Below are 70,781 nucleotides of genomic sequence, written 5' to 3'. Positions count from 1 at the left end.
CAGACAGCCCTCCTCTCCCTGCAGTCCTTCTGCATGCTCCCTCCTGCGGACAGCCCTCCTCTCCCTTCAGTCCTTCTGCATGTTCCCTCCTGCAGACAGACTTCCTCTCCCTTCAATCCTTCTGCATGCTCCCTCCTGCAGACAGTCCTCCTCTCCCTTCAGTCCTTCTGTATGCTCCCTCCTGCAGTCAGCCCTCCTCTCCCCGCAGTCCTTCTGCGTGCTCCCTCCTGCGGACAGCCCTCCTCTCCCTGCAGTCCTTCTGCGTGCTCCCTCCTGCAGACAGCCCTCCTCGCCCTTCAGTCCTTCTGCATGCTCCCACCTGCAGACAGCCCTCCTCTCCCTGCAGTCCTTCTGCGTGCTCCCTCCTGCAGTCAGCCCTCCTCTCCCCGCAGTCCTTCTGCGTGCTCCCTCCTGCGGACAGCCCTCCTCTCCCTGCAGTCCTTCTGCGTGCTCCCTCCTGCAGACAGCCCTTCTCGCCCTTCAGTCCTTCTGCGTGCTCCATCCTGCGGACAGCCCTCCTCTCCCTGCAGTCTTTCTGCGTGCTCCATCCTGCGGAAATATTTTGTCACCCGACAGAACCAACTGTATTCTAGTACCAACTGTATTCTAGTCCTCCTCTCCCAGCAGTCCTTCTGCATGCTCCCTCCTGCGGAGAGCCCTCCTCTCCCCGCAGTCCTTCTGCATGCTCCCTCCTGCACACAGCCCTCCTCTCTCTTCAGTCCTTCTGCATGCTCCCACCTGCAGACAGCCCTCCTCTCCCTTCAGTCCTTCTGCATGCTCCCACCTGCAGACAGCCCTCTTCTCCCTGCAGTCCTTCTGCATGCTCCCTCCTGCAGACAGCCCTCCTCTCCCTGCAGTCCTTCTGCATGCTCCCTCCTGCGGATAGCCCTCCTCTCCCTGCAGTCCTTCTGCATGCTCCCTCCTGCAGACAGCCCTCCTTTCCCTGCAGTCCTTCTGCATGCTCCCTCCTGCAGACAGCCCTCCTCTCCCTGCAGTCCTTCTGCGTGCTCCCTCCTGCAGTCAGCCCTCCTCTCCCCGCAGTCCTTCTGCATGCTCCCTCCTGCACACAGCCCTCCTCTCTCTTCAGTCCTTCTGCATGCTCCCACCTGCAGACAGCCCTCCTCTCCCTTCAGTCCTTCTGCATGCTCCCACCTGCAGACAGCCCTCTTCTCCCTGCAGTCCTTCTGCATGCTCCCTCCTGCAGACAGCCCTCCTCTCCCTGCAGTCCTTCTGCATGCTCCCTCCTGCGGATAGCCCTCCTCTCCCTGCAGTCCTTCTGCATGCTCCCTCCTGCAGACAGCCCTCCTTTCCCTGCAGTCCTTCTGCATGCTCCCTCCTGCGGACAGCCCTCCTCTCCCTGCAGTCCTTCTGCATGCTCCCTCCTGCAGACAGCCCTCCTCTCCCTGCAGTCCTTCTGCATGCTCCCTCCTGCGGACAGCCCTCCTCTCCCTAGAGTCCTTCTGCATGCTCCCTCCTGCAGACAGCCCTCCTCTCCCTGCAGTCCTTCTGCATGCCCCCACCTGCAGACAGTCCTCCTCTCCCTGCAGTCCTTCTGCATGCTCCCTCCTGCAGACAGCCCTCCTCGCCCTTCAGTCCTTCTGCATGCTCAATCCTGCAGACAGCCCTCCTCGCCCTTCAGTCCTTCTGCGTGCTTCCTCCTGCAGACAGTCCTCCTCTCCCTGCAGTCCTTCTGCGTGCTTCCTCCTGCAGAAAGTCCTCCTCTCCATGCAGTCCTTCTGCATGCTCCCACCTGCAGACAGCCCTCCTCTCCCTGCAGTCCTTCTGCATGCTCCCTCCTGCTGACAGTCCTCCTCTCCCTGCAGTCCTTCTGCATGCTCCCTCCTGCAGACAGCCCTCCTCTCCCTGCAGTCCTTCTGTGTGCTTCCTCCTGCAGACAGCCCTCCATTCCCTGCAGTCCTTCTGCATGCTCCGACAGCCCGCCTCTCCCCGCAGTCCTTCTGCATGCTACATCCTGCAGTCAGTCCTCCTCTCCCTTCAGTCCTTCTGTATGCTCCCTCCTTCAGACAGCCCTCATCTCCCTGCAGTCCTTCTGCATGCTCCCTCCTGCAGACAGCCCTCCTCTCCCTGCAGTCCTTCTGCATGCTACATCCTGCAGTCAGTCCTCCCCTCCCTTCAGTCCTTCTGTGTGCTCCCTCCTTCAGACAGCCCTAGTCTCCCTGCAGTCCTTCTGCATGCTCCCTCCTGCAGACAGCCCTCCTCTCCCTACAGTCCTTCTGCATGCTTCCTCCTGCACACAGCCCTCCTCTCTCTTCAGTCCTTCTGCATGCTCCCACCTGCAGACAGCCCTCCTCTCCCTTCAGTCCTTCTGCATGCTCCCACCTGCAGACAGCCCTCTTCTCCCTGCAGTCCTTCTGCATGCTCCCTCCTGCAGACAGCCCTCCTCTCCCTGCAGTCCTTCTGCATGCTCCCTCCTGCGGACAGCCCTCCTCTCCCTGCAGTCCTTCTGCATGCTCCCTCCTGCAGACAGCCCTCCTTTCCCTGCAGTCCTTCTGCATGCTCCCTCCTGCAGACAGCCCTCCTCTCCCTGCAGTCCTTCTGCGTGCTCCCTCCTGCAGTCAGCCCTCCTCTCCCCGCAGTCCTTCTGCATGCTCCCTCCTGCACACAGCCCTCCTCTCTCTTCAGTCCTTCTGCATGCTCCCACCTGCAGACAGCCCTCCTCTCCCTTCAGTCCTTCTGCATGCTCCCACCTGCAGACAGCCCTCTTCTCCCTGCAGTCCTTCTGCATGCTCCCTCCTGCAGACAGCCCTCCTCTCCCTGCAGTCCTTCTGCATGCTCCCTCCTGCGGACAGCCCTCCTCTCCCTGCAGTCCTTCTGCATGCTCCCTCCTGCAGACAGCCCTCCTTTCCCTGCAGTCCTTCTGCATGCTCCCTCCTGCGGACAGCCCTCCTCTCCCTGCAGTCCTTCTGCATGCTCCCTCCTGCAGACAGCCCTCCTCTCCCTGCAGTCCTTCTGCATGCTCCCTCCTGCGGACAGCCCTCCTCTCCCTAGAGTCCTTCTGCATGCTCCCTCCTGCAGACAGCCCTCCTCTCCCTGCAGTCCTTCTGCATGCCCCCACCAGCAGACAGTCCTCCTCTCCCTGCAGTCCTTCTGCATGCTCCCTCCTGCAGACAGCCCTCCTCGCCCTTCAGTCCTTCTGCATGCTCAATCCTGCAGACAGCCCTCCTCGCCCTTCAGTCCTTCTGCGTGCTTCCTCCTGCAGACAGTCCTCCTCTCCCTGCAGTCCTTCTGCGTGCTTCCTCCTGCAGAAAGTCCTCCTCTCCATGCAGTCCTTCTGCATGCTCCCACCTGCAGACAGCCCTCCTCTCCCTGCAGTCCTTCTGCATGCTCCCTCCTGCTGACAGTCCTCCTCTCCCTGCAGTCCTTCTGCATGCTCCCTCCTGCAGACAGCCCTCCTCTCCCTGCAGTCCTTCTGTGTGCTTCCTCCTGCAGACAGCCCTCCATTCCCTGCAGTCCTTCTGCATGCTCCGACAGCCCGCCTCTCCCCGCAGTCCTTCTGCATGCTACATCCTGCAGTCAGTCCTCCTCTCCCTTCAGTCCTTCTGTATGCTCCCTCCTTCAGACAGCCCTCCTCTCCCTGCAGTCCTTCTGCATGCTCCCTCCTGCAGACAGCCCTCCTCTCCCTGCAGTCCTTCTGCATGCTACATCCTGCAGTCAGTCCTCCTCTCCCTTCAGTCCTTCTGTATGCTCCCTCCTTCAGACAGCCCTCCTCTCCCCGCAGTCCTTCTGCATGCTCCCTCCTGCACACAGCCCTCCTCTCTCTTCAGTCCTTCTGCATGCTCCCACCTGCAGACAGCCCTCCTCTCCCTTCAGTCCTTCTGCATGCTCCCACCTGCAGACAGCCCTCCTCTCCCTGCAGTCCTTCTGCATGCTCCCTCCTGCAGACAGCCCTCCTCTCCCTGCAGTCCTTCTGCATGCTCCCTCCTGCGGACAGCCCTCCTCTCCCTGCAGTCCTTCTGCATGCTCCCTCCTGCAGACAGCCCTCCTTTCCCTGCAGTCCTTCTGCATGCTCCCTCCTGCGGACAGCCCTCCTCTTCCTGCAGTCCTTCTGCATGCTCCCTCCTGCAGACAGCCCTCCTCTCCCTGCAGTCCTTCTGCATGCTCCCTCCTGCAGTCAGCCCTCCTCTCCCCGCAGTCCTTCTGCATGCTCCCTCCTGCAGACAGCCCCCCTCTCTCTGCAGTCCTTCTGCATGCCCCCACCTGCAGACAGTCCTCTCCCTGCAGTCCTTCTGCATGCTCCCTCCTGCAGACAGCCCTCCTCGCCCTTCAGTCCTTCTGCATGCTCCCTCCTGCAGACAGCCCTCCTCGCCCTTCAGTCCTTCTCCGTGCTTCCTCCTGCAGACAGCCCTCTTCTCCCTGCAGTCCTTCTGCATGCTCCCTCCTGCGGACAGCCCTCCTCTCCCTTCAGTCCTTCTGCAGGTTCCCTCCTGCAGACAGACTTCCTCTCCCTTCAATCCTTCTGCATGCTCCCTCCTGCGGACAGCCCTCCTCTACCTTAAGTCCTTCTGCATGTTCCCTCCTGCAGACAGACTTCCTCTCCCTTCAATCCTTCTGCATGCTCCCTCCTGCAGACAGCCCTCCTCTCCCTGCAGTCCTTCTGCGTGCTCCCTCCTGCGGACAGTCCTCCTCTCCCTTCAATCCTTCTGCATGCTCCCTCCTGCAGACAGCCCTCCTCTCCCTGCAGTCCTTCTGCAAGCTCCCTCCTTCAGACAGCCCTCCACTCCCCGCAGTCCTTTGCATGCTCCCTCCTGCGGACAGCCCTCCTCTCCCTGCAGTCCTTCTGCATGCTCCCTCCTTCAGACAGCCCTCCTCTCCCCACAGTCCTTCTGCGTGCTCCATCCTGCGGACAGCCCTCCTCTCCCTGCAGTCCTTCTGCATGCTCCCTCCTGCAGTCAGCCCTCCTCTCCCCGCAGTCCTTCTGCATGCTCCCTCCTGCACACAGCCCTCCTCTCTCTTCAGTCCTTCTGCATGCTCCCACCTGCAGACAGCCCTCCTCTCCCTTCAGTCCTTCTGCATGCTCCCACCTGCAGACAGCCCTCCTCTCCCTGCAGTCCTTCTGCATGCTCCCTCCTGCAGACAGCCCTCCTCTCCCTGCAGTCCTTCTGCATGCTCCCTCCTGCGGACAGCCCTCCTCCCCCTGCAGTCCTTCTGCATGCTCCCTCCTGCAGACAGCCCTCCTTTCCCTGCAGTCCTTCTGCATGCTCCCTCCTGCGGACAGCCCTCCTCTCCCTGCAGTCCTTCTACATGCTCCCTCCTGCAGACAGCCCTCCTCTCCCTGCAGTCCTTCTGCATGCTCCCTCCTGCAGTCAGCCCTCCTCTCCCCGCAGTCCTTCTGCATGCTCCCTCCTGCAGACAGCCCCCCTCTCCCTGCAGTCCTTCTGCATGCCCCCACCAGCAGACAGTCCTCTCCCTGCAGTCCTTCTGCATGCTCCCTCCTGCAGACAGCCCTCCTCGCCCTTCAGTCCTTCTGCATGCTCCCTCCTGCAGACAGCCCTCCTCGCCCTTCAGTCCTTCTCCGTGCTTCCTCCTGCAGACAGTCCTCCTCTCCCTGCAGTCCTTCTGCGTGCTTCCTCCTGCAGACAGTCCTCCTCTCCATGCAGTCCTTCTGCATGCTCCCTCCTGCTGACAGTCCTCCTCTCCCTGCAGTCCTTCTGCATGCTCCGACAGCCCGCCTCTCCCTGCAGTCCTTCTGCGTGCTCCCTCCTGCAGACAGCCCTCCTCTCCCTGCAGTCCTTCTGCGTGCTTCCTCCTGGAGACAGCCCTCCATTCCCTGCAGTCCTTCTGCATGCTCTGACAGCCCGCCTCTCCCTGCAGTCCTTCTGCATGCTACATCCTGCAGTCAGTCCTCCTCTCCCTTCAGTCCTTCTGTATGCTCCCTCCTTCAGACAGCCCTCCTCTCCCCGCAGTCCTTCTGCATGCTCCCTCCTGCACACAGCCCTCCTCTCTCTTCAGTCCTTCTGCATGCTCCCACCTGCAGACAGCCCTCCTCTCCCTTCAGTCCTTCTGCATGCTCCCACCTGCAGACAGCCCTCCTCTCCCTGCAGTCCTTCTGCATGCTCCCTCCTGCAGACAGCCCTCCTCTCCCTGCAGTCCTTCTGCATGCTCCCTCCTGCGGACAGCCCTCCTCTCCCTGCAGTCCTTCTGCATGCTCCCTCCTGCAGACAGCCCTCCTTTCCCTGCAGTCCTTCTGCATGCTCCCTCCTGCGGACAGCCCTCCTCTTCCTGCAGTCCTTCTGCATGCTCCCTCCTGCAGACAGCCCTCCTCTCCCTGCAGTCCTTCTGCATGCTCCCTCCTGCAGTCAGCCCTCCTCTCCCCGCAGTCCTTCTGCATGCTCCCTCCTGCAGACAGCCCCCCTCTCTCTGCAGTCCTTCTGCATGCCCCCACCTGCAGACAGTCCTCTCCCTGCAGTCCTTCTGCATGCTCCCTCCTGCAGACAGCCCTCCTCGCCCTTCAGTCCTTCTGCATGCTCCCTCCTGCAGACAGCCCTCCTCGCCCTTCAGTCCTTCTCCGTGCTTCCTCCTGCAGACAGCCCTCTTCTCCCTGCAGTCCTTCTGCATGCTCCCTCCTGCGGACAGCCCTCCTCTCCCTTCAGTCCTTCTGCAGGTTCCCTCCTGCAGACAGACTTCCTCTCCCTTCAATCCTTCTGCATGCTCCCTCCTGCGGACAGCCCTCCTCTACCTTAAGTCCTTCTGCATGTTCCCTCCTGCAGACAGACTTCCTCTCCCTTCAATCCTTCTGCATGCTCCCTCCTGCAGACAGCCCTCCTCTCCCTGCAGTCCTTCTGCGTGCTCCCTCCTGCGGACAGTCCTCCTCTCCCTTCAATCCTTCTGCATGCTCCCTCCTGCAGACAGCCCTCCTCTCCCTGCAGTCCTTCTGCAAGCTCCCTCCTTCAGACAGCCCTCCACTCCCCGCAGTCCTTTGCATGCTCCCTCCTGCGGACAGCCCTCCTCTCCCTGCAGTCCTTCTGCGTGCTCCCTCCTGCAGTCAGCCCTCCTCTCCCTGCAGTCCTTCTGCATGCTCCCTCCTGCAGACAGCTCTCCTCTCCCTGCAGTCCTTCTGCATGCTCCCTCCTTCAGACAGCCCTCCTCTCCCCACAGTCCTTCTGCGTGCTCCATCCTGCGGACAGCCCTCCTCTCCCTGCAGTCCTTCTGCATGCTCCCTCCTGCAGTCAGCCCTCCTCTCCCCGCAGTCCTTCTGCATGCTCCCTCCTGCACACAGCCCTCCTCTCTCTTCAGTCCTTCTGCATGCTCCCACCTGCAGACAGCCCTCCTCTCCCTTCAGTCCTTCTGCATGCTCCCACCTGCAGACAGCCCTCCTCTCCCTGCAGTCCTTCTGCATGCTCCCTCCTGCAGACAGCCCTCCTCTCCCTGCAGTCCTTCTGCATGCTCCCTCCTGCGGACAGCCCTCCTCCCCCTGCAGTCCTTCTGCATGCTCCCTCCTGCAGACAGCCCTCCTTTCCCTGCAGTCCTTCTGCATGCTCCCTCCTGCGGACAGCCCTCCTCTCCCTGCAGTCCTTCTACATGCTCCCTCCTGCAGACAGCCCTCCTCTCCCTGCAGTCCTTCTGCATGCTCCCTCCTGCAGTCAGCCCTCCTCTCCCCGCAGTCCTTCTGCATGCTCCCTCCTGCAGACAGCCCCCCTCTCCCTGCAGTCCTTCTGCATGCCCCCACCAGCAGACAGTCCTCTCCCTGCAGTCCTTCTGCATGCTCCCTCCTGCAGACAGCCCTCCTCGCCCTTCAGTCCTTCTGCATGCTCCCTCCTGCAGACAGCCCTCCTCGCCCTTCAGTCCTTCTCCGTGCTTCCTCCTGCAGACAGTCCTCCTCTCCCTGCAGTCCTTCTGCGTGCTTCCTCCTGCAGACAGTCCTCCTCTCCATGCAGTCCTTCTGCATGCTCCCTCCTGCTGACAGTCCTCCTCTCCCTGCAGTCCTTCTGCATGCTCCGACAGCCCGCCTCTCCCTGCAGTCCTTCTGCGTGCTCCCTCCTGCAGACAGCCCTCCTCTCCCTGCAGTCCTTCTGCGTGCTTCCTCCTGGAGACAGCCCTCCATTCCCTGCAGTCCTTCTGCATGCTCTGACAGCCCGCCTCTCCCTGCAGTCCTTCTGCATGCTATATCCTGCAGTCAGTCCTCCTCTCCCTTCAGTCCTTCTGTATGCTCCCTCCTTCAGACAGCCCTCCTCTCCCTGCAGTCCTTCTGCATGCTCCCTCCTGCAGACAGCCCTCCTCTCCCTGCAGTCCTTCTGCATGCTACATCCTGCAGTCAGTCCTCCTCTCCCTTCAGTCCTTCTGTATGCTCCCTCCTTCAGACAGCCCTCCTCTCCCTGCAGTCCTTCTGCATGCTCCCTCCTGCAGACAGCCCTCCTCTCCCTACAGTCCTTCTGCATGCTCCCTCCTGCAGACAGCCCTCCTCTCCCTGCAGTCCTTCTGCATGCTCCCTCCTTCAGACAGCCCTCCTCTCCCTACAGTCCTTCTGCATGTTCCCTCCTGCAGACAGACTTGCTCTCCCTTCAATCCTTCTGCATGCTCCCTCCTGCAGACATCCCTCCTCTCCCTTCAGTCCTTCTGCATGTTCCCTCCTGCAGACAGACTTCCTCTCCCTTCAATCCTTCTGCATGCTCCCTCCTGCAGACAGCCCTCCTCTCCCTTCAGTCCTTCTGCATGTTCCCTCCTGCAGACAGCCCTCCTCCCCCTGCAGTCCTTCTGCATGCTACATCCTGCAGTCAGTCCTCCTCTCCCTGCAGTCCTTCTGCAAGCTCCCTCCTTCAGACAGCCCTCCTCTCCCCGCAGTCCTTCTGCATGCTCCCTCCTGCGGACAGCCCTCATCTCCCTGCAGTCCTTCAGCGTGCTCCCTCCTGCAGTCAGCCCTCCTCTCCCTGCAGTCCTTCTGCATGCTCCCTCCTGCAGACAGCCCTCCTCTCCCTGCAGTCCTTCTGCATGCTCCCTCCTTCATACAGCCCTCCTCTCCCCACAGTCCTTCTGCGTGCTCCATCCTGCGGACAGCCCTCCTCTCCCTGCAGTCCTTCTGCGTGCTCCCTCCTGCAGTCAGCCCTCCTCTCCCTGCAGTCCTTCTGCATGCTCCCTCCTGCAGTCAGTCCTCCTCTCCCTTCAGTCCTTCTGCATGCTCCCTCCTGCACACAGCCCTCCTCTCTCTTTAGTCCTTCTGCATGCTCCCTCCTGCAGACATCCCTCCTCTCCCTTCAGTCCTTCTGCATGTTCCCTCCTGCAGACAGCCCTCCTCTCCCTTCAGTCCTTCTGCATGTTCCCTCCTGCAGACAGCCCTCCTCCCCCTGCAGTCCTTCTGCCTGCTACATCCTGCAGTCAGTCCTCCTCTCCCTGCAGTCCTTCTGCAAGCTCCCTCCTTCAGACAGCCCTCCTCTCCCCGCAGTCCTTCTGCATGCTCCCTCCTGCGGACAGCCCTACTCTCCCTGCAGTCCTTCTGCGTGCTCCCTCCTGCAGACAGCCCTCCTCTCCCTACAGTCCTTCTGCATGCTCCCTCCTGCAGACAGCCCTCCTCTCCCTGCAGTCCTTCTGCATGCTCCCTCCTTCAGACAGCCCTCCTCTCCCTACAGTCCTTCTGCATGTTCCCTCCTGCAGACAGACTTGCTCTCCCTTCAATCCTTCTGCATGCTCCCTCCTGCAGACATCCCTCCTCTCCCTTCAGTCCTTCTGCATGTTCCCTCCTGCAGACAGACTTCCTCTCCCTTCAATCCTTCTGCATGCTCCCTCCTGCAGACAGCCCTCCTCTCCCTTCAGTCCTTCTGCATGTTCCCTCCTGCAGACAGCCCTCCTCCCCCTGCAGTCCTTCTGCATGCTACATCCTGCAGTCAGTCCTCCTCTCCCTGCAGTCCTTCTGCAAGCTCCCTCCTTCAGACAGCCCTCCTCTCCCCGCAGTCCTTCTGCATGCTCCCTCCTGCGGACAGCCCTCATCTCCCTGCAGTCCTTCAGCGTGCTCCCTCCTGCAGTCAGCCCTCCTCTCCCTGCAGTCCTTCTGCATGCTCCCTCCTGCAGACAGCCCTCCTCTCCCTGCAGTCCTTCTGCATGCTCCCTCCTTCATACAGCCCTCCTCTCCCCACAGTCCTTCTGCGTGCTCCATCCTGCGGACAGCCCTCCTCTCCCTGCAGTCCTTCTGCGTGCTCCCTCCTGCAGTCAGCCCTCCTCTCCCCGCAGTCCTTCTGCATGCTCCCTCCTGCAGTCAGTCCTCCTCTCCCTTCAGTCCTTCTGCATGCTCCCTCCTGCACACAGCCCTCCTCTCTCTTTAGTCCTTCTGCATGCTCCCTCCTGCAGACATCCCTCCTCTCCCTTCAGTCCTTCTGCATGTTCCCTCCTGCAGACAGACTTCCTCTCCCTTCAATCCTTCTGCATGCTCCCTCCTGCAGACAGCCCTCCTCTCCCTTCAGTCCTTCTGCATGTTCCCTCCTGCAGACAGCCCTCCTCCCCCTGCAGTCCTTCTGCCTGCTACATCCTGCAGTCAGTCCTCCTCTCCCTGCAGTCCTTCTGCAAGCTCCCTCCTTCAGACAGCCCTCCTCTCCCCGCAGTCCTTCTGCATGCTCCCTCCTGCGGACAGCCCTACTCTCCCTGCAGTCCTTCTGCGTGCTCCCTCCTGCAGACAGCCCTCCTCTCCCTGCAGTCCTTCTGCATGCTCCCTCCTTCAGACAGCCCTCCTCTCCCCACAGTCCTTCTGCGTGCTCCATCCTGCGGACAGCCCTCCTCTCCCTGCAGTCCTTCTGCGTGCTCCCTCCTGCAGTCAGCCCTCCTCTCCCCGCAGTCCTTCTGCATGCTCCCTCCTGCAGTCAGTCCTCCTCTCCCTTCAGTCCTTCTGCATGCTCCCTCCTGCACACAACCCTCCTCTCTCTTCAGTCCTTCTGCATGCTCCCACCTGCAGACAGCCCTCCTCTCCCTGCAGTCCTTCTACATGCTCCCTCCTGCGGACAGCCCTCCTCTCCCTAAAGTCCTTCTGCATGCTCCCTCCTGCAGACAGCCCTCCTCTCCCTGCAGTCCTTCTGCATGCTCCCTCCTGCAGACAGCCCTCCTCTCCCTGCAGTCCTTCTGCATGCCCCCACCTGCAGACAGTCCTCCTCTCCCAGCAGTCCTTCTGCATGCTCCCTCCTGCAGACAGCCCTCCTCGCCCTTCAGTCCTTCTGCATGCTCAATCCTGCAGACAGCCCTCCTTGCCCTTCAGTCCTTCTGCGTGCTTCCTCCTGCAGACAGTCCTTCTCTCCCTGCAGTCCTTCTGCGTGCTTCCTCCTGCAGACAGTCCTCCTCTCCATGCAGTCCTTCTGCATGCTCCCTCCTGCAGACAGCCCTCCTCTCCCTGCAGTCCTTCGTCAAGCTCCCTCCTGCTGACAGTCCTCCTCTCCCTGCAGTCCTTCTGCATGCTCCGACAGCCCGCCTCTCCCTGCAGTCCTTCTGCGTGCTCCCTCCTGCAGACAGCCCTCCTCTCCCTGCAGTCCTTCTGCGTGCTCCCTCCTGCAGACAGCCCTCCATTCCCTGCAGTCCTTCTGCATGCTCCGACAGCCCGCCTCTCCCTGCAGTCCTTCAGCATGCTACATCCTGCAGTCAGTCCTCCTCTCCCTTCAGTCCTTCTGTATGCTCCCTCCTTCAGACAGCCCTCCTCTCCCTGCAGTTCTTCTGCATGCTCCCTCCTGCAGACAGCCCTCCTCTCCCTGCAGTCCTTCTGCATGCTACATCCTGCAGTCAGTCCTCCTCTCCCTTCAGTCCTTCTGTATGCTCCCTCCTTCAGACAGCACTCCTCTCCCTGCAGTCCTTCTGCATGCTCCCTCCTGCAGACAGCCCTCCTCTCCCTACAGTCCTTCTGCATGCTCCCTCCTGCAGACAGCCCTCCTCTCCCTGCAGTCCTTCTGCATGCTCCCTCCTGCGGACAGCCCTCCTCTCCCTTCAGTCCTTCTGCATGTTCCCTCCTGCAGACAGACTTCCTCTCCCATCAATCCTTCTGCATGCTCCCTCCTGCAGACAGCCCTCCTCTCACTTCAGTCCTTCTGCATGTTCCCTCCTGCAGACAGACTTCCTCTCCCTTCAATCCTTCTGCATGCTCCCTCCTGCAGACAGCCCTCCTCTCCCTGCAGTCCTTCTGCATGCTCCCTCCTGTGGACAGCCCTCCTCTCCCTTCAGTCCTTCTGCATGTTCCCTCCTGCAGACAGACTTCCTCTCCCTTCAATCCTACTGCATGCTCCCTCCTACGGACAGCCCTCCTCTCCCTTCAGTCCTTCTGCATGTTCCCTCCTGCAGACAGACTTCCTCTCCCTTCAATCCTTCTGCATGCTCCCTCCTGCAGACAGACCTCCTCTCCCTGCAGTCCTTCTGCGTGCTCCCTCCTGCGGACAGCCCTTCTCTCCCTGCAGTCCTTCTGTATGCTCCCTCCTGCAGACAGCCCTCCTGTCCCTGCAGTCCTTCTGCAAGCTCCCTCCTGCAGACAGCCCTCCTCTCCCTACAGTCCTTCTGCATGCTCCCTCCTGCAGACAGCCCTCCTCTCCCTGCAGTCCTTCTGCGTGCTTCCTCTTGCCGTCGGTCCTCCTCTCCCTGCAGTCCTTCCACATGCTCCCTCTTGCCATCGGCCGTCCTCTCCCTGCAGTCCTTCTGCATGCTCCCTCCTGCAGACAGCCCTCCTCTCCCTGCAGTCCTTCTGCGTGCTCCCTCCTGCAGACAGCCCTCCATTCCCTGCAGTCCTTCTGCATGCTCCGACAGCCCGCCTCTCCCTGCAGTCCTTCAGCATGCTACATCCTGCAGTCAGTCCTCCTCTCCCTTCAGTCCTTCTGTATGCTCCCTCCTTCAGACAGCCCTCCTCTCCCTGCAGTTCTTCTGCATGCTCCCTCCTGCAGACAGCCCTCCTCTCCCTGCAGTCCTTCTGCATGCTACATCCTGCAGTCAGTCCTCCTCTCCCTTCAGTCCTTCTGTATGCTCCCTCCTTCAGACAGCACTCCTCTCCCTGCAGTCCTTCTGCATGCTCCCTCCTGCAGACAGCCCTCCTCTCCCTACAGTCCTTCTGCATGCTCCCTCCTGCAGACAGCCCTCCTCTCCCTGCAGTCCTTCTGCATGCTCCCTCCTGCGGACAGCCCTCCTCTCCCTTCAGTCCTTCTGCATGTTCCCTCCTGCAGACAGACTTCCTCTCCCATCAATCCTTCTGCATGCTCCCTCCTGCAGACAGCCCTCCTCTCACTTCAGTCCTTCTGCATGTTCCCTCCTGCAGACAGACTTCCTCTCCCTTCAATCCTTCTGCATGCTCCCTCCTGCAGACAGCCCTCCTCTCCCTGCAGTCCTTCTGCATGCTCCCTCCTGCGGACAGCCCTCCTCTCCCTTCAGTCCTTCTGCATGTTCCCTCCTGCAGACAGACTTCCTCTCCCTTCAATCCTACTGCATGCTTCCTCCTACGGACAGCCCTCCTCTCCCTTCAGTCCTTCTGCATGTTCCCTCCTGCAGACAGACTTCCTCTCCCTTCAATCCTTCTGCATGCTCCCTCCTGCAGACAGACCTCCTCTCCCTGCAGTCCTTCTGCGTGCTCCCTCCTGCGGACAGCCCTTCTCTCCCTGCAGTCCTTCTGTATGCTCCCTCCTGCAGACAGCCCTCCTGTCCCTGCAGTCCTTCTGCAAGCTCCCTCCTGCAGACAGCCCTCCTCTCCCTACAGTCCTTCTGCATGCTCCCTCCTGCAGACAGCCCTCCTCTCCCTGCAGTCCTTCTGCGTGCTCCCTCTTGCCGTCGGTCCTCCTCTCCCTGCAGTCCTTCCACATGCTCCCTCTTGCCATCGGCCGTCCTCTCCCTGCAGTCCTTCTGCATGCTCCCTCCTGCAGACAGCCCTCCTCTCCCTGCAGTCCTTCTGCAGGATTCCTCCTGCAGACAGCCCTCCTCTCCCTGCAGTCCTTCTGCATGCTACATTCTGTAGTCAGTCCTCCTCTCCCTTCAGTCCTTCTGTATGCTCCCTCCTTCAGACAGCCCTCCTCTCCCTGCAGTCCTTCTACATGCTCCCTCCTGCAGACAGCCCTCCTCTCCCTTCAGTCCTTCTGCATGTTCCCTCCTGCAGACAGACTTCCTCTCCCTTCAATCCTTCTGCATGCTCCCTCCTGCAGACAGCCCTACTCTCCCTGCAGTCCTTCTGCATGCTCCCTCCTGTGGACAGCCCTCCTCTCCCTTCAGTCCTTCTGCATGTTCCCTCCTGCAGACAGACTTCCTCTCCCTTCAATCCTTCTGCATGCTCCCTTCTACGGACAGCCCTCCTCTCCCTTCAGTCCTTCTGCATGTTCCCTCCTGCAGACAGACTTCCTCTCCCTTCAATCCTTCTGCATGCTCCCTCCTGCAGACAGCCCTCCTCTCCCTGCAGTCCTTCTGCGTGCTCCCTCCTGCGGACAGCCCTTCTCTCCCTGCAGTCCTTCTGTATGCTCCCTCCTGCAGACAGCCCTCCTGTCCCTGCAGTCCTTCTGCAAGCTCCCTCCTGCAGACAGCCCTCCTCTCCCTACAGTCCTTCTGCATGCTCCCTCCTGCAGACAGCCCTCCTCTCCCTGCAGTCCTTCTGCGTGCTCCCTCTTGCCGTCGGTCCTCCTCTCCCTGCAGTCCTTCCGCATGCTCCCTCTTGCCATCGGCCGTCCTCTCCCTGCAGTCCTTCTGCATGCTCCCTCCTGCAGACAGCCCTCCTCTCCCTGCAGTCCTTCTGCAGGATTCCTCCTGCAGACAGCCCTCTTCTCCCTGCAGTCCTTCTGCATGCTACATTCTGTAGTCAGTCCTCCTCTCCCTTCAGTCCTTCTGTATGCTCCCTCCTTCAGACAGCCCTCCTCTCCCTGCAGTCCTTCTACATGCTCCCTCCTGCAGACAGCCCTCCTCTCCCTGCAGTCCTTCTGCATGCTACATCCTGCAGTCAGTCCTCCTCTCCCTTCAGTCCTTCTGTGTGCTCCCTCCTTCAGACAGCCCTCCTCTCCCTGCAGTCCTTCTGCATGCTCCCTCCAGCAGACAGCCCTCCTCTCCCTACAGTCCTTCTGCATGCTTCCTCCTGCAGACAGCCCTCCTCTCCCTGCAGTCCTTCTGCATGCTCCCTCCTGCAGACAGCCCTCCTCTCCCTGCAGTCCTTCTGCATGCCCCCACCTGCAGACAGTCCTCCTCTCCCAGCAGTCCTTCTGCATGCTCCCTCCTGCAGACAGCCCTCCTCGCCCTTCAGTCCTTCTGCATGCTCAATCCTGCAGACAGCCCTCCTTGCCCTTCAGTCCTTCTGCGTGCTTCCTCCTGCAGACAGTCCTTCTCTCCCTGCAGTCCTTCTGCGTGCTTCCTCCTGCAGACAGTCCTCCTCTCCATGCAGTCCTTCTGCATGCTCCCTCCTGCAGACAGCCCTCCTCTCCCTGCAGTCCTTCGTCAAGCTCACTCCTGCTGACAGTCCTCCTCTCCCTGCAGTCCTTCTGCATGCTCCGACAGCCCGCCTCTCCCTGCAGTCCTTCTGCGTGCTCCCTCCTGCAGACAGCCCTCCTCTCCCTGCAGTCCTTCTGCGTGCTCCCTCCTGCAGACAGCCCTCCATTCCCTGCAGTCCTTCTGCATGCTCCGACAGCCCGCCTCTCCCTGCAGTCCTTCAGCATGCTACATCCTGCAGTCAGTCCTCCTCTCCCTTCAGTCCTTCTGTATGCTCCCTCCTTCAGACAGCCCTCCTCTCCCTGCAGTTCTTCTGCATGCTCCCTCCTGCAGACAGCCCTCCTCTCCCTGCAGTCCTTCTGCATGCTACATCCTGCAGTCAGTCCTCCTCTCCCTTCAGTCCTTCTGTATGCTCCCTCCTTCAGACAGCACTCCTCTCCCTGCAGTCCTTCTGCATGCTCCCTCCTGCAGACAGCCCTCCTCTCCCTACAGTCCTTCTGCATGCTCCCTCCTGCAGACAGCCCTCCTCTCCCTGCAGCCCTTCTGCATGCTCCCTCCTGCGGACAGCCCTCCTCTCCCTTCAGTCCTTCTGCATGTTCCCTCCTGCAGACAGACTTCCTATCCCTTCAATCCTTCTGCATGCTCCCTCCTGCAGACAGTCCTCCTCTCCCTTCAGTCCTTCTGTATGCTCCCTCCTGCAGTCAGCCCTCCTCTCCCAGCAGTCCTTCTGCGTGCTCCCTCATGCGGACAGCCCTCCTCTCCCTGCAGTCCTTCTGCGTGCTCCCTCCTGCAGACAGCCCTCCTCGCCCTTCAGTCCTTCTGCATGCTCCCACCTGCAGACAGCCCTCCTCTCCCTGCAGTCCTTCTGCGTGCTCCCTCCTGCAGTCAGCCCTCCTCTCCCCGCAGTCCTTCTGCGTGCTCCCTCCTGCGGACAGCCCTCCTCTCCCTGCAGTCCTTCTGCGTGCTCCCTCCTGCAGACAGCCCTCCTCGCCCTTCAGTCCTTCTGCGTGCTCCCTCCTGCGGACAGCCCTCCTCTCCCTGCAGTCTTTCTGCGTGCTCCATCCTGCGGAAATATTTTGTCACCCGACAGAACCAACTCTATTCTAGTACCAACTGTATTCTAGTCCTCCTCTCCCAGCAGTCCTTCTGCATGCTCCCTCCTGCGGAGAGCCCTCCTCTCCCCGCAGTCCTTCTGCATGCTCCCTCCTGCACACAGCCCTCCTCTCTCTTCAGTCCTTCTGCATGCTCCCACCTGCAGACAGCCCTCCTCTCCCTTCAGTCCTTCTGCATGCTCCCACCTGCAGACAGCCCTCTTCTCCCTGCAGTCCTTCTGCATGCTCCCTCCTGCAGACAGCCCTCCTCTCCCTGCAGTCCTTCTGCATGCTCCCTCCTGCGGACAGCCCTCCTCTCCCTGCAGTCCTTCTGCATGCTCCCTCCTGCAGACAGCCCTCCTTTCCCTGCAGTCCTTCTGCATGCTCCCTCCTGCAGACAGCCCTCCTCTCCCTGCAGTCCTTCTGCGTGCTCCCTCCTGCAGTCAGCCCTCCTCTCTCTTCAGTCCTTCTGCATGCTCCCACCTGCAGACAGCCCTCCTCTCCCTTCAGTCCTTCTGCATGCTCCCACCTGCAGACAGCCCTCTTCTCCCTGCAGTCCTTCTGCATGCTCCCTCCTGCAGACAGCCCTCCTCTCCCTGCAGTCCTTCTGCATGCTCCCTCCTGCGGACAGCCCTCCTCTCCCTGCAGTCCTTCTGCATGCTCCCTCCTGCAGACAGCCCTCCTTTCCCTGCAGTCCTTCTGCATGCTCCCTCCTGCGGACAGCCCTCCTCTCCCTGCAGTCCTTCTGCATGCTCCCTCCTGCAGACAGCCCTCCTCTCCCTGCAGTCCTTCTGCGTGCTCCCTCCTGCAGACAGCCCTCCATTCCCTGCAGTCCTTCTGCATGCTCCGACAGCCCGCCGCTCCCTGCAGTCCTTCAGCATGCTACATCCTGCAGGCAGTCCTCCTCTCCCTTCAGTCCTTCTGTATGCTCCCTCCTTCAGACAGCCCTCCTCTCCCTGCAGTTCTTCTGCATGCTCCCTCCTGCAGACAGCCCTCCTCTCCCTGCAGTCCTTCTGCATGCTACATCCTGCAGTCAGTCCTCCTCTCCCTTCAGTCCTTCTGTATGCTCCCTCCTTCAGACAGCACTCCTCTCCCTGCAGTCCTTCTGCATGCTCCCTCCTGCAGACAGCCCTCCTCTCCCTACAGTCCTTCTGCATGCTCCCTCCTGCAGACAGCCCTCCTCTCCCTGCAGTCCTTCTGTATGCTCCCTCCTGAGGACAGCCCTCCTCTCCCTTCAGTCCTTCTGCATGTTCCCTCCTGCAGACAGACTTCCTCTCCCTTCAATCCTTCTGCATGCTCCCTCCTGCAGACAGCCCTCCTCTCCCTTCAGTCCTTCTGCATGTTCCCTCCTGCAGACAGACTTCCTCTCCCTTCAATCCTTCTGCATGCTCCCTCCTGCAGAAAGCCCTCCTCTCCCTGCAGTCCTTCTGCATGCTCCCTCCTGCGGACAGCCCTCCTCTCCCTTCAGTCCTTCTGCATGTTCCCTCCTGCAGACAGACTTCCTCTCCCTTCAATCCTTCTGCATGCTCCCTCCTACGGACAGCCCTCCTCTCCCTTCAGTCCTTCTGCATGTTCCCTCCTGCAGACAGACTTCCTCTCCCTTCAATCCTTCTGCATGCTCCCTCCTGCAGACAGCCCTCCTCTCCCTGCAGTCCTTCTGCGTGCTCCCTCCTGCGGACAGCCCTTCTCTCCCTGCAGTCCTTCTGTATGCTCCCTCCTGCAGACAGCCCTCCTGTCCCTGCAGTCCTTCTGCAAGCTCCCTCCTGCAGACAGCCCTCCTCTCCCTACAGTCCTTCTGCATGCTCCCTCCTGCAGACAGCCCTCCTCTCCCTGCAGTCCTTCTGCCTGCTCCCTCTTGCCGTCGGTCCTCCTCTCCCTGCAGTCCTTCCGCATGCTCCCTCTTGCCATCGGCCGTCCTCTCCCTGCAGTCCTTCTGCATGCTCCCTCCTGCAGACAGCCCTCCTCTCCCTGCAGTCCTTCTGCATGCTACATCCTGCAGTCAGTCCTCCTCTCCCTTCAGTCCTTCTGTGTGCTCCCTCCTTCAGACAGCCCTCCTCTCCCTGCAGTCCTTCTGCATGCTCCCTCCTGCAGACAGCCCTCCTCTCCCTACAGTCCTTCTGCATGCTTCCTCCTGCAGACAGCCCTCCTCTCCCTGCAGTCCTTCTGCATGCTCCCTCCTGCAGACAGCCCTCCTCTCCCTGCAGTCCTTCTGTATGCCCCCACCTGCAGACAGTCCTCCTCTCCCAGCAGTCCTTCTGCATGCTCCCTCCTGCAGACAGCCCTCCTCGCCCTTCAGTCCTTCTGCATGCTCAATCCTGCAGACAGCCCTCCTTGCCCTTCAGTCCTTCTGCGTGCTTCCTCCTGCAGACAGTCCTTCTCTCCCTGCAGTCCTTCTGCATGCTTCCTCCTGCAGACAGTCCTCCTCTCCATGCAGTCCTTCTGCATGCTCCCTCCTGCAGACAGCCCTCCTCTCCCTGCAGTCCTTCGTCAAGCTCCCTCCTGCTGACAGTCCTCCTCTCCCTGCAGTCCTTCTGCATGCTCCGACAGCCCGCCTCTCCCTGCAGTCCTTCTGCGTGCTCCCTCCTGCAGACAGCCCTCCTCTCCCTGCAGTCCTTCTGCGTGCTCCCTCCTGCAGACAGCCCTCCATTCCCTGAAGTCCTTCTGCATGCTCCGACAGCCCGCCTCTCCCTGCAGTCCTTCAGCATGCTACATCCTGCAGTCAGTCCTCCTCTCCCTTCAGTCCTTCTGTATGCTCCCTCTTTCAGACAGCCCTCCTCTCCCTGCAGTTCTTCTGCATGCTCCCTCCTGCAGACAGCCCTCCTCTCCCTGCAGTCCTTCTGCATGCTACATCCTGCAGTCAGTCCTCCTCTCCCTTCAGTCCTTCTGTATGCTCCCTCCTTCAGACAGCACTCCTCTCCCTGCAGTCCTTCTGCATGCTCCCTCCTGCAGACAGCCCTCCTCTCCCTACAGTCCTTCTGCATGCTCCCTCCTGCAGACAGCCCTCCTCTCCCTGCAGCCCTTCTGCATGCTCCCTCCTGCGGACAGCCCTCCTCTCCCTTCAGTCCTTCTGCATGTTCCCTCCTGCAGACAGACTTCCTCTCCCTTCAATCCTTCTGCATGCTCCCTCCTGCAGACAGTCCTCCTCTCCCTTCAGTCCTTCTGTATGCTCCCTCCTGCAGTCAGCCCTCCTCTCCCCGCAGTCCTTCTGCGTGCTCCCTCCTGCGGACAGCCCTCCTCTCCCTGCAGTCCTTCTGGGTGCTCCCTGCTGCAGACAGCCCTCCTCGCCCTTCAGTCCTTCTGCATGCTCCCACCTGCAGACAGCCCTCCTCTCCCTGCAGTCCTTCTGCGTGCTCCCTCCTGCAGTCAGCCCTCCTCTCCCCGCAGTCCTTCTGCGTGCTCCCTCCTGCGGACAGCCCTCCTCTCCCTGCAGTCCTTCTGCGTGCTCCCTCCTGCAGACAGCCCTCCCCGCCCTTCAGTCCTTCTGCGTGCTCCCTCCTGCGGACAGCCCTCCTCTCCCTGCAGTCTTTCTGCGTGCTCCATCCTGCGGAAATATTTTGTCACCCGACAGAACCAACTGTATTCTAGTACCAACTGTATTCTAGTCCTCCTCTCCCAGCAGTCCTTCTGCATGCTCCCTCCTGCGGAGAGCCCTCCTCTCCCCGCAGTCCTTCTGCATGCTCCCTCCTGCACACAGCCCTCCTCTCTCTTCAGTCCTTCTGCATGCTCCCACCTGCAGACAGCCCTCCTCTCCCTTCAGTCCTTCTGCATGCTCCCACCTGCAGACAGCCCTCTTCTCCCTGCAGTCCTTCTGCATGCTCCCTCCTGCAGACAGCCCTCCTCTCCCTGCAGTCCTTCTGCATGCTCCCTCCTGCAGACAGCCCTCCTCTCCCTGCAGTCCTTCTGCGTGCTCCCTCCTGCAGTCAGCCCTCCTCTCTCTTCAGTCCTTCTGCATGCTCCCACCTGCAGACAGCCCTCCTCTCCCTTCAGTCCTTCTGCATGCTCCCACCTGCAGACAGCCCTCTTCTACCTGCAGTCCTTCTGCATGCTCCCTCCTGCAGACAGCCCTCCTCTCCCTGCAGTCCTTCTGCATGCTCCCTCCTGCGGACAGCCCTCCTCTCCCTGCAGTCCTTCTGCATGCTCCCTCCTGCAGACAGCCCTCCTTTCCCTGCAGTCCTTCTGCATGCTCCCTCCTGCGGACAGCCCTCCTCTCCCTGCAGTCCTTCTGCATGCTCCCTCCTGCAGACAGCCCTCCTCTCCCTGCAGTCCTTCTGCATGCTCCCTCCTGCGGACAGTCCTCCTCTCCCTAGAGTCCTTCTGCATGCTCCCTCCTGCAGACAGCCCTCCTCTCCCTGCAGTCCTTCTGCATGCCCCCACCTGCAGACAGTCCTCCTCTCCCTGCAGTCCTTCTGCATGCTCCCTCCTGCAGACAGCCCTCCTCGCCCTTCAGTCCTTCTGCATGCTCAATCCTGCAGACAGCCCTCCTCGCCCTTCAGTCCTTCTGCGTGCTTCCTCCTGCAGACAGTCCTCCTCTCCCTGCAGTCCTTCTGCGTGCTTCCTCCTGCAGAAAGTCCTCCTCTCCATGCAGTCCTTCTGCATGCTCCCACCTGCAGACAGCCCTCCTCTCCCTGCAGTCCTTCTGCATGCTCCCTCCTGCTGACAATCCTCCTCTCCCTGCAGTCCTTCTGCATGCTCCCTCCTGCAGACAGCCCTCCTCTCCCTGCAGTCCTTCTGTGTGCTTCCTCCTGCAGACAGCCCTCCATTCCCTGCAGTCCTTCTGCATGCTCCGACAGCCCGCCTCTCCCCGCAGTCCTTCTGCATGCTACATCCTGCAGTCAGTCCTCCTCTCCCTTCAGTCCTTCTGTATGCTCCCTCCTTCAGACAGCCCTCCTCTCCCTGCAGTCCTTCTGCATGCTCCCTCCTGCAGACAGCCCTCCTCTCCCTGCAGTCCTTCTGCATGCTACATCCTGCAGTCAGTCCTCCTCTCCCTTCAGTCCTTCTGTATGCTCCCTCCTTCAGACAGCCCTCCTCTCCCTGCAGTCCTTCTGCATGCTCCCTCCTGCAGACAGCCCTCCTCTCCCTGCAGTCCTTCTGCATGCTCCCTCCTGCAGACAGCCCTCCTCTCCCTACAGTCCTTCTGCAAGCTCCCTCCTGCAGACAGCCCTCCTCTCCCTACAGTCCTTCTGCATGTTCCCTCCTGCAGACAGCCCTCCTCTCCCTGCAGTCCTTCTGCATGCACCCTCCTGTGGACAGCCCTCCTCTCCCTTCAGTCCTTATGCATGTTCCCTCCTGCAGACAGACTTCCTCTCCCTTCAATCCTTCTGCATGTTCCCTCCTGCAGACAGCCCTCCTCTCCCTTCAGTCCTTCTGCATGTTCCCTCCTGCAGACAGACTTCCTCTCCCTTCAATCCTTCTGCATGCTCCCTCCTTCAGACAGCCCTCCTCTCCCCACAGTCCTTCTGCGTGCTCCATCCTGCGGACAGCCCTCCTCTCCCTGCAGTCCTTCTGCGTGCTCCATCCTGCAGTCAGCCCTCCTCTCCCCGCAGTCCTTCTGCATGCTCCCTCCAGCACACAGCCCTCCTCTCTCTTCAGTCCTTCTGCATGCTCCCACCTGCAGACAGCCCTCCTCTCCCTTCAGTCCTTCTGCATGCTCCCACCTGCAGACAGCCCTCCTCTCCCTGCAGTCCTTCTGCATGCTCCCTCCTGCAGACAGCCCTCCTCTCCCTGCAGTCCTTCTGCATGCTCCCTCCTGAGGACAGCCCTCCTCTCCCTGCAGTCCTTCTGCATGCTCCCTCCTGCAGACAGCCCTCCTTTCCCTGCAGTCCTTCTGGATGCTCCCTCCTGCGGACAGCCCTCCTCTTCCTGCAGTCCTTCTGCATGCTCCCTCCTGCAGACAGCCCTCCTCTCCCTGCAGTCCTTCTGCATGCTCCCTCCTGCAGTCAGCCCTCCTCTCCCCGCAGTCCTTCTGCATGCTCCCTCCTTCAGACAGCCCCCCTCTCTCTGCAGTCCTTCTGCATGCCCCCACCTGCAGACAGTCCTCTCCCTGCAGTCCTTCTGCATGCTCCCTCCTGCAGACAGCCCTCCTCGCCCTTCAGTCCTTCTGCATGCTCCCTCCTGCAGACAGCCCTCCTCGCCCTTCAGTCCTTCTCCGTGCTTCCTCCTGCAGACAGCCCTCTTCTCCCTGCAGTCCTTCTGCATGCTCCCTCCTGCGGACAGCCCTCCTCTCCCTTCAGTCCTTCTGCAGGTTCCCTCCTGCAGACAGACTTCCTCTCCCTTCAATCCTTCTGCATGCTCCCTCCTGCGGACAGCCCTCCTCTCCCTTAAGTCCTTCTGCATGTTCCCTCCTGCAGACAGACTTCCTCTCCCTTCAATCCTTCTGCATGCTCCCTCCTGCAGACAGCCCTCCTCTCCCTGCAGTCCTTCTGCGTGCTCCCTCCTGCGGACAGTCCTCCTCTCCCTTCAATCCTTCTGCATGCTCCCTCCTGCAGACAGCCCTCCTCTCCCTGCAGTCCTTCTGCAAGCTCCCTCCTTCAGACAGCCCTCCACTCCCCGCAGTCCTTCTGCATGCTCCCTCCTGCGGACAGCCCTCCTCTCCCTGCAGTCCTTCTGCGTGCTCCCTCCTAGAGTCAGCCCTCCTCTCCCTGCAGTCCTTCTGCATGCTCCCTCCTGCAGACAGCCCTCCTCTCCCTGCAGTCCTTCTGCATGCTCCCTCCTTCAGACAGCCCTCCTCTCCCCACAGTCCTTCTGCGTGCTCCATCCTGCGGACAGCCCTCCTCTCCCTGCAGTCCTTCTGCGTGCTCCCTCCTGCAGTCAGCCCTCCTCTCCCCGCAGTCCTTCTGCATGCTCCCTCCTGCACACAGCCCTCCTCTCTCTTCAGTCCTTCTGCATGCTCCCACCTGCAGACAGCCCTCCTCTCCCTTCAGTCCTTCTGCATGCTCCCACCTGCAGACAGCCCTCCTCTCCCTGCAGTCCTTCTGCATGCTCCCTCCTGCAGACAGCCCTCCTCTCCCTGCAGTCCTTCTGCATGCTCCCTCCTGCGGACAGCCCTCCTCCCCCTGCAGTCCTTCTGCATGCTCCCTCCTGCAGACAGCCCTCCTTTCCCTGCAGTCCTTCTGCATGCTCCCTCCTGCGGACAGCCCTCCTCTCCCTGCAGTCCTTCTGCATGCTCCCTCCTGCAGACAGCCCTCCTCTCCCTGCAGTCCTTCTGCATGCTCCCTCCTGCAGTCAGCCCTCCTCTCCCCGCAGTCCTTCTGCATGCTCCCTCCTGCAGACAGCCCCCCTCTCCCTGCAGTCCTTCTGCATGCCCCCACCTGCAGACAGTCCTCTCCCTGCAGTCCTTCTGCATGCTCCCTCCTGCAGACAGCCCTCCTCGCCCTTCAGTCCTTCTGCATGCTCCCTCCTGCAGACAGCCCTCCTCGCCCTTCAGTCCTTCTCCGTGCTTCCTCCTGCAGACAGTCCTCCTCTCCCTGCAGTCCTTCTGCGTGCTTCCTCCTGCAGACAGTCCTCCTCTCCATGCAGTCCTTCTGCATGCTCCCTCCTGCTGACAGTCCTCCTCTCCCTGCAGTCCTTCTGCATGCTCCGACAGCCCGCCTCTCCCTGCAGTCCTTCTGCGTGCTCCCTCCTGCAGACAGCCCTCCTCTCCCTGCAGTCCTTCTGCGTGCTTCCTCCTGGAGACAGCCCTCCATTCCCTGCAGTCCTTCTGCATGCTCTGACAGCCCGCCTCTCCCTGCAGTCCTTCTGCATGCTACATCCTGCAGTCAGTCCTCCTCTCCCTTCAGTCCTTCTGTATGCTCCCTCCTTCAGACAGCCCTCCTCTCCCTGCAGTCCTTCTGCATGCTCCCTCCTGCAGACAGCCCTCCTCTCCCTGCAGTCCTTCTGCATGCTACATCCTGCAGTCAGTCCTCCTCTCCCTTCAGTTCTTCTGTATGCTCCCTCCTTCAGACAGCCCTCCTCTCCCTGCAGTCCTTCTGCATGCTCCCTCCTGCAGACAGCCCGCCTCTCCCTACAGTCCTTCTGCATGCTCCCTCCTGCAGACAGCCCTCCTCTCCCTGCAGTCCTTCTGCATGCTCCCTCCTGCGGACAGCCCTCCTCTCCCTACAGTCCTTCTGCATGTTCCCTCCTGCAGACAGACTTCCTCTCCCTTCAATCCTTCTGCATGCTCCCTCCTGCAGACATCCCTCCTCTCCCTTCAGTCCTTCTGCATGTTCCCTCCTGCAGACAGACTTCCTCTCCCTTCAATCCTTCTGCATGCTCCCTCCTGCAGACAGCCCTCCTCTCCCTTCAGTCCTTCTGCATGTTCCCTCCTGCAGACAGCCCTCCTCCCCCTGCAGTCCTTCTGCATGCTACATCCTGCAGTCAGTCCTCCTCTCCCTGCAGTCCTTCTGCAAGCTCCCTCCTTCAGACAGCCCTCCTCTCCCCGCAGTCCTTCTGCATGCTCCCTCCTGCGGACAGCCCTCATCGCCCTGCAGTCCTTCTGCGTGCTCCCTCCTGCAGTCAGCCCTCCTCTCCCTGCAGTCCTTCTGCATGCTTCCTCCTGCAGACAGCCCTCCTCTCCCTGCAGTCCTTCTGCATGCTCCCTCCTTCATACAGCCCTCCTCTCCCCACAGTCCTTCTGCGTGCTCCATCCTGCGGACAGCCCTCCTCTCCCTGCAGTCCTTCTGCGTGCTCCCTCCTGCAGTTAGCCCTCCTCTCCCCGCAGTCCTTCTGCATGCTCCCTCCTGCAGTCAGTCCTCCTCTCCCTTCAGTCCTTCTGCATGCTCCCTCCTGCACACAGCCCTCCTCTCTCTTTAGTCCTTCTGCATGCTCCCTCCTGCAGACATCCCTCCTCTCCCTTCAGTCCTTCTGCATGTTCCCTCCTGCAAACAGACTTCCTCTCCCTTCAATCCTTCTGCATGCTCCCTCCTGCAGACAGCCCTCCTCTCCCTTCAGTCCTTCTGCATGTTCCCTCCTGCATACAGCCCTCCTCCCCCTGCAGTCCTTCTGCCTGCTACATCCTGCAGTCAGTCCTCCTCTCCCTGCAGTCCGTCTGCAAGCTCCCTCCTTCAGACAGCCCTCCTCTCCCCGCAGTCCTTCTGCATGCTCCCTCCTGCGGACAGCCCTACTCTCCCTGCAGTCCTTCTGCGTGCTCCCTCCTGCAGACAGCCCTCCTCTCCCTGCAGTCCTTCTGCATGCTCCCTCCTTCAGACAGCCCTCCTCTCCCCACAGTCCTTCTGCGTGCTCCATCCTGCGGACAGCCCTCCTCTCCCTGCAGTCCTTCTGCGTGCTCCCTCCTGCAGTCAGCCCTCCTCTCCCCGCAGTCCTTCTGCATGCTCCCTCCTGCAGTCAGTCCTCCTCTCCCTTCAGACCTTCTGCATGCTCCCTCCTGCACACAGCCCTCCTCCCTCTTCAGTCCTTCTGCATGCTCCCACCTGCAGACAGCCCTCCTCTCCCTGCAGTCCTTCTACATGCTCCCTCCTGCGGACAGCCCTCCTCTCCCTAAAGTCCTTCTGCATGCTCCCTCCTGCAGACAGCCCTCCTCTCCCTGCAGTCCTTCTGCATGCTCCCTCCTGCAGACAGCCCTCCTCTCCCTGCAGTCCTTCTGCATGCCCCCACCTGCAGACAGTCCTCCTCTCCCAGCAGTCCTTCTGCATGCTCCCTCCTGCAGACAGCCCTCCTCGCCCTTCAGTCCTTCTGCATGCTCAATCCTGCAGACAGCCCTCCTTGCCCTTCAGTCCTTCTGCGTGCTTCCTCCTGCAGACAGTCCTTCTCTCCCTGCAGTCCTTCTGCGTGCTTCCTCCTGCAGACAGTCCTCCTCTCCATGCAGTCCTTCTGCATGCTCCCTCCTGCAGACAGCCCTCCTCTCCCTGCAGTCCTTCGTCAAGCTCCCTCCTGCTGACAGTCCTCCTCTCCCTGCAGTCCTTCTGCGTGCTCCCTCCTGCAGACAGCCCTCCTCTCCCTGCAGTCCTTCTGCGTGCTCCCTCCTGCAGACAGCCCTCCATTCCCTGCAGTCCTTCTGCATGCTCCGACAGCCCGCCTCTCCCTGCAGTCCTTCAGCATGCTACATCCTGCAGTCAGTCCTCCTCTCCCTTCAGTCCTTCTGTATGCTCCCTCCTTCAGACAGCCCTCCTCTCCCTGCAGTTCTTCTGCATGCTCCCTCCTGCAGACAGCCCTCCTCTCCCTGCAGTCCTTCTGCATGCTACATCCTGCAGTCAGTCCTCCTCTCCCTTCAGTCCTTCTGTATGCTCCCTCCTTCAGACAGCACTCCTCTCCCTGCAGTCCTTCTGCATGCTCCCTCCTGCAGACAGCCCTCCTCTCCCTACAGTCCTTCTGCATGCTCCCTCCTGCAGACAGCCCTCCTCTCCCTGCAGTCCTTCTGTATGCTCCCTCCTGCGGACAGCCCTCCTCTCCCTTCAGTCCTTCTGCATGTTCCCTCCTGCAGACAGACTTCCTCTCCCTTCAATCCTTCTGCATGCTCCCTCCTGCAGACAGCCCTCCTCTCCCTTCAGTCCTTCTGCATGTTCCCTCCTGCAGACAGACTTCCTCTCCCTTCAATCCTTCTGCATGCTCCCTCCTGCAGAAAGCCCTCCTCTCCCTGCAGTCCTTCTGCATGCTCCCTCCTGCGGACAGCCCTCCTCTCCCTTCAGTCCTTCTGCATGTTCCCTCCTGCAGACAGACTTCCTCTCCCTTCAATCCTTCTGCATGCTCCCTCCTACGGACAGTCCTCCTCTCCCTTCAGTCCTTCTGCATGTTCCCTCCTGCAGACAGACTTCCTCTCCCTTCAATCCTTCTGCATGCTCCCTCCTGCAGACAGCCCTCCTCTCCCTGCAGTCCTTCTGCGTGCTCCCTCCTGCGGACAGCCCTTCTCTCCCTGCAGTCCTTCTGTATGCTCCCTCCTGCAGACAGCCCTCCTGTCCCTGCAGTCCTTCTGCAAGCTCCCTCCTGCAGACAGCCCTCCTCTCCCTACAGTCCTTCTGCATGCTCCCTCCTGCAGACAGCCCTCCTCTCCCTGCAGTCCTTCTGCGTGCTCCCTCTTGCCGTCGGTCCTCCTCTCCCTGCAGTCCTTCCGCATGCTCCCTCTTGCCATCGGCCGTCCTCTCCCTGCAGTCCTTCTGCATGCTCCCTCCTGCAGACAGCCCTCCTCTCCCTGCAGTCCTTCTGCATGCTACATCCTGCAGTCAGTCCTTCTCTCCCTGCAGTCCTTCTGCGTGCTTCCTCCTGCAGACAGTCCTCCTCTCCATGCAGTCCTTCTGCATGCTCCCTCCTGCAGACAGCCCTCCTCTCCCTGCAGTCCTTCGTCAAGCTCCCTCCTGCTGACAGTCCTCCTCTCCCTGCAGTCCTTCTGCATGCTCCGACAGCCCGCCTCTCCCTGCAGTCCTTCTGCGTGCTCCCTCCTGCAGACAGCCCTCCTCTCCCTGCAGTCCTTCTGCGTGCTCCCTCCTGCAGACAGCCCTCCATTCCCTGCAGTCCTTCTGCATGCTCCGACAGCCCGCCTCTCCCTGCAGTCCTTCAGCATGCTACATCCTGCAGTCAGTCCTCCTCTCCCTTCAGTCCTTCTGTATGCTCCCTCCTTCAGACAGCCCTCCTCTCCCTGCAGTTCTTCTGCATGCTCCCTCCTGCAGACAGCCCTCCTCTCCCTGCAGTCCTTCTGCATGCTACATCCTGCAGTCAGTCCTCCTCTCCCTTCAGTCCTTCTGTATGCTCCCTCCTTCAGACAGCACTCCTCTCCCTGCAGTCCTTCTGCATGCTCCCTCCTGCAGACAGCCCTCCTCTCCCTACAGTCCTTCTGCATGCTCCCTCCTGCAGACAGCCCTCCTCTCCCTGCAGTCCTTCTGCATGCTCCCTCCTGCGGACAGCCCTCCTCTCCCTTCAGTCCTTCTGCATGTTCCCTCCTGCAGACAGACTTCCTCTCCCTTCAATCCTTCTGCATGCTCCCTCCTGCAGACAGCCCTCCTCTCCCTTCAGTCCTTCTGCATGTTCCCTCCTGCAGACAGACTTCCTCTCCCTTCAATCCTTCTGCATGCTCCCTCCTGCAGACAGCCCTCCTCTCCCTGCAGTCCTTCTGCATGCTCCCTCCTGCGGACAGCCCTCCTCTCCCTTCAGTCCTTCTGCATGTTCCCTCCTGCAGACAGACTTCCTCTCCCTTCAATCCTTCTGCATGCTCCCTCCTACGGACAGCCCTCCTCTCCCTTCAGTCCTTCTGCATGTTCCCTCCTGCAGACAGACTTCCTCTCCCTTCAATCCTTCTGCATGCTCCCTCCTGCAGACAGCCCTCCTCTCCCTGCAGTCCTTCTGCGTGCTCCCTCCTGCGGACAGCCCTTCTCTCCCTGCAGTCCTTCTGTATGCTCCCTCCTGCAGACAGCCCTCCTGTCCCTGCAGTCCTTCTGCAAGCTCCCTCCTGCAGACAGCCCTCCTCTCCCTACAGTCCTTCTGCATGCTCCCTCCTGCAGACAGCCCTCCTCTCCCTGCAGTCCTTCTGCGTGCTCCCTCTTGCCGTCGGTCCTCCTCTCCCTGCAGTCCTTCCGCATGCTCCCTCTTGCCATCGGCCGTCCTCTCCCTGCAGTCCTTCTGCATGCTCCCTCCTGCAGACAGCCCTCCTCTCCCTGCAGTCCTTCTGCAGGCTTCCTCCTGCAGACAGCCCTCCTCTCCCTGCAGTCCTTCTGCATGCTACATTCTGTAGTCAGTCCTCCTCTCCCTTCAGTCCTTCTGTATGCTCCCTCCTTCAGACAGCCCTCCTCTCCCTGCAGTCCTTCTACATGCTCCCTCCTGCAGACAGCCCTCCTCTCCCTGCAGTCCTTCTGCATGCTACATCCTGCAGTCAGTCCTCCTCTCCCTTCAGTCCTTCTGTGTGCTCCCTCCTTCAGACAGCCCTCCTCTCCCTGCAGTCCTTCTGCATGCTCCCTCCTGCAGACAGCCCTCCTCTCCCTACAGTCCTTCTGCATGCTTCCTCCTGCAGACAGCCCTCCTCTCCCTGCAGTCCTTCTGCATGCTCCCTCCTGCGGACAGCCCTCCTCTCCCTTCAGTCCTTCTGCATGTTCCCTCCTGCAGACATACTTCTTCTCCCTTCAATCCTTCTGCATGCTCCCTCCTGCAGACAGCCCTCCTCTCCCTGCAGTCCTTCTGCATGTTCCCTCCTGCAGACAGACTTCCTCTCCCTTCAATCCTTCTGCATGCTCCCTCCTGCAGACAGCCCTCCTCTCCCTTCAGTCCTTCTGCATGTTCCCTCCTGCAGACAGCCCTCCTCTCCCTTCAGTCCTTCTGCATGTTCCCTCCTGCAGACAGACTTCCTCTCCCTTCAATCCTTCTGCATGCTCTCTCCTGCGGACAGCCCTCCTCTCCCTTCAGTCCTTCTGCATGTTCCCTCCTGCAGACAGACTTCCTCTCCCTTCAATCCTTTTGCATGCTCCCTCCTGCAGACAGCCCCCCTCTCCATGCAGTCCTTCTGCGTGCTCCCTCCTGCGGACAGCCCTTCTCTCCCTGCAGTCCTTCAGTATGCTCCCTCCTGCAGGCAGCCCTCCTGTCCCTGCAGTCCTTCTGCAAGCTCCCTCCTGCAGACAGCCCTCCTCTCCCTACAGTCCTTCTGCATGCTTCCTCCTGCAGACAGCCCTCCTCTCCCTGCAGTCCTTCTGCGTGCTCCCTCTTGCCGTCGGTCCTCCTCTCCCTGCAGTCCTTCTGTATGCTCCCTCCTGCAGGCAGCCCTCCTGTCCCTGCATTCCTTCTGCAAGCTCCCTCCTGCAGACAGCCCTCCTCTCCCTACAGTCCTTCTGCATGCTCCCTCCTGCAGTCAGCCCTGCTCTCCCTGCAGTCCTTCTGCGTGCTCCCTCTTGCCGTCGGTCCTCCTCTCCCTGCAGTCCTTCTGCAGGCTCCCTCCTGCAGACAGCCCTCCTCTCCCTGCAGTCCTTCTGCAGGCTCCCTCCTGTAGACAGCCCTCCTCTCCCTGCAGTCCTTCTGCATGCTCCCTCCTGTAGACAGCCCTCCTCTCCCTACAGTCCTTCTGCATGCTCCCTCTGCAGACAGCCCTCCTCTCCCTGCAGTCCTTCTGCAAGCTCCCTCCTGCAGACAGCCCTCCTCTCCCTGCAGTCCTTCTGCATGCTACATCCTGCAGTCAGTCCTCCTCTCCCTGCAGTCCTTCTGCATGCTCCCTCCTGCGGACAGCCCTCCTCTCCCTGCAGTCATTCTGTATGCTCCCTCCTGCAGACAGCCCTCCTCTCCCTGCAGTCCTCTTGCAAGCTCCCTCCTGCAGACAGCCCTCCTCTCCCTACAGTCCTTCTGCATGCTCCCTCCTGCAGACAGCCCTCCTCTCCCTGCAGTCCTTCTGCGTGCTCCCTCTTGCCGTCAGTCCTCCTCTCCCTGCAGTCCTTCTGCATGCTCCCTCTTGCCATTGGCCCTCCTCTCCCTGCAGTCCTTCTGTGTGCTCCCTCTTGCCGTCAGTCCTCCTCTCCCTTCAGTCCTTCTGCATGCTCCCTCCTGCAGACAGCGCTCCTCTCCCTTCAATCCTTCTGCATGCTCCCTCCTGCAGACAGCCCTCCTCTCCCTGCAGTCCTTCTGCATGCTCCCTCCTGCGGACAGCCCTCCTCTCCCTTCAGTCCTTCTGCATGTTCCCTCCTGCAGACAGACTTCCTCTCCCTTCAATCCTTCTGCATGCTCCCTCCTACGGACAGCCCTCCTCTCCCTTCAGTCCTTCTGCATGTTCCCTCCTGCAGACAGACTTCCTCTCCCTTCAATCCTTCTGCATGCTCCCTCCTGCAGACAGCCCTCCTCTCCCTGCAGTCCTTCTGCGTGCTCCCTCCTGCGGACAGCCCTTCTCTCCCTGCAGTCCTTCTGTATGCTCCCTCCTGCAGACAGCCCTCCTGTCCCTGCAGTCCTTCTGCAAGCTCCCTCCTGCAGACAGCCCTCCTCTCCCTACAGTCCTTCTGCATGCTCCCTCCTGCAGACAGCCCTCCTCTCCCTGCAGTCCTTCTGCGTGCTCCCTCTTGCCGTCGGTCCTCCTCTCCCTGCAGTCCTTCCGCATGCTCCCTCTTGCCATCGGCCGTCCTCTCCCTGCAGTCCTTCTGCATGCTCCCTCCTGCAGACAGCCCTCCTCTCCCTGCAGTCCTTCTGCAGGCTTCCTCCTGCAGACAGCCCTCCTCTCCCTGCACTCCTTCTGCATGCTACATTCTGTAGTCAGTCCTCCTCTCCCTTCAGTCCTTCTGTATGCTCCCTCCTTCAGACAGCCCTCCTCTCCCTGCAGTCCTTCTACATGCTCCCTCCTGCAGACAGCCCTCCTCTCCCTGCAGTCCTTCTGCATGCTACATCCTACAGTCAGTCCTCCTCTCCCTTCAGTCCTTCTGTGTGCTCCCTCCTTCAGACAGCCCTCCTCTCCCTGCAGTCCTTCTGCATGCTCCCTCCTGCAGACAGCCCTCCTCTCCCTACAGTCCTTCTGCATGCTTCCTCCTGCAGACAGCCCTCCTCTCCCTGCAGTCCTTCTGCATGCTCCCTCCTGCGGACAGCCCTCCTCTCCCTTCAGTCCTTCTGCATGTTCCCTCCTGCAGACATACTTCTTCTCCCTTCAATCCTTCTGCATGCTCCCTCCTGCAGACAGCCCTCCTCTCCCTGCAGTCCTTCTGCATGTTCCCTCCTGCAGACAGACTTCCTCTCCCTTCAATCCTTCTGCATGCTCCCTCCTGCAGACAGCCCTCCTCTCCCTTCAGTCCTTCTGCATGTTCCCTCCTGCAGACAGCCCTCCTCTCCCTTCAGTCCTTCTGCATGTTCCCTCCTGCAGACAGACTTCCTCTCCCTTCAATCCTTCTGCATGCTCTCTCCTGCGGACAGCCCTCCTCTCCCTTCAGTCCTTCTGCATGTTCCCTCCTGCAGACAGACTTCCTCTCCCTTCAATCCTTTTGCATGCTCCCTCCTGCAGACAGCCCCCCTCTCCATGCAGTCCTTCTGCGTGCTCCCTCCTGCGGACAGCCCTTCTCTCCCTGCAGTCCTTCTGTATGCTCCCTCCTGCAGGCAGCCCTCCTGTCCCTGCAGTCCTTCTGCAAGCTCCCTCCTGCAGACAGCCCTCCTCTCCCTACAGTCCTTCTGCATGCTTCCTCCTGCAGACAGCCCTCCTCTCCCTGCAGTCCTTCTGCGTGCTCCCTCTTGCCGTCGGTCCTCCTCTCCCTGCAGTCCTTCTGTATGCTCCCTCCTGCAGGCAGCCCTCCTGTCCCTGCATTCCTTCTGCAAGCTCCCTCCTGCAGACAGCCCTCCTCTCCCTACAGTCCTTCTGCATGCTCCCTCCTGCAGTCAGCCCTCCTCTCCCTGCAGTCCTTCTGCGTGCTCCCTCTTGCCGTCGGTCCTCCTCTCCCTGCAGTCCTTCTGCAGGCTCCCTCCTGCAGACAGCCCTCCTCTCCCTGCAGTCCTTCTGCAGGCTCCCTCCTGTAGACAGCCCTCCTCTCCCTGCAGTCCTTCTGCATGCTCCCTCCTGTAGACAGCCCTCCTCTCCCTACAGTCCTTCTGCATGCTCCCTCTGCAGACAGCCCTCCTCTCCCTGCAGTCCTTCTGCAAGCTCCCTCCTGCAGACAGCCCTCCTCTCCCTGCAGTCCTTCTGCATGCTACATCCTGCAGTCAGTCCTCCTCTCCCTGCAGTCCTTCTGCATGCTCCCTCCTGCGGACAGCCCTCCTCTCCCTGCAGTCATTCTGTATGCTCCCTCCTGCAGACAGCCCTCCTCTCCCTGCAGTCCTCTTGCAAGCTCCCTCCTGCAGACAGCCCTCCTCTCCCTACAGTCCTTCTGCATGCTCCCTCCTGCAGACAGCCCTCCTCTCCCTGCAGTCCTTCTGCGTGCTCCCTCTTGCCGTCAGTCCTCCTCTCCCTGCAGTCCTTCTGCATGCTCCCTCTTGCCATTGGTCCTCCTCTCCCTGCAGTCCTTCTGCGTGCTCCCTCTTGCCGTCGGTCCTCCTCTCCCTTCAGTCCTTCTGCATGCTCCCTCCTGCAGACAGCGCTCCTCTCCCCGCAGTCCTTCTGCATGCTCCCTCCTGCAGACAGCCCTCCTCTCCCTGCAGTCCTTCTGCATACTACCTCCTGCAGTCAGTCCTCCTCTCCCTGCAGTCCTTCGGCATGCTCCCTCCTGCACACAGCCCTCCTCTCCCTTCAGTCCTTCTGCATGTTCCCTCCTGCAGACAGCCCTTCTCTCCCTTCAGTCCTTCTGCATGTTCCCTCCTGCAGACAGACTTCCTCTCCCTTCAATCCTTCTGCATGCTCTCTCCTGCGGACAGCCCTCCTCTCCCTTCAGTCCTTCTGCATGTTCCCTCCTGCAGACAGACTTCCTCTCCCTTCAATCCTTCTGCATGCTCCCTCCTGCAGCAGCCCCCCTCTCCATGCAGTCCTTCTGCGTGCTCCCTCCTGCGGACAGCCCTTCTCTCCCTGCAGTCCTTCTGTATGCTCCCTCCTGCAGGCAGCCCTCCTGTCCCTGCAGTCCTTCTGCAAGCTCCCTCCTGCAGACAGCCCTCCTCTCCCTACAGTCCTTCTGCATGCTTCCTCCTGCAGAGAGCCCTCCTCTCCCTGCAGTCCTTCTGCGTGCTCCCTCTTGCCGTCGGTCCTCCTCTCCCTGCAGTCCTTCTGTATGCTCCCTCCTGCAGGCAGCCCTCCTGTCCCTGCATTCCTTCTGCAAGCTCCCTCCTGCAGACAGCCCTCCTCTCCCTACAGTCTTTCTGCATGCTCCCTCCTGCAGTCAGCCCTCCTCTCCCTGCAGTCCTTCTGCGTGCTCCATCTTGCCGTCGGTCCTCCTCTCCCTGTAGTCCTTCTGCATGCTCCCTCCTGCAGACAGCCCTCCTCTCCCTGCAGTCCTTCTGCAGGCTCCCTCCTGCAGACAGCCCTCCTCTCCCTGCAGTCCTTCTGCAGGCTCCCTCCTGCAGACAGCCCTCCTCTCCCTGCAGTCCTTCTGCATGCTCCCTCCTGTAGACAGCCCTCCTCTCTCTACAGTCCTTCTGCATGCTCCCTCCTGCAGACAGCCCTCCTCTCCCTGCAGTCCTTCTGCAAGCTCCCTCCTGCAGACAGCCCTTCTCTCCCTGCAGTCCTTCTGCATGCTACATCCTGCAGTCAGTCCTCCTCTCCCTGCAGTCCTTCTGCATGCTCCCTCCTTCGGACAGCCCTCCTCTCCCTGCAGTCCTTCTGTATGCTCCCTCCTGCAGACAGCCCTCCTCTCCCAGCATTCCTCTTGCAAGCTCCCTCCTGCAGACAGCCCTCCTCTCCCTACAGTCCTTCTGCATGCTCCCTCCTGCAGACAGCCCTCCTCTCCCTGCAGTCCTTCTGCATGCTCCCTCTTGCCGTCGGTCCTCCTCTCCCTGCAGTCCTTCTGCATGCTCCCTTTTGCCATTGGCCCTCCTCTCCCTGCAGTCCTCCTGCGTGCTCCCTCTTGCCGTCGGTCCTCCTCTCCCTTCAGTCCTTCTGCATGCTCCCTCCTGCAGACAGCCCTCCTCTCCCCGCAGTCCTTCTGCATGCTCCCTCCTGCAGACAGCCCTCCTCTCCCTGCAGTCCTTCTGCATACTACCTCCTTCAGTCAGTCCTCCTCTCCCTGCAGTCCTTCTGCATGCTCCCTCCTGCAGACAGCCCTACTCTCCCTACAGTCCTGCTGCATGCTCCCTCATGCAGACAGCCCTCCTCTCCCTGCAGACCTTCTGCATGCTCCCTCCTACAGACAGCCCTCCTCTCCCTGCAGTCCTTCTGCATGCTACATCCTGTAGTCAGTCCTCCTCTCCCTTCAGTCCTTCTGTATGCTCCCTCCTTCAGACAGCCCTCCTCTCCCTTCAGTCCTTCTGCGTGCTTCCTCCTGCAGACAGTCCTCCTCTCCCTGCAGTCCTTCTGCGTGCTTCCTCCTGCAGACAGTCCTCCTCTCCCTGCAGTCCTTCTGCATGCTCCCTCCTGCAGACAGCCCTCCTCTCCCTGCAGTCCATCTGCATGTTCCCTCCTGCAGACATCCTCCTCTCCCTGCAGTACTTCTGCATGCTCCCTCCTTCAGTCAGCCCTCCTCGCCCTACAGTCCTTTTGCATGCTCCCTCCTGCAGACAGCCCTCCTCTCCCTGCAGTCCTTGTGCATGCTACATCCTGCAGTCAGTCCTCCTCTCCCTTCAGTCCTTCTGTATGCTTTCTCCTGCGGACAGCCCTCCTCTCCCTGCAGTCCTTCTGCATGCTCCCTCCTAGGGAGAGTCCTCCTCTCCCTACAGTCCTTCTGCATGCTCCCTCCTGCAGACAGCCCTCCTCTCCCTGCAGTCCTACTGCATGCTCCCTCCTGCAGACAGCCCTCCTCTCCCTGCAGTCCTTCTGCATGCTCCCTCCTGCAGACAGCCCTCCTCTCCCTGCAGTCCTTCTGCATGCTCCCTCCTGCAGACAGCCCTCCTCTCCCTGCAGTCCTTCTGCATGCTCCCTCCTGCAGACAGCCCTCCTCTCCCTGCAGTCCTTCTGCATGCTCCTTCCTGCAGACAGCCCTCCTATTGCTTACATCCCTTCTTAAATGATTTGCTCTATTACGTCTCTGCTCCATTCACCTCACAGCTCTCATGTTTCCTGCAGTACATCAGCTCTAATCTGCTGACAGCTCTCACTTCTCCGACAGCTCCCCTACACTTTCTCGAAGACATATCTACTTTCCTTTACACTACATCTGCCCCTCCTGCAGACAGTCTTCCTCTCTCCTGCAGCACTTCTCCTCCCCCCTGCAGACTGCCATCCTCTCTCCTGCAGCACCTAGGATCACTCTTGCAGACAATCCTCCCTCATGCAAACTTTTGATCTCTCCTGCAGAGTTCTCCTATCTCCTGCAGCTCCTCTGATCCCTCCTGCAGACACTCCTCTTTCCTGCAGCACCTCTGATCCTTCCTGCAGACTCTCATCTCTCCTGCAGCACTTCTTCTCCCTCCTGATGGCTGCCTTCCTCTCTTCTGCAGCACCTCTGATCCCTCCAACAGGCAGCTTGCCTCTCTCCTGCAGCACTCCAGACCCCTCCTGCATACTGTGCCCCTCTCTCCTGCAGCACATCTGATCTCTCCTACAGACTGTCCACTGTTCTCCTGCAGCAGGGTCAAGACTGATTTGCATATGGCTGGGTCCAAACTGGGGTGGCGTAATGGGCAAAAGAACGATGGATTTAACCCAGATCTTTTGACTGGGGGAGAATGTTTGCATTGTCAGCATTCCGTCCATCATTTGTTTGCTGTAACACTATTCTCTCCTGCAGCACCTCTAGTCTCTTCCGCCAACAGCTCTCCTTTCCTGCAGCACCTCTGCTCCCTCCTGCAGACACCCCTCTCTCCTGCAGCATGTCTGATCCCTCCTAAAGACACTCCTCTCTCCTGCAGCATGTCTGATCCCTCCTAAAGACACTCTTCTCTCCTGCAGCATGTCTAATCCCTCCTGCAGACAGCTCTAACCCCCTCCTGCAGCCCCTCAGCTCCCTCCTGCAGACACCCTCTCTCCTGCAGCACCTCTGCTCCCTCCTGCATGCAGCTCTCCTCTCCTGCAGCACCTCTGCTACCTCCTGCAGACAATCCTCCCTCCTGCAGCATGTCTGATCCCTCCTGCAGACACACCTATCTCCTGCAGCATGTCTGATCCCTCCTGCAGACACACCTATCTCCTGCAGCATGTCTGATCCCTCCTGCAGACACACCTATCTCCTGCAGCATGTCTGATCCCTCCTGCAGACACACCTATCTCCTGCAGCCCCTCAGCTCCCTCCTGCAGACACCCTCTCTCCTGCAGCACCTCTGCTCCATTCTGCAGACACCCCTCTCTCCTGCAGCATGTCAGATCCCTCCTGCAGACAATTCTCACTCCAACAGCATTTTTGATCCCTCCTGTAGACAGCTCTAACGCCCTCTTGCAGCACATCTGCTCCCTCCTGCAGACACCCCTCTCTCCTACAGCATGTCTGATCCCTCCTGCAGTCTGCGACCCTCTCTCCAACAGCACATCTAGTCCCTTCGGCTGACAACTCTCCTCTCCCCTGAAGGAGTCTGCTTATGTTCTGCAGACAGCCCTCCTTTCCCCAGAATCCCCTTCTCGCTTTTAGCCTCCTTCCTGTGGTGGTCCCTGTACTTGCCCTGCACACAGCCTTCCTCTTTGGTGTATCCTCTCCTTCCTTCAGTCTCTTTCTTGATCCACCTCTGCTCCTTTTTCCAGATCAATCCTCTCTTTGGGACCTTCTGCTTGTCTCTCGCCTTCTCCTGATGTCTCCTGATGTCCTTTGCTCTCTTCGTTCAGAGAGTCCTCTGCATTCTTCTTCTTGTCTAGTTCTCCCTCCTGCAGCACCTATGAGCCCCTGCAGGACTCCTGCAACATTATCGCGCTCTCTCTTCGTTTTACCAAGTTCTCTCTCCAAAGTGCCCGCTCTTACATGTTCAGTATTCGGTACTTTCTCCTTCCTGCCATGCATTACCTCTCCACCATGCAGACAGCCCGTGCCCCTGCGGTACCCCATGTTTCTACCATGGTTTCTCGGGAATATTATCAAGGAGCTGCGATAAAATTATTGCTGCTTCAGCGTCCGTTTTTGGCCGAAAAGCGGCGATAATTTTATCACAATATTAGCAAGGACACGCTAGTGTGTGTTTCTGTGATTTAGCGCCCGCTTTGCATCGCATTGCTAATGAGATGCTAAGTAGGAGTGCCTCAATAGACAACATGGGGAAATATCGCGAAAGCAGCTTCGCGATATTTACAACAATTCCCCAGCCGGCGTAGCTATAAACAAAATCGCACTAACCGACCACTAACGCTGGATTTTAACGTCTGCTAAAATCCAGTGTTATGCATACTCTGCATGGGAGGTGGAATGTGGGGTTACGACCACAAGGTCGTATCAGCAAGGTCATCGATGTCTAGCAGGGAACATCGCTGGTTGGGACATTTCCTGCTATCGCTGGAATTTTCATCTCCAATGCGCTAAGCGTTGTAAATACAGAGCTAGATTGGCAATATATTCGAGTGATAGCTGGCGATAGGGAAACTCGCGCTAGGCGCGGCCAGCGATAAGTATCACTGCTGCTTGTTAATATGCCCCTTCATTCTTTTCTGCAGCCTCCCCCCCTCCTTGCACCATCTTCCTCCTTTGGCAGACACCCCCCTTTCCACTCTCGCTTCTGCGTTCTGCTCTTCCTCATAAGGAGGGCTCATCCACCCTTCTTTCACTCCTCTTCCCTGCATTGCCTGCTTTTCTCCTGCGGTCTACCTGGCCTGTTCCTCGTCCTGTCTCATCTCCTCGTGTTTCACGAAATGCCCCTGTTCTGTAGGGGAATGACTACAGATGTGTTTATAACTAGCCATAGAAGGCCTCGTCTGGCAAAAAGTCTCTAGGAGAGCTGCAATTAGCCCCTTGTACGCGCTCAATTAATTACTAACTCAATAATCTCAAACATGTTTAATCCACATCTTTCTGTAATGAGTCAGTTCCAGTACACTCTGTGTATGGACTCTTTACTCCGACTGCCAGTCATTAAGCAGAGCTCCCACCATTGAAATATTTTTTGTATGGTTTTTGTATGCCAATAAAAGTTTTTAAATCAAAAAAAAAAAAAAAAAGAAATTACACATAAATTGCTATTGGACAAATATAATTATCTGCTCTATACCAGTCCTCAGAAACACCTTTTATTGAATGTCCTAACCACGTGGCTTCCACCTGTCAAAACTGTCTTTCAAGAAGAAAGTACCAATTAGCAGACGGTATCCTGTCCTGAGGAAGGCAAGCCAAAACAAATGCAAGTCCGAAACAATGCTGATGTCTCTTTGTTTCTCAACCCTGTCCCATAATTTGGCCCTGGTGCTGCGGCACAATTCCTGTGGCCCTGCTTTCAGGTAACACCCAGCTTTGTGCAGAAGCCTACTGAGCTGTCACACCTGAAAATTAGGGGCAGATTCCCAAAATTGTTTGTGTATGTAAGTGGTTGTTGTGCGATCAAATACCTTGAGAAGCTTGTGGAAATGTTTTGAACGCCATTCACAGAGTCCGAATCAGTGGACATTTGCACTAACAGAGCAGATTTACACATTCCAACAATCTGCTAAAATGAGTCGTAATAAAGGCCACACTTGGAAAATATGCGTTCTGAATAGTGGGGAACATATTCAAGGAATACTGCAGTCAACAGTCACAACATTGTAAGCATGTGGTTACGGACAAAAGTGTTGTAGAGTTTTCTAACCTCAAAACTAATAGTGTAAGAAATTTTGCACCTCATATTTCCTGCCATCCAAGAGAAAGGGGTATTTACCATGGGCGAAAAGGGAAAATAACATTCCTTGAAAAAACCCGGACTTCTTTAGCTCTCCTGACACACAGAAAACCCGCTGAAATGGGCAGGGGGGTAAAGATGGAAAGCTAAGAGTTTCACAGATTTGTGTACCTGGGCCTCATTTATGAGAAATGACGCATCGCTGCGTGAAAGCAGCGATGCGTCACTTCTCAGTGCGCACTCCTTGCGACATCATTGATGCGTCATATTTACAGTATGACGCATCATGTCGCAAGGAGTTACAGATACGTCAGTATTTCTGACGTATCTGTATGGCACAAAAGTCATGCATTGCTGGAGTGTGTCACAAAAGTGATGCAACTCCAGCAATGCGTCCTTTCACATGGGGCAAGCCCCATGTGAAAGGGCCTGCATCAGTCTTACGCCTGCTGGGAGGGAGGCACAAGATTTTGACGCAACAGCGTCCTAAAAGTGACACAGTGAAATCTCATAGATTTTCCTGCGTCACTATTACGAGGCTTTTTGCGGGGGAACGCCCCCTCTGCATAGATTATACCTGGCGCAGGTATAATGTTGCGCAGGGGTTTACAAAGTGACGCATCTGCTTAGATGCGTCACTTTGTAAATAGTGCGCAACAGGAGGCATGTTTTACGCCGCCGATGCGTCACAAAAAGTGACGCATCGGAAGCGCAAAACTGACGCAAGGCCTCTTAAATGAGGCCCCTTGTTTTTGAAAGGTTTTAAGAATCACCAGGTACAGACCCAAATGTATACATACCACTGATTAACTAGAAACAGGAAGGTTTCTAATGCTCTGTGACTTTGTACGTTGATGCTACTTTTAGTTTTCATTGCATTATTTTTACTGTATTAGGGCCATATGTATCATCAAACTATTTTGCATTTCCTAAATAGCGAATTTTAAGGAATCGCTATTTAGGAAATGCAAAATGATATGTATGTACAAAATCGCTATTAAATAGCGATTCTTTACCATTCCTAATTTGCGATTAGCAAATTGCTAATCGCAAATTACCCATTCATTTCTATGGGCCAGGAGGCCCATAGGAATGAAGGTGCAATTTGCGATTAGCAATTAGCTAATCGCAAATTAGGAATTTCTTCAAGGGTGCAGGGGTGTCTCAAGAACACCCTGCTGCACCCCTGAAAAAGACATTTGGGGGCATATGGCGCACATACATGCCCTAAGGGCATGTATGGGCGTCATATGGCACCTTTTGTTTTTTGGAAAAAAGATTTTTGAAAAGAATTCGCAAATTACCACCAACTAGAAGTTGGTGGTAATTTGCGAATCCTTAATGGCATTTTTTGAATATTTTTTGTTTGATACATTGCATTTAAGGAATCGCAAAATTTGTGATTCCTTAAGTGCGATCGCAAAATAAGGAATTGCAAATTTTGCTATTCCTTATTTTGCATCAAACATGTTTGATACATACCATTTGTCTAATTAGCATTCGCAAAGGCCGAAATTCTCAGACTTTCGGCCTTTGCGAATGCTAATTAGCTTGATACATATGGCCCTTAGTAACTACTGTTCCTTCTTTCTACAAGGTTATGTTTCTTTCCTTCATAATGAAATTTGATTATTGGCATGCTTTTTTTCGCTTTTTCTCCTCACCCCAATTTAAGAATTTTAATACAAAATGAACTTATTGTTTATAGTTTTCAAAGTAGCATTTTTTTCTTTTGTTTCTCATACTTCAACATTATAACTTTGGACTTTAATTATATAATGTTATGTTACTATTTATTTTGACGAATTACAATTTTTTAATGTTATAATTCAATAAAAAATAAACTGAGGATCACATATATCCGCCCAAATCATAGGCATATTTCTACTACCTGTAGATTTCCGTATAGTTTTTTTAAATCGAGTATGTTGTGTCAGACTGATGCATTTCTATGCTGATGCGCTTTGTGATGTGCACAATTGGCACAACTCCCAAATGACCTAAGAAGACAATTCACATGGGAGATAAGGGTTGGAAAAAGCAGCAACCATGCAAAAGGGATGCTGTCGAGAGAAGTGGACAGAGCTGTAATGTAAACCACCGAGATTACGCCAAATTGCCCAGCGGGGAAAAAACAGGCTCCAGGCGCTTTTGTTCAACAGTGCTAAACAGCTCTAAATCTGCGCGCACTAATGGATTGAGCGTGAAAGGCGGGGGATAATCCCGCATCAATTATTAATGCTATATATTTTTATCTGCCACAAAAATGTGTAGCCGCTTCCAGGAATTAATTCTTTAACACAAAAGGGAGCTTCTTAGAAACCACTTGAACACTGTGATTTTCTGGGCACATATCAAAGTGATTTTTTTTTCTGGTTTAAGAAATAGTGCCATAGCTTTCATTTTTAAGATTGACGTCATACAAGGTAAACATTTGTGTTAACCCCGTTGTTCAAACGTTATGTAATGGGAGGCTTTGAAACTTTTTTTTCGTCAGACTTTCAATTTCAATATTTCGGATGGTATTACAAGAATATTGAGTATTAAATATTGTGCTAAAAATCTATTGTGTCCCATATATCAACAGCTAAAATATTGTGAAGGTACGTATATGTAGTTAAGTATATTTACCAACACAGTGAAACGTTTTAATTTCTCTGGCACTCAACTAACATTTTTGAACTTGCTGGCGGTCCAGTCTTCACCTATGCTAGCTCATATTTTTTATATATTTATTTATTTGTGAGTTTTATATAGTGTGAACTAGGCCCGAAGGTTTCAGAGCGCTTTACAGATTAAGCACAATAATAACATGAGGTACAACAAAAATATATAAAAAATATATAGTAACGGTAAAAAGGGCAAATGGTATCCAATGGGATATGTAGCCAAAATAGCGGCAAGTGCCTGAGTTACATAAAGTGTAACTAAAAATATATATAAACATTATATAAAAGAAGAATCCGATAGACAGAGGGATGAGAGGACGTGAAGTCCTGAGGTAGTTATAGTAGAGAGTTGCATGGGTAGGGGAGAGTAGGTGCATTGTATTTCCCTGAGGTAGTGAACAAGCATGTGTGAAACTGCGCCCACTGGGAGTATACTGACTCCGTCCAATTTGGCGTATTTTAAATATACGAACATGTCACGCCGCCTTAGTAGAGTGCATGAAAGGTGAATCAGCTCAGATGGCGGCCCGGTTTCTGAAATATTTGATGGCAATAAGGGCTTCTCTGGCTCCCCCATCGTATAGAACTTTAACTTGTAAAGCTGGGCCATATTCTGTACTCCTTTAAAGGTTTTTATGTGTATAGTAACCAAAACAGTGTTTCTATTTTCTTAACTTTTGCATAATTGATTGAAACAACCTGTTTTTTAATCTTGTACAATAAGGGAACAAAATGTTATATTGTATATTTATATGTGATTTCATTGCAATGGTTTTAATTAATTGTGCAAGTAAACCTAAAAATAATTTTGTTTAAAAAGCATGGCAACATTGCACTTAAAATCATGAAACTAGCACTTTACAGATTAAGTACAACAGCAGAAACTTGAGGTACATAAAGAGCAATTAAAAATAAGTGCTAAAAGTGAAAAAGGAATAGACTAAATACAGAGGAGTACAAAGTGACAGTACATCAAAGAAGAATACGAATGATAGAGTACATAAAAGTTCTGAGGTAGGTGAGGAAGGGTGATGTAGGGATGGGGAGAGCCGAAGCACAGTTTTCCCCGAGGTAGTTATCACACTAGTCCTGCATTTTCTTTGATTAGTTGTGGTGTCTCTTCCTCCAAATCCATCTACCACATCCTATTTTGTGGCATTTTTGCCTTTCCTTTTGGGTAAGTGATGCAGTTCATTCCCAGGCTTCCAACTAGCACCCCCGCCCCCAGGGCCGGTCGAGCTGGTTGCCAGGGCCGGTTTCGGTTGCCAGTCCGGCCGTGCTCTACGCAGTGTGATGTCTCTTCACATTGAGTGTCTGACTCTCAAAAGAGATGGCTCAACTCTTTTCCAGGGCACAAGTCCTAAAAAAAGAAGTGGGGGGGATGCTGTCACCAGAAGTGATGTCACGACAGGAAGTGATGTCACGAAAGGTGGCTCCGATCTCGTCCCAGAGAGTCCAGAAAGGTGAAGTTCAGCTATTTGGCGGGGGGGACGGCGTCCACCCTGTAAAATAAGTGGGGGGACGCCATCCACCCGCGTGGTACCCCGACTCGAGCCCTGCTCTTTCGGACAGAGTAACGTGTACTTTGAACTCAACCAATTCAGGTCTTAGCACAACACTTCTCTTTGGATTTCCAAGAAGGATTTTAACCAACTTTTCCAAATACCCTTTCAGTCTGGCTCCCTTTAGCTGCTTTTTTCATCTTCATCTTTCCCCTACAGCTCATGTCTCATACTTAATCCCTGCTCTCTTCCACTCTCTACCCTCGTTCCTTCCCTCTGTCCTCTCTTGTCACTTACTTTAGCTGTTTCTTCTACCTTTTTCTTGATTCAATCATTGTCTTTTATGACCAATGCTTCACCTCTTTAATACTTGTGTTTTTAACCCCCCCCCCCGCTCATTGATGACTAATTCTTCCTATCTACTGCTGCTTTTCTTGCTTCACTTCTGAGGTTACTCACTGCATTTTGACTTGTCAAGCAGATGCCTTTGATATCTTCTTTCAATTGCACATCCTTTATTTTGAATTCCCTCCCCACCTTCTGTCTGCTATTATCCTAAGTGTGTTTGTATGGCTATGTTATTATTGTGTCGTAAGTTTAGCCCTCAGTTGTAAAGCTTGTTAACAGCCTTGGGCCACATTTGCAACTCATAAAACTGCAAACATTCATACAAAAATAAATAAATCCAACCATGCAGGCCAATGATTGTCAGCAGTTGTCCCCATCATTTTCTTTTCTCTTTTTCAATGTGTTCTATATTTAATAGATGCCAACTGACATCTTTTTTTCAAGCCAGCGACCGTCTAATGCATCAATTCATGCTTCCGCTGTGATTCTCACACGCGTAGCAAGCCGCGAAACAGAAAGAAAGACTCAACAATATAGTTGAAAAAACAAAACATGTCAAAAACAAAGTGGTGAAAACATTACTGGTGCTGAACACTACAAGAGTCATGGTGAGAAATCAGTATTCGAGGGGGGAGGGGGCAGAGGGGCGGGGGAAAGAAGGCACATGATGATTGGTCTCTCCTGCTTGCACAAAAAGTACTAGGGGGCATATTACCAAGCAATAGCGATAATTATCGCTATTGCTTGGTTAGAGACAAAAATTTACCGCTGAGCTGCGGCGATTTTTATCGCAAATAAATCTTGGTATTACCACGGTTTATCGCAAATGCGATAAAAATCGGCCGCAATGCATGAATATCGCTGAAAAGTCAGCGATATTCATGCATTATCGAGCTAATGCTCTTAGCCATGTTATCCACCTCCCATTGGATAACATGGCTAAGAACTGCTCAGGGCAGGTGTTAGCTTTTGGAGATATTCGCGCTTAGCGCGAATATCTCCATAAGTTGGTAATAGGAGATAGCGATGTTAGCGACTGTTTCCAGTCGCTAACATCTTGGCACACCCACTTTGCATGTCATTAGTGATAAATATCACTGACAAGCAAAGTGGGTCCCAAGATGGTCGCTATCTCCTACTAGCTGTCGCTAACTGGTGTTAGCGACAGCTAGGTAATAGGGAGATAATTTTATCTCCGCTTTCTTGGCTTTTAAAGCCAAAAAAGTGGAGATAAACCCCCTTCATAATATGCCCCTAGCATTCCAGATGTAAAGATTTAGGAATGTGTTGTAGGAAAAGACAGGCACCCTCATTTCTAATGGAGCAACAGTGGGAAGGAAGTGATGCAACTGGGATTGAGTTCTCCATCACAGGTACAGATTCTTGAGATACATTTAGAGACCCCTCTCATGACAATACTTCAAGCCCTCATTTCACAGCCACAAAGAGCCAAGAGAGAAGCACAAACACGGAGAGCAGTAATTCTGCTCTGAAAAACAGAATTGGCCAATATGACCATTAATACTGACATTTCCACTGAAGCCACCATTTACAAGCAGGTGATAATTTGCTTGACAACACCTAGATCCGGCTAAATGTGAGATTTTTAATAACTACAATATCGTTTGATATAAATATTGGGCCTGAATATAGTTTTAAAGGATATCACCCCACTGGGTGCAGAGTTTCTATTAATAACTCCAATGGGGTGTTATTTTTGCATCCCATATTTAGACCACAATGGTACCATCCTGGACCTTGCCCGGCAGCAGCAATAACAGTATTTTAGTCCCTTGCACATCGAAGGCCATGGGTGCAGCATCTCTGCACTCCATGGTCCAGCAGTGCTACCTATGATCTTAGCATATGATTGACAGCAGGAAACTCGACAGCAGCAACAGCAGCTCACAGATTTAAGTGCAAGCATCAGCAAAGACAATAGGTTTGGTGTTGGCTGCCAGCCTTTTGTCTTTGTCATTGCGTGCTTTGTTTTGTCATGCTTTTAGCTAAACATTATGGCCAGGGTGGCTGCTGGGCCCTCTACAATCTTAAGAAAACATTGTCTAAATCAAAAACATTTTTGGGGCGTTTGGTGTTGCAGCAGCGACAGGCACTGAAGGGAACTGGTTTGCGTGTGGGTGTCCTCCTTACACTGACACTGAAGTTATCCAATCGATGAATTGGGCGGACCCATTGCCCCAGGCTGCATGCTGTAGTTGGTGGAACAACAATGTGAATGACACAAAAACAGACCAATAGATGAAGAGGACTGACTAAAAGCCCCTTTAAACAAGTACATCATGCATATACTTTTAGTTAAATCGAAAGGTCTTGGCTGACGCCAGACCTATAAAGGAGGAGAGGAACTGACGCGGAGTACCACATCAGACTGAATCCACCCACTCCTGGCTGTCCAGCTGTGCCTCCATGTTTATTGCATTGATATGAATGACATGATACCAAGACTCATTCAGAAATACATACAGTCCACAGTTAGTATTCGAACTGTTGATATACTACTTCTGAAGCAGCTAGAAGTCCTACATCAAGCGCCTCGATCCTATAAACACACCTGGCTTATCTCAATCAGTCCTCAGCCACCTGCTGGAGGATGTGGGGTAGGGCAGGAGGACCCAAGGAAAGAGCATGCACGTGGCACCCTGTGAAGAGGAGGGTGCCATTATGCCATATCCTGCAATCTTTTGACAAGCATGCACTGGATGCACGCTGCTGCCTGTCATATGCAGGCTGATTGACAGATTGCAGTCTCCCAAGTGAATGTTAACTTCAAGGGTGCAAAACACTTACCTGTTCCTAAACCTCCCCTCCCTTTGGTGCGGTCCCTTTTCTTGCAGGGTGGTATTGACATTGTCTCCACAAAACATTGTTTCGACATTCGAGCTGCACCATTTGGTATTCTTTTTATTGCTCACAACGTTTTCTCTCATCCAAAGCTAATTAAAGCAGGACATTATTTATGCAGACGATGTTGTTCACACCAGGTTTTTTTTATACGGGTTTCTTCATACTTTATTGTAACAGTGGCCACACATGGCCACGCGGGGGTCTGAAAGTGCCTGTACATGCACTCCGGCTCAGCCCCTGCCCTCCAGCATCCATGCCCCCATGACAGGTTCATCTGAAGGCTCTCACTCAGCAACTTGCCATGTTTTGCATTTTAAATGATGACACACACTCTCACTCTCTTTAATGTCATGCATTGAGCTCGGGGACATTTCCTGCTGCAACCGGAAGAGCCAATTGGAAGCGAGCAGATGGAGAACTTGTTGTCGGCTCGAGCCGCCTTCACAGCTCTAATCAGGAGCCAGAAAAAAAGTCACCCACTGCAACTTACCTCCTTTCTGCATATGTCTAAGAATAAAGGCGCAGCCGCCTGCTCACCTCACGCAGAACCTGGGTAATTACTGCCTCTCCAGGTGTGAAGATCTCTCTGGAGGTACTTCATTAGGATGCAGGAGGCGGCTTCTTCTGCATGATCACAGCGAATACTTACAGCGGGGCGCGATGGAAAGACAATTTCAAAAAGCTATCAATAAGTGGAACTGGGGGTTATTGGATTCTGCCAAAGTGCCAGTGCATTCAAGACCTGTCACCATGACAGGGTAAGATCTGGTTATTTCCAATGTGATCCAAACAAAGAATCCACAGATAGATACCCCCAGGACCCTCTAGGATCAAGGAAGAGCTAAATCAGCAGAATTACCTTACAAACAACCTCTAATATAGGGAACCATCCTTTACGCAACTTTTACCACGCAGTGCCTTTACGACGCAACTATTACAACGCATGTCATTACAACGCATTGCGCTGGGGGGCGCTCTAGGATAGGGAATGGATTTAATTTACTATCCAACACCTTCCCTACTATCCACGGGGACTGGAGTTGGAATAGTAAATTAAACTATTCACTATCCTGCACCCCTAAGCACTATGCGTTGTAACAGCATGCGTTGTAAAAACTGCGATGTAAAGGCATGCGTGGTAAAAGCATGCGTTGTAATGTCATACATCGACTAATATATTATGGAGAACCAAATCCTGCAGGAAACATACCACACGTGCATCTCTCTCAAACAAGTACAGAACATAATGATCAATGCAAATCACAGAGATTGTCCACTCCTCGAAATCTTCCCAGCCAAGCCCAAGGGACCCACTATCTGGACATGCCACATCATTCAATGCCTCATATTAAAAACAGCGCGATACCAAAGGGGATGATGGACGGAGCGCTTGAGCAAATCAAACACTCACCGAGTCTACTGATCTGGGTTTAATCCATCATCATTCTTTAGCTCACTCCACCACCCCAGTTCAGACATGGCCATATGCAAATCAGTCTGACCCTGTGCCTCATGGGAACAGTCCAGCGCAAACTGCCAAGCCATGCCTTCCCTGGACCGGAAACAAGCATCCTGGGACCGGTTTCGGATTCATAATCCTCATCAGCCAGGCTATCTTGAATCCAGTGGTAGAGTGAGCAAGGGATCCACATCTAGGCATACCCTGCCAACTCAGGGCGAACAAAGCGATACCAAAGGGGATGATGGATAGAGTGCTTGAGCAAATCAAACACTCACCCCCAAAAACAGGTCAAACAATCTCCTTAATGCTTAGTATCTTTGCAGACTATTGACACCTTCAATAGTCGCTGGAACAACCAAAGATGCAACAACATAAAATCAAGAAGTCATTGTTCAACTTTTTTTGTGCGCTTTACACTCCCTCTGACTGCATCCTATCTCAATATTCCTCCGCCACCATACACTTAGAAACTCAGCGGGAAAATTGACTTTGATTTATAAGCTAGGCATTATTGTCTCTCCAAGCTTTCTATATGAATGATACTCTCCCTATGCTCCACCCTCCGCGTACCATGGTGAATCTGAGTGACCCTGCTGTGTCACCTGCCTGCCTACCTCACTCTTTACTATACCTCAGTAAACTAACCATATCCCCCTTAAAATCATCACCCTTCTTAGTTACCACTCCTGCAGAAGCAAATCTTTTCTAGCCTATCTACTCACCCCACTCTAATAAATCACAAATTATCCTTCTCTGTAACCTCTCCTTTCCATCTCACAACATCTAACCTCCTCCACGGTATCTACGTATCACACATTTCCCCTTGCATGAACTCACCTAATAATCACACACGATTCCTTTTAACTTAATCCATCACTAGGAACTGGAGGAGAGGCTTCAAACAATTTACTGAGAGCACAAGACTAACCCAGTAACCAACAGCATATTACAATAACTAATAACCACTGGATTAAACACTAACTTTGGGTTATGGAGTAGCGTGCTACCCAAAATGAACACGTTTAATTTAAACAAGGGAACCCAATGGATACCTTCGGACCATGGGAAACAATTATTATCAAAAACAGAGGTCCTAAGGCTAGCTTGAATAAACAAGGAAATGAATCTTAGAGTGAGACAATATAGTGTGTAAAGAAAAGTAGAGATAAAAGAAACAAACAGTAACAGGCAAAAAACTTTGGAGCCAACTGTCCCTTGCAAATAGTTAAATAATAAAGCAAGATTAGACAAACAGTAGTTATAACAGTTCTGCAATGCATCCATTGAGTTTATGTTTATTGCATTTACTGTTTGTCTAATCTTGCTTTATTATTTAACTATTTGCAAGGGACAGTTGGCTCCAAAGTTTTTTGCCTGTTACTGTTTGTTTCTTTTATCTCTACTTTTCTTTACACTATATGTTGCCGCACTCTAAGATAGGTACAGGCTTGTACCCTATCAAATGTTTAAATTTGGCCCTTCTCAAGGTCATCTATTTTTGGATATATTACATAAAAATCTCCTGACCCGGCCGGGTACAGGAATTACAGATATAGTACTGATCTAAGTCTATAACTTCATTTCCTTGTTTAATCAAGCTAGCCTTAGGACCTCTGTTTTTGATAATACCCAAAATGAACACTTCAGTGCCTCATCAGGGGTGATAAGCACTGCATAAATGCAGGTTCAATACAATACAATACAATACAATCAAGAGCTATCAAGGCTGAGCTCATTGTTTGAGGGGCCCATCTGCTGCTCGTCATCAGCAAACCAGGGGGCATATTAACAAGCAGGGCGTTAAAAATTATCGCCGTTTATAGCGGAAAACTGCCGCTAAAGTGGCGATAATGGGCTTGATAATACGGCCTTGTGAATTCCAATAGAAACCCATGTTCTGGTGTGAACGGGCTTCTATTGGAATTCTCCACCGCATATTATCAAGCCCATAATCAACGTTTTAGAGGCAGTTTTCTGCCGCTAAACGGCGATAATTTTAACGCCCTGCTTGATAATATGCCTCCAAGTGCCCTCAGAACATCTGGCTTGTTAACATGGGACTGGGAATAAAAGGCCCTTGTATTCTGGACTTTGCATAGACTCAGAAAATGCTGCATTATTTGACAGAAAAATGCAAAGTTGACAAAAAGATTGACAGATAAATTAAAGGTGGGAGGCAACAATGAAGTTACATTTGCTAACTTTGATATAAAATAATGCACTTAGCGTGAGCACCAAAGCTTTTTATTTTCCCTTTAGACTGTCTACAGAAGATAGTTCTTCTTAGAGAAGAACATAAATATAAGAAATGAAGAAGCAATAAAGCTGAAGTTGATAACACAAGCGGATTAGGTCAATCAACAAAGTTCAAAAATGAAACGAGCAGCAAAGTGTGTTAGAAAAGTAGCAAAAAACATCAATGTAGTGCATGCAACATCCTGAATTATGAAAATGCTTTGTTAAAATTGATATCACCCAATTAAAATCACTGTACAATATCTCTGAGGATTGAAAGGCTAAATTTGACTGTGAGTGGATTTGATTCGATACCTCAGATCACCCAGTGGCACAGCTGTTCCTGGCAAATGTTTGCTTCAAGTAAAGCAAAAAACCCATTAGGCCAACATCTTTCCATTTGTTCGCGGCAGTCCAATGGCAGGAATGCACTGGGGCGTAGCGTCACTTGTCCGCGGCAGTCCAATGGCGGAAATGCACTGTGGCGTTGCGACAACTGAGCGGTGCCAGCATCTCCCTCATCATACGCTGACCCACCAGCTCTAATGGTCCACACCAGAGGGTCCGCAGCCCCTTAGGTTGTCAGATCCTCCCGCCGCGACAATATGAATGCGACAACCTATAAATAATTATTTAAGACGTCTGTTCTGAGCCTACATGAGCAAGAACATGGCTGTACAGATTGTGATCAATTAAGGAACTTCTGGAAACAAACCATGGTCCAAGCTGCTGAAAGGTTTCTGGGATGAAGTCCAATTTGTTTAGTTTTCCATACATTTCCATCCCAACCATAATTAACCTCATTATGTCTGCAGTGAGAGTGGACAATCACTGCCTTTGTGAATCAGTGTTTGCTTTTCTCTACTTACTGTGTACACCCATGTACACCATCTTTTGTTATTCCTCTAAATCTTGGCATATCGGGTGCCTTTTTCTTTCAGAACACATTGGGGGCATATTATCAAGGCAAGCATAATGAAATTATCGCTGCTTTTGCGGCCGTTTTCGACCGCAAAGCGGAAATATTTTCATCGCCCTATTAGCAAGCTGTCGCTAACATTAGTTAGCGACAGCTTTTAGGTGATAACGAGCGGTTTGGGGCCCGCTTTGCATGTCAGCGATATTTATCGCTAATGACATGCAAAGTGGGCGTACCCAACCAGTTAGCGACTGAAAGCAGTCGCTAACGTCGCTATCGCCTATTAGCAAGGCAGGCATAGCGATAAAAAAATGTGCGCTAAGCGCGAATATCGCTAAAAACTAACGCCTGCTCAGACCAGTTCTTAGCCATTATATCCAATGGGAGGTGGATATTCTGGCTAAGACCCTATTGGCGATAATGCGTGAATATCACTGGTTTCCCAGCGATATTCACGCATTTCGTCGCTATCGCCGGTTATTTTATCGCATTGGAGATAAACGTTGCTAATAGCATGTTATCTCTGCGATAAAATCCGGCGATGCTTGGCGATAAAAAAAAATGTGGCTAAGCTACTTTAGCGATAAATATCGCTAGTTGTTGATAATATGCCCCATAAAGTTTTAACTCTCCAATCTTGAGTAGCGATGGTTGAGAAATGTTGCTTTTTTGTTTCTTTGTATTTCTAAACTGGGAAAATATTGTTCACTGTGGAGTAATTTACTGGAAAGGGATTTACTCCCTCTCTTAACAGGAGTAGACATCAGGCCATTTCAAGGTTCGCAATGATCAAACTAAACGTTATTAACGGGAAACATTCTTTACCACACAGTCACCACCACAATATACCATTACAATGCAGTCACTCCCCACGACTGCAACATTGCCACATGTTCCCTTAACCACAAGTTGCTACAACTACATGCTTGAGGGGGCGCATTGTTGGACTGGTGTTGGATTTTAAGTCCAACACCTTCCTTACTGTTGCGTAGATGGAGTTGAAATAGTAAATTATACTATTCCAAACTCCAGCGCCCCTCTAAAGCATGTCTGCGTAACGACTTGCGGGGTAATGGAACGCGTGGTAACGTCTCAGTTGGGGTAGTGACTGCATTTTAAAGGCATGCATGCTAAATTCATGCATGGTTCCGTCATGCAACCGTTATCGACAGTCCAACTCTTCTCAAATGAAATAGCAACTTCACACCCTGGAAAATGACCTGCCTATGTGTAGTTTTTCAATACTGTGGAGTAATATTACGTGTAGGAAAGTCAATTTCTGAGAGCAGGGGATCCTTTTGAGATATCCTTGCTCCCATAAATCTAGCCATTCATGTGTATCGGTGGAACATGACCACACAGGGTTTTAATAATTGACTCTTACAATGTGAGTAAAGCGAGCGGAACACAAATATAAGCAATTGAAGAAGAAATAAAGTCCAGGTCAGGGGTGACTCCACTGGCAGGACTTTAGGGCAGAACCTCCCCAGCAGAAGAACTTGGGAGGAGGCGATATCAGCAGATTGCTCTGCGGTCCTTCAACTAATGAGTCAGAGAGTAGACTTGCCATGGAGCAGTAAACACACACATCAAGATATACCTTTATATACAAGTATCAGTTATTGACAGTAAGGGAGTGTGTATTTACTAGTCTAACTCCTTGATACTGAGGTAGGTTGTACAGCTCAAGGCAAATAAATGATATTTTAGGTTTGTTGATGCACTTGCTCGAAAGTATAGCGCGATAGTCCGTAGCGCAATAGTCCTCAGAGAGTTGGTGTTTGTCTGGGTTTGTCAGGGTATAACAACACTGTAAGGACCAGTCAGGTCCTCACGTGTGTGTTAAACTTGCTTACCCCCAGACAACATTCACTGTGGATGTGAGTGTAGATGCTTGTAGGAGGTTTGCCCAGCCACAAAATCCCCATACCCACTGGTTGATGAGATGAGCAGATGGGGACCTGAGGGCCTCCAGTGTGCTCATGACAGTCATTGCTACATAAATGAGTTGCTTTTCTTCTCTCAAATCCCTGCTTGTGATCCTGTTCCTGAATCAGCCCTTGGATTGACCATGAGCCCTTTAGACTACCTTGCAGAAAGCAATAGTCTACTGCATCCCAAGACCATCGGAGGCCTGGTATCATGCTATATTGCTAGGATGAGGAACCTGACTTGATCCCATCTTTTAGAAATGGGGGTCTCTAGTTGGCAGTGGTATGCACTCTGTCCAAGTCAGGATGAGGGGATTACACAGCCAAGATAACCCCTGCTCAGCCCCTTGTTAGGTTGACAGGAGCTGTCAGGCCTATCTCGGAGGTAAGGGGTAAAGTATTTGTACATAACACACACAAATACTGAAAAAACTACAAATGGAAACCACACCAGTTTAGAAAATTAAAGTATCTTTATCCGAACCAAACAAGTCCAAAACGACAAAAATCCAACATACACAACTCAAAATATCACTTTTAAAAGGTTTTAGCAATTCTGTCTATAAAACTCTTCAGATGCGGTGATTACACAAAGTACCATCAGAAGGTTTAAAGTTCACCAGGAAAACAGCCGCATAGGAGGGAAGCATCGGAAAACACAGCGATGTATCGGTTCCTGAGTCCTTGGGGAGGCGATGCTTGAGTTCTGCTACATGCAGGAAAAGTGTTGCGTGGAATCCGTACTGTAGGGGGAAGTGATGCGTAGAAATCCAAGATGGTTCTGGTCTGCGGGTGATGCGTTGGAAGAACTTGGCACACAGGTGCAATGCGTTGAAATCCAGAGGTGCAGGCGGTTGATGCGCCAGCAGCAAATAGGTGCTAAATCAATTTCTTCAGCCACGGTCCAACGATGCGTTGATTCTTTCTGCACAGCCTGTGTCTAAGTCAGTGCAGTGATCTCGGACTCCAGAGACACGGTGCACTGAACTCGGGCTGCAGTGGTTTCTTCTGCCGCAGGCAGGCGGTGCATCGATTTCTTCAACCACATGGTAGACATGCGTGGAAATATCTCCCGCCCTGTGGTGCTGCGTGGGAAAAAACAGGCGCAGGAAGGGAGATGCTTTGATTTTCAGGTCTGCTTGATGCTTTTTGCAGCAGGAACAACCTCCAAGAACTCAGAGCAGGAAATGGCACCACACGGCAGGTCAGAACTCCCTGCAGTGGAGTTCAGCGATGCTGCAGATGAAGTATTTGATGGCCCTGAGATTTCTTAACAGGAGGCAAGCACACACAAGCATTTGGAGACATTTCACAGAGAGTATACATGGCAAAGTAACATCATTTTCCTCTCCAAAGCAGAAGCAGCAACTGCAGGCCAACCCAGCAAAGCAGCACACAGTGAAGGGGCAGTATTCCTCCTCACAGCTCTTCAGCTCTTCTCATTGACAGAGGCTCCTCTTGATCCAGAAGTGTTCTAAAGTCTGGGGTTTTAGGTCCAATACTTATACCCCTTTTTGTCTTTGAAGTAGGCATACTTAAAAAAAAAGTCTTTATTCTTTACAACTTCTTGCCTTGCCTGGCATTGGTTCCAGACACACTCCAAGGGGTGGAGACAGCATTGTGAGAGGACAGGCACAGCCCTGTATAAGTGTCAGTGACACCTCCTCCTACCACTCTAGCTCAGGAAGACCCATCAGCTTGGTGATGGGTCATCAGAATATGTAGGGCACACCTCAGCTCCCATTGTATGAATGCATAAATAGGCCCCTGTTAGGCTAAACCAGAAGTTGATTCCACAAGCAAGCAGAGGCACAGGATAGTTAAACAAGAAAACGCCGACTTTCTAAAAGTGGCATTTTCAAATACACAATCTAAAAACAACTGTTACTAAAAAAAATATTTTTAAATTCTGAGCTCTAGGAGCCCAAACTCCAAATCTCTATCTCTCCCTAATTGAAAGTTGCACTTGTGCAATGTTACAGGGAAGCTCCGATAAAAACCTGGGGGAGAGATAGCCTTTCAATAGTGAAAAATGAAATTGGCAGTATTTCACTATCGGAACATGTAGAACACACCAGCATATGTCCTGCCTTTCACATACACTGCACCCTGCCCATGGGAGTACCTTGAGCCTATCTTAGGGGTGCTGTGTATATAGAAAAAGGGAAGGTTAGGGCCTGGCAAGTGGATGCACTTGTCCGACCGACATGGCAGTTGAAAACTGCACTCACAGACACTGCAATGGCAGACCTGAGACAAGTTTACCGGGCTACTCATGTGGGTGGCACAACCGGTGCTGAGGGCCCAGTAGTAGCATTTGATTTCCAGGCCCTGGGCATCCATAATGCACTTTACTAGGGACCTACTAGTAAATCAAATAGGCCAATAAAGGATAACCAATCAGAATCACAATTTATACACAGCATATGCACTTTAGCACTGATCAGCAGTGGTAAAGTGTCCAGAGTCCTATAGTCAACAACAACAGGGTCAGAGAAACAGGAGGCAAAAGGCACAAGGTTTGGTTATAAATATGCAAAAAGGGACAGGTCTAAAAAGTATATTCTGTGGTCTGTGTCAATTTGGCAAAGGGAATTAATTGTTAATTAATTATTACTTAACTTCCCAGACAAGACCCCATGAAACCTAGCATCCTGCAACTTAAATATTAGTAGATAAATTAGTATTTCACCTTTCACATAATTAAAAATGAATTAAATCATTATTTAACAAATATTACATTTTAATTAATTATTAATTAACTTCCCACCCTAGACCCCTACAAACCTAGCAGCCCACAACTAAAATATAAGTAAAATAAATAAGCATTCCATAAATTACATAATTGAAATTAATTAAATAATTAACAATGAAAAATAATTGTTAATGAATTATTACTTAATTTACTTCCCACCGTATCCCCCTACAAACACAGCAATGCACTGCAACACTATAAATTACTAAAACATTTTAAAGAAAATTAAATTACATAAAATACGAACTATATTTATAGGAATTATATGAACAATAGTAACAAATAGTAACATGTAGTAACAGCTCATGCATCACGAAATTTGTGTATCATGATATTTATTTTCTGATATTTCTGCCAACCGATATTTTTAATCTCAAATTTGGCCCAAACACCCAAAGGAGGCTGCCAGAAGTGTGGTGTGTCCCTAAAATAACAGAGACACCCACCTTAAACTACAGATCTCCACATTATGCAATGACTACCACCATTTTGCTGAGGCTCCTCACCTTACATTAGGGATCCCCCCATTTTCCAAGAGAGATGACCAGATACAAGTGGTGGGCACCAGATAAAAGTGATGTCCACTCAGATTAATCTGTCCTCCCACTCGCTCCAACCATGAAGATTCACATATTTAACACACAAATTGACTCAAATGTGCATAGATGCAAGCACACACACAGATTCACACACATTGGTTTTTGCACCAAACATCCCTCCTTACAAGACCTCTGTGCCGTGGTCACACTTGTCATACATGCAGTGATTCTCCTTCAAATGAAAGCACGAGCCAGCCATTCCCGACAGAAGGTGGTGTTGGACCTGGCACTTTTTGCACATTTATCCCCAAACTTTTTTCCTTTTTGCCTCCCTCCTTTCTGACCTGTTTGTGTTGGCTTTTTAGAAATGTCAGTGAATATCCACATTTTATGAGGGATTGGATAATCCTTATCATACAGACAGCAAAAATATTATCCGACGCCATACTGATCGACGTACAAGCCACAGAGACACACTTCAAGACCACATTAACGTCCTTCAAAAAGAAGCTTGACGAAGTAAATAAAGAAATGAACGAATTTAAGGAAGGACTGACCCAAGCAAAAATACAAAAATTCCAGAAGGGTTTGAAAAAATTCTCCTACATCAAGACATACCTTATGCAGACACAGATTATAAACTCACTAGGCGTTCTGACACATCAGGGGGCTCTTCTGATGAAGATTCAACTGTGAGCCGTGGTTCGAGTACGGGCAGCAACCGCAACAGACAACGCAGTAGAGGGAGAAACAGCAACTGGCAGCAACCATGGTCACCATTACCACCAGGAGGGCAAGCCCACTTTCAGACTCCCAATCCACACATGAACCATCAAATGATGTATGATTAGGGTAAGGCAGGTCTAAGTACACTGGGAGGAAGACCAGAACCCAGGAGCTCACACAAGGAGCAAGACAAAAGAACAACCACCGAGACCAAGCTCAAACAAAGCTTAGTAACTAACCTCTTGTCTCACACTTTGACACCCATAGAGGAGACTTTTCTTAACAAAGGCCTGGGCTTTGTCCTATCTGCCAGACTTGACGAGTTCAAATTACATTGTGAACTGGCAGAATTCTTTTGCAAATTAAAGCTGAAAGCCTTCTTTCAAAACCTTCCCAATTAAACCAGTCCAGAGACACAGGGGGACACATCCTTCAAAATTAAATCCACCTTCATCACTCCCCCAGAATGATTCCAGTCGACAATATCGCCTTTGAACAAGCGGTCTTCAATGAAATTAAGGAACTTCAGGAAGACCACCAATTTATGAACACCAGCAACAAGGAATTTGATGCCTTGAAGACCCTGAAAACCAACAACATGATTATTATAAAACCAGCTAACAAAGGAGGTGGTATCGTCCTTCAGAATAAACAAGACTACCGCAAGGAATGCAGACGCCTTCTCAACGAAACCAAGAATTAGAAAAGGCTGGAGCATGACCTCAGTGAAAACCTCAAGATCAGAATACGGAACCTAGTAGAAGAAGCAGACAACATGGGCCACATCAGTAAACAAGAATCACAATTATTAACCACCAGTGCTGGAAAGATACCGTACTTCGACACAGTCCCTAAGATCCATAAAAACACAACTCCGCCACCTGGCCGTCCCATAGTGTTGGGCATCGGGTCCTTGTTAGAACCCCTCTCACATTACTGTGACTTTTTTCTCCAACCAATTGTACAGTCTACCAGCACTTATCTAAAGGACACTAATGATCTTCTTAGCCAAATTAAAAACCTCGCATACAACCCAGAGACGTCATTCTTAGTCAGCCTTGATATAGAGAGCCTATATACCAGCTTGCCACTGGATGACACCTTAGAAGTATTACAACTGGCACTGGATACAACCACTTGGAATCACAACACCTCCAAAGCATTTGTGTTACAATGCGCGGAATTGGCTCTAAAAGAAAATTACTTTGAATTTTAGGGTGAGATCTACCTACAGACGTATGGCACGTCAATGGGGAGTATTTTTGCTCCAAGCGTGGCAGGACTCTATGTCTATAATTTTGAGATCACACATTCATTCAACTCCAGCATGCCTCATGTACCTAACATGAAATTTTATAAACGCTACATTGATTACATTTTCCTCATCTGGAAAGGTGACAATTACTCTCTCCAAACATTCCTCCAGTTGATTAACGGCTGTGACCCCAATTTAAAATTTACTCACAGCATGCACAGAGAAAACATCACCTTCCTCGACCTGGACATTCAAGCCAACAACGGCAAGCTAAAAACCAAGACTCATTTTAAGCCAACAGTGAGGAATTCCCTGCTTTATTACACAAGCTTCCATCCCAGAACACTACTGTTGAACCTACCATTCGGGCAATACTTACGCCTACGCAGAAACTGCAGTGAAGTTAAGGATTTCAAGGATCAAGCTCAATCCTTGACCACCAAATTACAAGAACGCGGCTATCCGGACAGGATCATTGAAAAAGCCAAGAAAAGAGCCCGCAAGCAGAACCGTGATGGACTACTGGAACAGACTCATCGCACCATCACCACCACTCCCTAACATGTCACTACGTACAACTCCAGATCGAATAAGGTTTCCTGCATTATACAAAGAAACTGGAGAATACTCAACACCAGTATACTTAACTGGAACAACCCTCTCTTCTCCTACAAACGGGCCAGAAGTTTCAAGGACATGCTTGTCTCTACACGCCAATTCTAAACCTGCGATATAAGTCATCTCTCTATTTTAGGACAGGATGCCCCTTTACCCTCATGGTCACTACAATACCAAATTGGAAAGTACACCTATCCCAGGATGTAGGTTCTCAGCACGGGGTTCATTATTAACATCGTACTTAACCCCACATACTACACCATACTTGTACCAGCTCACGCCTATCTGCCCCGAGTTTGCTCTTCCTGGTAATATTAAGGACAATTACCCGTGTAAGATATTGCATGTATTGTCGTCTCCAATACCGCAGTAATATACAGCAGTGCCTGGCATTGTCTTGCTCACTACGGTTCCCATACAGATACTCTTTCCCTTGCACATGCATACAAGTTTCCACTAAACCTCCCAATACCTGGAATCCATAGGAGGTTAACGTTCCAACTACTTGACGTTCATCACGTCTCATGCGCAACGTGACACCGTGAAGTCAGAACGCAGCGGCCTGATGCATCGCTGGGGTCTCCCCTCTTTTAAATAGACACCGGTCAGCGGTACCATTAACATCCAGGACCGCGAGGAGACTGGAATAGGTGCTACTGGTGGACTCTTCATCTGTCTTGATGAAGTAAGATCTTTCAAAATCTTTCTTTTTTAAGTTCAAAAAATTTTTTTATTGAAAGAAATGCATGGTAAAGGAACAGAATATGAACAAGTACTGTAGGGAAAATAAAAAGGGGGTAAAAAGGGAAGGGGAAATATACGATGACGGATTAATAAAAAGATATAGGAGCAATATAATTGGAAATAAACAATTCATAATATAAAAACGAATCATGGAAAAGCAAGAATACAAAATACAGTAAATATGCAATAGAATAAAATGCAAATATAACTATGCAGTAAAATGGATTATGTGAACATGAAGAAATGTAAAGGGTGTCAAGGGGGTTTAGGAACTTCCTGCTGAGCAGGTCGAGGACGAAAGGAACGGGTTGTACAATTGTCTAGATATGAGGTGATAGGAAGCCATAACTCAGCACGTTTAGGTGCCATCTGTGGAGGAAAAACAAAAGCAGTATCTAGTCTATGGTTGTGACACACATTATACCACCAAGCCTTAAATGTAATACTCGACGTAGATTTCCAATTAATCGTGATTTGTTGAAAGGCTACTGCGATTAACAGATCAACTATGCGAACATTAAAATCAATGTGGTCCCAACAAGGAGAGAGGCTACCTAGAAAAATATGGGCGTGTGAAAATGGAATAGTAGTAGAAAAAATGACATTGAGTTGAGCCCATACTTGTAACCAAAAGGCATGAACATTCTTGCAAAGGAACAACATGTGAAACAAGGTAGCATTCGGGGAAGCACATGACCAACATGTATCTGGTGTGGTGGGAAAACGTTTATGAAGGGTGGAAGGAGTATGAAGTAGACGGTTATAAATAAAAAAAAAGGGATTGCGTTAAGGAGGCAGCTCTGGAGGATTTGCGAATTTTCAACCAAATCTTATCCCAAGTGGAAGTGGGCCAAGATAAGGAAAGGTCAGTCTCCCACTGCTCCTCTACTTTGCTTTTGAGTCGAGGGAGAGTGCGTGTATGAAAATGTTTGTATAGGAGTGCAGCTTTTGGAAAGGTAAGTAGAGTAGAATGAAGTTGAGTGATAGGATCAGGAGTGGATGTAGGACGAGAGTGGGGAAGGTTATTGTATGTGTCCAGAACTGATGCTTTAAGTAGAAGATATTGGGGAAGAGAAGAGAGAGGTAGGTGAAAAGTGAGACGAAGAGTGTGAAAAGGTAGGAAGACGGAGTTGGAAAACAGTTGAGAGATCCAAAGCAGCCCTTTGGTTCTCCAAGATTTCCAAAGAATGGGTCTACCTCGAATTAAAAGATGCTTATTATGCCAAATAGTGGAAGAGAGGAAGTCAGCAACGCATGCAGGAGGCGGGGGTTTGGAGGCTAGGAGGAGTTTAAGGGTGAACTTATGTATAGGAGTGAGAGTTGAGGCAGGTTTGCGTGAAAAGGAGATACACTCGGCAAAAGAGAAAGGTGAGAGAAACAGGCGCTCTACCTTGGTCCACAAAGGGCAGGAAGAGTCAGGATCTTGTAACCAGAAAGAGGATTGACGTAACAGAAAAGCCTTGTGATAGGCATAAAAATCCGGAAAATTAACTCCACCTTCAGAAATTGGACGAATGAGTCGGGCCAGAGACATCCTGGGTTTACGCTTACTCCAAAGAAAAGAAGATAGAATTGAATTAATCTTTTTTACGAATTTAGCTGGAATAGCAACGGGGATATTAGATAGGGTATAAAGAATAACAGGGGAAAGCATCATTTTGATTGTATCTAGGCGACCCCACCAGGACAAATAAAGAGGATGCCACCTAGCAGTGAGATCAGATAATTTCTGGATGCACTTGGTTAAACAAAGGGAAACTGTGTCAGGGATCAAGGGGGTAATATGCAAACCTAAGTATTTAATATTAGAAGGACTCCAGGTAAAGTTTGAGGCACTAAAATCATTCTTAAAAGTGAATTTTGTCAAAGGTAAAATTTCGCATTTATCATTATTAAGTTTGTAACCAGAGATTGAGGAGTAATGGTGAACCTCCTCTAAAAAAGCGGGAATAGAGACAGTAGGGTTAGAGATAAATAGTAAAATGTCATCTGCATAAGCAGCCAATTTTATGGAAAGATCATTAGCGCGAAAGCCGTGGATATCGGGGTTTTGACGGAGTTTAGATAAAAAAGGTTCTAAGGCCAGGTTAAAGAGAAAGGGCGAAAGAGGACAGCCTTGACGAACACCTCTACCAAGTTCAAAATATGGAGAGACTTGGCCGTTAGCAAAAACTGCAGCACGTGGATGAGAGTATAACAGCGAAACTAGGGACATAAATTTAGGGCCAAATCCAAACCAATTAAGGGTGTGAAAGAGGTAAGGCCACTCTACCCTGTCGAATGCCTTTTCTGCGTCCAAGGCAATGGCAGCAAGAGGAGCTTGAAGATGTGAAGATTTTGTCAAGATGTTGAACAAGAGTATGGTATTGTCAGTTATATAACGGCCTTTGACAAAACCTGATTGTTCATCTCCTAGGAGATCAGGGAGCAGATGGTCCAATCTGAGTGCTAGTAATTTGGCAAAAATTTTGTAATCTATATTAACTAGGGAAATGGGTCTATAATTTTTACAATATTGGACATCCTTTCCTGGTTTGGGAATTAAACAAATATGGGCATCGGAAAAGGTGCCAGAAGAAGTGCCTAATTCAGTAAAAGAGTGTATAAGAGAGTGAAGTTTTGGAAGAAGAAGCTTCGAAAAATGAAGATAAAACTCAACTGTGAATCCGTCAGGGCCAGGCGCTTTGTTCAATTTTAAACGATTAAGGGCGTTAAGCAGTTCTTTGTGCGAGATATCAGATTCTAAGGAGGAGAGGTCGAGAGGGAAAGAAGGAGGGGCTTGAATGGTAGAAAAAAAATGAGTGAGAGTCTGAGGGGAAGAAGGTGTGTCTGAAGTGTATAAGGACTTATAGAAATGTGAAAAAGTAGCAAGAATGTCAGCATCTTTGTGATGTAAATGGGCATCATCATCGTATATCGATTCAATGGTTATTTTATTTTGTTTGACTTTCAAGTAGTTAGCAAGAATCTTCCCGGCTTTGTTCCGACCACCATAAAACTTGGCACTAGATTTAAGCAAATATAAAGAAGCATCTTCAGTAGACTTCTCGTTAAACTTAAGTTTAGCAGCAACCAGAGATGTCAGACTATCTGAAGAGTGCGAGGTAAAATAGGCGTGTTCCAATCTCTTAATGTCCTGAAGAAGGTGTTTGGTAAAGTGACGAGCAGATCTACGTTTTTTAGCAACATAGTTAATAATGAAATCACGGGCAGCTGCCTTAAAGGCATCCCAGAGAGTATGTTTCGAAATAGGTGGGATATCATTAAAAAGGAAAAATTCATCAAAAAAGGCAGAAAAAGAAGTAGAAAAATGAGGGTCCATAAGGAGAGCATTATTGAAACGCCATCTCTTGGGACCCTCAGTCTTGGGTAAAACGTCAAGACTAACCAAGACAGGGGCATGATCCGAAAGTAATATTGGACCAATTTCTGCCGCCTGTAGAGTTTGAGAAAGAGCGTGTGAAACAAAGATGTAATCGAGGCATGATTGAGAGCGGTGGTGAGGGGAGTAAAAAGTAAATTCTTGCAGAGTTGGGTTACATAAACGCCAGGAATCAACAAGCTTATGTTGCGAAATAGTTTGTGTAAACAACTTGTGAGGCCTTGTGGGAATGTAAGTAGCATCGGATTTCCTATCCAAAAAAGGATCAAGAGGGTGATTGCAGTCTCCCGCAAGGATGAAGTTATCATCCATGAATTGAGTGATACGGGGAGAAAGGTCAGCCCAAAAAAGGGGGTCACCCGTCGTGGGACCATAAACATTAAGAAGAGAGATTGGAACACCTCTAAGTGATAGTCTGACATGAGTCCATCTATCATTGGTATCAGAATCTTGAGATATGACCAATAAAGGAAGTGATTTACGACATAAAATAGCAACACCATTGCGTTTCCCATCACCCTGTGAGAAAAAGACATCACCCACCCACCCTCTCTTAAGTTTACCAGATTCTGTGTCCGATAGGTGAGTTTCTTGAAGAAATGCAATGTCAGTATTTAATTTGGCTAGGTGAGATAAAATACGTTGTGGCTTAACAGGTGAGTTAATACCCTTAACATTCCATGAAACCAGATTTAAAGACATAGTTTACGAATAAAATTCATAAAGTAGCTGAGCAAAGCTTCCATGAAAGAATGAGGAGTAGGAAAAGAAGAAAGTGTAGACCAAAGAATGAGTGATCGAAAGGATATGGAGAAAAATAGAAGTAAAATGAAGAAGAAGGAAGAAATGTACAAGAAGAGTGAATTCAGAAATAGGAGAGAGGTTCAGGAATGATGAGGGAGGAGTAAGAGATAAGAATGGAGTTGTGATGGACGGAGAAGTGAGTAAGAAATAAAAATGAGTGAAAGTAGTAAAAGAGTAAATATAACCAGAAGAGAAAAGAACATCATCGTGAAGCTGTACAAAAAGTACTTTGAAAGAGGAAGGGGAAATGAAGAGGGACAGGAAACAAAAAAGGTACAAAAAACATGAAGAAAACATACCTACGAAGGGAAAATACGAGAAGAAGACGAGGGGGGAAGGAGCCAGGTAGGGAAGGCAACACAACCGAGGTCAACCGGGCAAGGAACCGGGGATACATCATCATGGATCAATGGCTTCCTGTGGAAACAAAGATGGGGTAAAGCTGAGAAGGCAATACAAAACAAAAAGCAGTGGCAAAAATGACGATGAGGAAACGAACTAATGGTATACTTCATAATATGGAAAAAGGAAGATAACAAACAAGCATACATGAAACGTCAAAAAGGGGGAGACTAGAACAACAAAACGCATGAATAGTGCATAGAGCAACTAACAGAACCAAATAATCAGCCTAAAACTGGAGGCCAACAACAACACAGCAATGAAAGAGCGTAAGTCTCCAATAAGCGTGCAGTGTGAACAGTCAGCCAGGAGCAGAAGATGAAGGACCAGAAGTATCCATAGTAGAGGTGCGATGGGCATTGATGAAACTCTGCAATCTTACTGGATCCTCATAGGTGGTGGTTTTGTTATTGTAGGTGACCTTGAAAAGACACGGGTGGTATAAACCATATCGGGCACCCATGGCGCGAAGGACCTCTCTCATGCTGAGGAAAGCTTTCCTACGGTTGGCAGTAGCTTTGGCATAATCCTGAGCGAAGAATAGTGGAGAGTCAAGCCAAGTCAGTTTAGGAAGAGCCTTAGCCGCTGCTAGAACTTTCAAAAGGTCGGTGTACTCCAGGAAGTATAGAATAACACCCCTCGGCCTTTGTGACATGGAGAGGGATGTAGGTAAACGGCCCAGACGATGCGCACGTTGGATGTTGAGAGATGTATCCTGTGGTAGATGGAGCAGTTTAGGAAGGAAGGTTTTAAAAAAGGCAATCGGGTCGGACCCTTCAAGATTTTCTGCAAGGCCGTAGATGCGAAGATTATTACGCCTGCCTCTATTTTCCAACTCCTCCACCTGCTTTTGAAGAGCTCCTACTTGTGAAGACAAATGTGTGACTTTGGCTTGTGATTCCTGAAAAGATGCAACAGAGTGTTCCACCGAAGAGACTCTCGTTTCAATTTGAGACCAATTGTCCGTGAGAACTTGAAGCTTGGCATTAGTCTCCTCCATGAAAGGGCGAAGTGTTCCAATTTCCTCAAGAAAAGGACGAAAAGAGCGTATTTCCTCCAATAGCAGCTCCATGGATACAGGAGACGTTGACTTAGGCGGAGAAAGAGGTGTTTTTTTTAACCGCTTGACAGTGGTCTTCCCCAATGTTGGAGGAGAGGGTGTTTCCATTAGTTCCTCCGAGCCTGAGGGTGAAAGAGAGTCTTCTAATTGGGAGAGAGCAGAGAAGACTTTCGAGTTCTTAATAAAAGCCACCCTTGTAGATGCTTTGGAGGAAGAGCGAGACATTAATTGTTGTTTTCCCATGTAGAGGAGCAAAGAATTGAAGATTAAGCGACAACTGGTAATAGCGAGGAAGAATGCTGGAAGCAACTCCAGTGATGAAGAGCTATTCAAGAAGAGCAAAAGGCAAAATGGCGGAGACGTGCGGCCAAGTACATCACAGAAAGTGTCCCCAAACTGCGCCAAAAATCCGAAGTTGAAATGGAAGGCAGCAAGACCTTTGAGAAGGGCAAATCACCAAACCATCGTTGGGCTGATAGATAAATATGAAGGAAGCTGCTGCTTCAATAAGGCAAATCCCATTCAAATATGTGAACTGATAAGGATAGTATGTAATCTACCATCCCTGCTTGTGGCAAAACGAGAATGTATGCATTAAAGTCATTCCATGGAGCGACCAGAAAAAATTGTAAATATGGGAGCCAGAGTTGAATGCAGAAGGAGGAATAGTCCCACATTTAAGCAGAAAAACAGCAGAGCTCGCAAAATGGCGGCCGCGCTATGTGAGGAAGGAAGTTTACCTCATGTGCGAGGCACCGGAGAGAGAAGGCAGCATGTCGGGATCCTCAAGAATTTTCACCGGCAATCCGGAAGACAAGCAGCCTACATGGGAGGTCTGGGCAATGAATCACCTCCGCCTCCGTGAGAAAGTCGCTCCGTGACAGGATGCGCAAAATGGCGACTGCGCACACCGGAGCGTCTGTGAAGGCGGAGCGGCAGATATCTACTTCTCCGTCGCTCTGAACAGGTAGTCAAAGGCGCCGCTGCATAACAGAGATGTTCCGACGGCGGTGTGAAGCTTCAGGACAGGAACATCGCGGGAATGGAGGTAATATTCCCGGCACCTCGGCGGAGCCTCAGTCAAGCGCCGCCATCACCCACGGCGCCAAGGCACGCCCCCTCAAAATCTTTCTCTATATTCTCATAGCCACTGTGCAGCCATGCACGCTGTTCAAAGGCACACAAGCTACTCAGAGTCTTTTAGGCGAGGCTCAGCTTGTCAAATACCCTGAGTTGAAACTTGTAACCTGAAACCTGATCACTCACAATTCTCCCTTTTCTCCTATCCCAGTGTGTGACTACAGACGGGCGCCCCTCCCAGGTCCTGCAAATGGCTACAACAAACACGTAGCAGGTGTAAATATGTTATCTTGTTTTGGTGACAGTTTTTAAATGTGTGTGATTGTGATTGTAAGCAAAATGTATAGCTAAGGTCCTATACCCCACACGCAGGCAGTGCCTCATTAGCTCTGTGTGAAGGAACAGGGACCCCCTGGTGCTAATAGCGATCCTGGGTCAGGGTGAGAAGTATATGTGAACTAAAATACCCAGGCATACACAACAGTTACTAGCGTATTTCAAGTGCAAGACATGGTATCTACAAAATCATTATACAAATATTTTTGAGTAAAAAATAAATTTTAACATCTCAAAAGCTTTCCAAGGAATATACTGTGATAAAACTGTTTGTTTAATATAGGTAGTTGATGCAACCTTCATACATGATTTAACAATTAAAAGAGATTTGATCTTTAAACAATATAAAAATATATGAAAAAGGATGGTTTCCTGTCGACGCGTTTCGACACGTGGGCTGTGTCTTCATCAGGACTGTACCATCAAAATGCTGTTAAAATGTGGCGAGAATTGTGGCCACAATGATGATGTTCTTTTTTTAAAATATATGGAGGTGCGCTTACACAGAAGGAGGGATTGTTCGCTGCCTTATTTATCGGTCTTAAAGGGCGCTGGTAGTATCGCATTACATTTGCACGGTTAAATGTCCAATAAATGGTGTTAGCCGGACGTTTGTGGTCGATGGTTGTTGTGGGGCTTGAAGTTTAAGTGGACCTGCCGGTGAGTTGAGGATAGATGCTGCCTACGGAGATTTTAACAGGCTTGTCGACAGTTGGATTCGGTGCGGTGCATAAATTGTCGAGTCAGAGGCCAAATGAGTACTTCAGGGTGACAACCAGACTTGTGCGGTGTCGGTAGCAGCGTTCTTTCCCGTGTGGTCTGGAAGTGGCGTCCTCGTTTGTTTGTAACAAACAAACGAGGACTCCAACTGTCGACAAGCCTGTTACAATCTCCGTAGGCAGCATCTATCCTCAACTCACCGGCAGGTCCACTTAAACTTCAAGCCCCACAACAACCATCGACCACAAACGTCTGGCTAACACCATTTATTGGACATTTAACCGTGCAGATGTAATACGATACTACCAGCGCCCTTTAAGACCGATAAATAAGGCAGCGAACAATCCCTCCTTCTGTGTAAGCGCACCTCCATATATTTTAAAAAAAGAACATCATCATTGTGGCCACAATTCTCGCCACATTTTAACAGCATTTTGATGGTACAGTCCTGATGAAGACACAGCCCACGTGTCGAAACGCGTCGACAGGAAACCATCCTTTTCATATATTTTTATATTGTTTAAAGATCAAATCTCTTTTAATTGTTAAATCATGTATGAAGGTTGCATCAACTACCTATATTAAACAAACAGTTTTATCACAGTATATTCCTTGGAAAGCTTTTGAGATATTAAAATTTATTTTTTACTCAAAAATATTTGTATAATGATTTTGTAGATACCATGTCTTGCACTTGAAATACGCTAGTAACTGTTGTGTATGCCTGGGTATTTTAGTTCACATATAGTGCCTCATTAGCTCTCCAGTCATTTTCAGTATATAGTATCTTAACAGCATGCCATGATTGTACCTATGCATATTACCTGTGAGTATAGAAGTGCATGCCAGGTGAGCATGGTATACCAGAATAACATGCACCTACAACTGCCCACTCTATTGATCGACTCACGCAGGTGCCAGATGTCCAAAAAACACAGGTAGAGGCAAAAAGGTGGCACGATAAGATTGCAATTTATGTTACTTGTTTCCCCCATCTTGTCTCCCACAGGTTTTTTATCCAGTGGGTCCGTAAGTACACAGACACCACTGCAGGCACAACACACCTTAGCACCTGTGTTGAATAATTTATACACTTGCCGTTTTTTTGCAACACTTTCACTTATTTTCACATGGTCCTGAAGAAAGCCTCACAACTTGTAACAAGGCTGAAACATGTAGACCTCAGTGACAACTAAGACCAGTTTATCTTAAAGTTATCCTTCTTTCCATTTTACTTTGTCCTGGGCCACTGGGAATAAAGTATCATTCAGTAAGGAATCCCAGAGACAATTTTAACTCAGCACCACTTCATTAGCACTTTTTTACCACACTATCACAAAAATCCAGATCCGCTCTAGTCAGGCGTCGTAGCACAACTGGGTGGCACTCGGCTACCCAGTTGGGACCCCGATGATGAGGCATGCCACGAACTAGGTTGGAGGGTGAGGGGTCTTTTGACAAAACCTAATGGGTTTGTGGCTCTCAAAAAAGTATTAGTGAGTCGGCTATATTGGTGGGTTTGTTCACTGTGTTTCTTGTATCCACATGGTCACACAATTGAGAGTGTTGGCCTATTTTTTAGGCTTTTTCTCGCTGGAATACTCACTCCTCGACCTTGGGATAGTATTATTACACCATACTAGTGTTAAATGACGTAAGTAAACGGGGGCTTTGTGAATTGCAAATGTGGATTTGTACTAGTGAATCATGCAAGATGCACACTCGGGTTTGTGAATCAGGTCTATCATATCTACAACAGGTATCGTTAACACACTTAGCATTCATACACAATTCCCATCTGTACTCATGACGTGCTTATGCATATGGTGTATGGTTACGCAAGAGAGTCTTTTATGCATCTGGCTTTGTGACTCATGTATTTTAAGCAGGGCCACTGGAATTATGCGATTGTGTGATTTTCGCACAATTATAGAGTTGCCCATTTGCCACATAATCCATCATCTGCTGCATAATCTGAAGATTTTAGCCTAGAGTTTTTTTGCTTCAGTCTCAAACGGGTCAAAAGTTACTAAAAATGCAGCGGCACCTGCTGCCCTGCAGTGGAAAGCTGGACTGGTAACCTTTCTATTGCTTATTGCTAAATCTGGGTGTTAAACTGGTACTAATGAAGTGTAACCAATGCCCACACAACTTTAGTAAGCCAGAAAATGACGAAAACATTAAATCAGAGTATTACAAAATGTGCAGCATTATGCCGCATAATTTGCCTTTTCTGGCCTCATAATTTACTCAACCCAGCTGCATAATTAGGCCCTCTCTTGCTGCATAATTACAGTGGCCCTGATTTTAAGCACCCAAGCATGAGTGTATTTCTGTGACCGAGGCCCTCAAGCATTTCCAAGCTTCACTGATCATAATGTCAAGCTTCGTTAGGAAGAGTTTTCCTGCTCAGACGGCAGCAGGCAGCAGCGGTGCAGTGATTTGGCGGATATCAGTCCAGCAGCACATACGCAGGCACACCGAGCTGCCAAGTGCATTAACCCCTTCGCCCCCAGGACTGCGCATGGGCTCCCAGGGGACTGCGGCCCTACATTGCCCAGTAAGGAAGGGGTTACCAGAGTTCAACACACTTGGGAAAAGTTCACACAGAGTGTCAGAGTGGGAGCCTGAACTCGGGTCCTTATGATTTCACGTCAGATCTCGTTTTCTGGTACTCTGCACTCCGTCGTTAAGAGGTCACACTTCCTCTGCGGAGAGGGGCTGATGCATTCAGAGCTGCACTGCAGCAAGTGCGGCTATGGGAGCTAATCAGAGCAGGGGGCGTGCAGCAGTGAAGCGAGGCATGCTGTGGTATGTAAGGGTCCAC

The sequence above is a fragment of the Lissotriton helveticus genome, chromosome 10 (assembly GCF_964261635.1).
Source record: "Lissotriton helveticus chromosome 10, aLisHel1.1, whole genome shotgun sequence".
NCBI lineage: Eukaryota > Metazoa > Chordata > Amphibia > Caudata > Salamandridae > Lissotriton > Lissotriton helveticus.
The sequence above is the reverse complement of the archived record's forward strand: the minus strand, read 5'-3'. Positions refer to the sequence as shown.